The sequence below is a fragment of the Camellia sinensis genome, chromosome 10, assembly GCF_055761805.1.
Source record: "Camellia sinensis isolate YWXY chromosome 10, ASM5576180v1, whole genome shotgun sequence".
In the NCBI taxonomy this organism is placed as follows: Eukaryota; Viridiplantae; Streptophyta; class Magnoliopsida; order Ericales; family Theaceae; genus Camellia; species Camellia sinensis.
In genome coordinates, this window is record NC_138970.1 from 103,284,027 (window position 1) to 103,356,115 (window position 72,089).

A 72,089-nucleotide genomic window follows, 5' to 3' on the forward strand; every position below is an offset into this window, starting at 1 on the left:
CCGTCGATCATCCTCGACTACTCTGTTTGGAAGGATGACACAGGTAATTTAAAGTTCCCATTTGAATTTCCATGTTCTGTCATCAAACGAAGTTTTAGTCCTTTCGTTAGTTCAGGTGTTCGCTATTATTTTTATTTACAGAGTTTCTGAGGAACTCCGCAAGGAGTTAATCTTTCCTTTGTAAATGGTGGCCTGACTGGTGGAGCAGAAACTTTACACGAAGTTGAAGCCAAATACCCAGCTTTGCTTTTCAAGCAGTAACTTACAGCATTTGTAGAAAAGATTTATGGAATGATTTGAGATAACCTTAAGAAAGAGATTTCTCCATTGCTTGGGTTGTGCATCCAGGTAATTGAATCTGTTCGATTCTTAAATTACCAGGCACAATTTATGGTAAAAGGAGGAATGAAATTCTTTATTCTATGGGTTATTTTATTAATTTACTTGGTAAATTATTTCTGTATAAAATTTCTTTCGGAATATGAAAAAATAGGCACCAAGAACTTCGAGGGCAAGCTTGGTTAAGGGATCATCACGTTCAGTTGCAACTACAGCAGCACAGCAAGCGTTGATTGCTCACTGGCAAGGGATTGTGAAGAGCCTGGGAATTTTCTTGAACAGTCTGAAAACAAATCATGTCAGTAAAATTTGTCACTGCTTTCATTCCTTGTTATGCCATTTTTTCTTCCCCATTACCCGTTTTGATAAATTTGGTGCCTTTTGTCTGGCTTCTTGACATTGTTTTTATTTGTCTGCTTCCAATCCACTTCAGCTCTCCAAACATGGCACTTAAATGTGCCATTTACATAGTTGACTGGCTTGGATTTTGGGGGAATGCTTCTGTTTCTATTTACTGTGCATAGATTTTCTCCTGAAGTACCTTGTTGAAATAGAAACAAATGTTAGCTATATACTTATATATATATATATATAGAGGGAGCACCCAATTTGGTGTTCATGAAGTTTTGTGGACTTTTATTTTCCAAAAGTAAAGCCTGACTTTCCACTTACAAATAGTTACAACTACTTTATATATATATATATATATATATATATTATATTTTGTTAATTTGGCACACATCGTGTGCCTCACCTTCTAGTACGATGAAATGTAATACTGCTACAGGTTGTTGAGATTTTAAGTTGAACACAATTGATACTGGCATATTGAATGCAATTTGAGTAAACTAGTTTCAGAATTAAATTATTATTTTTTGCTTAAAATGCTTTGCAAGATAAACTCTTTGAGAGCAGAATTTTATTGTTGATTTACCATGATTGAACCTCCTAGTTTTACCATTAGTATAAGTTCATCCTCTCTCTCTCTCTCTCTCTCTCTCTCTCTGTGAGCAGGTTGGCTGTACAAAAGGTGATGATGCTGGTCTTTCAAATGCGCACATGATTATGGCAGAGATTCCAAATGCTTCAGAAGCGGTGGTATAGGTGCATGACTTGGGGTGAAAAAATAAATTTCTAGCAGTATGGTGGTTCTTGCTTTATGTAGGAAGGGTAATATTTGATGTGTATTATTAATACTCTGTTCAACTCTGGAAATTTGGAGACATTGATTAGAAAATCTGGACATGAATGCTTGATGCTTTGTGTCTAACCCAATGAATATGAAGGCATAATTATTTCTTGGCTAAACACAACTTTTAAGGTCGTAATCTGACCCAATGACAAATGTTATCTGTCCTAATTTATGGTATTGATTTGAGTAGTGGAAATCATTATAACTTCTTCCCAACCCTATTTGCCTTAGGCACTATTACTTTTTATTATTCAACTGTTAATTTCACTTTTATCTTTAAATTATTCTCATTTTATTTTTTGGGATTGAACTTATTGGATTTTTTTCTTGAAGGATGTTGTATGGGGTACTATTATAGATGTGAGGGAATATTAATCTCACATAAATATGTCTATACAAAGTTTTATTCATTATTGCTATTTTACAGGTATATATTTTTGAAGTTAAATCTCACAAAATTAGTAGTTCACAAAAAAAAAAAAAAAAAAAAAATCTGTTGCGGCGTTTTTCAAAACGCCACTATAGTTATGTTTTTAAAATAACAAAAAATCTATTACGACGTTTTTGAAGCGTCGCTAATGCTTATGTGACGTCATGTTACCGTTGACTGCCACATTTAGCGGCGTTTTTATAAACGCCGCCTATACTAATTTTACGACGCTTTTAAAGCGTCATAAACTTACAGCGACGGCCGCGTCCTCGACGTTTGGTAGTAAGCGTCACTAAAGGAATTAACGGCGTTTTTCAGACATATAGCGGCGTTTTTGAAACGCCGCTAAAAGTCATTTTCCCAGCAGTGTTTGGTTGGTGATGGAGAAATATAGAGAAATTAGCGGACAAAGGAAGAGATCATAATGAAACGATACTAAAAAAAAAATATGACAGTGAATTCTAAATCTAATGAAAAGTATTCATTTCGTCCTAAAATGTTTGTCTCTTTTCTAAATTCTAACTTTTAACTTATTAAAGGAACATAAAATCATTATTTTACATTTCAATTTTTAGTGTGTATTTTGCGACAATCCTCTTTTATTTCAAATTTCAAATTTCAAATATGCTTATAATCACAAATATTTTGAAACAACCCAAAATAAGAAGGTAGACAAACAAAATAAGGTGAAGGAATACATATTTTTTAGGCTTCGTTTGGAAAGCAAAAGTTAGGGTTTTTTTTGATTATTTTAGCCACAAAAAATAAAATAGGCTTTTTAGTCTAATAGGACAAAACATCACATCCAACCTATAATCATTATGTTTTTCTTTCACAAAAAAGAAAAAAAAGCTAAAATCCTTCCCAAATCAGGCTTTTTAGCCTCATGTTAAAATAATCAAAAAAATTAAAAAACCAAAAAGCTAATCCACTTCCCAAACAAACCCTTAGAAGTGTCCGAATTCTCTGGAGTGTTTCGGATGCTATTGGCTTTATACCAATTTTTTTCGATGGAAATTGTAGTCCAACACGTACAAAATCGATCAGCCAAACGTTGTCATATTTGAGTTCCAAAAAAAAAAAAAAAGTCGTCATATTTTAATACCGTTGCAAAAATTTTTTTTTAACAAATTTGTTTTTTCATTTTATCATCTATAAATTTGGAGTTGAGTAGTATTTTTGTAAACAATTTGTTAAAAAAATTAGTTGATTAAATAACACATTTTTTTCAAAAAAAAAAATGCTATTTAAATGGGATCAAATCACTTTTATAAAATCATTTTAATTAATAAAATAAATAAATTTAAAAGTTAAAAATGTAAAAAAATATTTTATTTTATTTTTAAAACATACTTTAGGTAGAGGGACCCACTAGAGAAGATGCTCTAACGGCTCAAACTTGTTTTTTAATGTATGGAGGTACTTAATGGAGTATTAGGTTTTGTTTGGGAATTTAGATTTTTATGCTTAAACAGAAAATATTTTTTAATAGAATATAGTTTTTTTTTTTATTTTATTTTATATGATTGATGGTGGTGGTGGTGGTAGTGTGGTGAGGCAATGAAGGTGGAGGTGGAGATGGTGGGACAATTTGTGGCGGTGATGGCGATAGCGACCGTGATGGTGGTGGTGTGGTGATATTGATAAAATTTTAATTTAGAAAATATTTTTTATTTTTTAAAAATAAATAATATTTTTTGTCCAAATAGATTTGTTTTTCATTAATCATAAAAAATATTTTTTATTAATTTTTATTTTTTATTATATCTATATTTTTTAAACAATATTTTTCGTCCAAACAAATAAAATTAAAAAATTAAAATATCACAATAAATTATCAAATTATTCTCTTTACTTGGGTAACCACATGGGGCCTTCTCACCAACAATTGAAGTAAATAGAAAGGATAAAAAAAGAAGGAAATACCTTCTCCTCAGAACGAATTGGGGAGAGAGAAAGAGAAGCGTCGTCCGAAGAGCGACCTACCTTCTTCTCAGAACTCGTCTTTGTCGTTGTTGACTGGTACTCCTCTCTTTCACTTATTTACGGTGAATTTAGGTGTTTTGTGTGAACTCGTTTTTCTTTTTCCATTCCGTTTACAGAACATTTAGACTATGTTTTTTTTTTTGAACACCAACATTTAGACTAGAGTTTGTTAAGATGAACATGAACTTAAACTAATAATCTGACAAAAATATATATCGATATTTGGTTAAGAAAATTACTGTATGGACTAATACTTCAACAATTGATGTCAAAAAACATTTTCTTTTCTCTCAGTCGAAACAGAGTGTAAAAATGAAGAGATTTTACTTCAACAATTGATGTCAGTAAACATTTTAGAGTTTTCTTTTATTAAAATGTTTTGTGGATGTTGCAGAAAAGCTCAAATTTTTTTCAAACTACAACGAATTAAGCAATATAGCTTCTTAAAAAGAAAGAAGTTAGAGAGATCGATGGAGAGAGAGGAGAAAATGGAATTGCCAAGGTTTGTGGCGCTTAAATCAATCCATAACAACAAATACTTGCGCTATATACATGAAGTAGGGCAGGTACATGGGTTTCTCCGATTCTCAGAAAAGGTGGTTTCCAGTCCCTACGCCAAGTTGGAAGTGGGGATGGCAAAGACAAGTAATAATGGGAAGCGGCTTGTGCATATAAAATGTTGTTTCAACAACAAATACTTGGTAAGGTGGACGCCAAAACACTGGTGGATTGTTGCTGAGGCTAACAAACCAGAGGAAGACCAATCCAAATGGTCCTGTACGCTGTTTGAGGTCCTCTTCTTGGATGGCGCTATTCACCCATCAATTAAAAATGTTAATAAAAAAATTCGGTTTCGCCATGTCTAGCTCGGCCGCTATGCATGCTTATGGAGGGTAGCAACCCCATATGATTCGTGTTTATTCGCAGGATCAGATAATTTTGACAAAGATTGGTGCGATATCTACACATTCATTGATTGTCAATCAGTGTTGTCGACACTGACATCCTCAATGTTAGCAAGAGAGGAAATGGCATTATTGTCAGGAACGGTGGTGATTAAATCAAACCACAATCACAAGTACTTGCGCTACATACATGAATATGGGCCATTGCATAGGTTTCTCCGATTCTCTGGAGCGGAGGTTTCTAGTCATTACGCAAAGTTTGAATTGAGGAGGGCAAGGACTAATAGTGGGAAGGGATGTGTGCATATAAGATGTTGTTACAACAACAAATACTTTGTAAGGAAGTCGGCCAACGACCCGTGGATTGTTGCAGGGGGGCTGACGAACCAGAGGAAGACCGATCCAAATGGTCCTGTACCTTATTGAGCCCCTTTACGCAGATAATGATGATGATGATAATGATAATGCTCAAACAGTTCGATTCCGTCACGTCCAGCTCAGCCGCTATGCATGCTTATGGAGGGAAGCAACTCCACCTGATTTATGCTTACGTGCAGGATCATCAGAGCCAGACAAAGATCACTGCGATGTTTACACAATCACTGATTAGGACTCACTGTTAATTTTGCCACCGAAAGACGAAGCATTTACAATAGAGAACATGACATTGCCAAGGTTTGCGGTGCTGAAATCAAATTGGAATGACAAGTGCATGCGCTACATACATGAAGATGGGGAGGTGCATGGGTTTGTCCAATTCTCTGGAGAGGAGGTTTCTAGTCAGTATTCAAAGTATGAATTGGAGATGGCAAAAACTAGTAGTAATGGGAATGTACTTGTTTATATAAAGTGCTGTTACAACAACAAATACTTTGTAAGATGGTCGCCCAACCACTGGTGGATTGTTGCCACTGCTGACGAACCAAAGGAAGACCAATCCAAATGGTCATGTACCTTATTTGAGCCTCGCCGCGTAAGTGATTATGACACTGCTTAAACAATAATTGGATCTATTGCTCAAACAATTCGATTACGTCACGTCCAGCTCGGCCACTATGCATGCTTATGGAGGGTAATAACCGTACACAGTTCATGCTTATTCGTAGCAACCACAGAGCCTAACAAAGAACAATGCGATGTCTTCACAATCATCGATTGGGAACCGCTGTCATTAGTGCAACCCAAATCCAACGCTTTTATAAGAGAGACAGTAGCATTGCCAAGGTTTGTGGTGATCAAATCAAACTAAGATGGCAAATACTTGCGCTACATACATGAAGATGGTGTGGAGCATGAGTTTGTCCAATTCTCTAGAGAGGAGTTTGTGAGCCCATACACAAAATACGAAGTGGTGATGGCAAATACTAATGGTGGGAGGGGACAATTTGTGCACCTAAGATGTTTTTACAATAACAAATACTTGGTAAAGTTGGCGTCGGCACATGGTTGGATTGTTGCTGGTGCTAACGAACCAGAGGAAGACCAAAAACAATGGTCATGCACTTTGTTCTAGCTCCTTTTAGACACCCCATTTTTGACCGTCCTCAAGACTTGGACGTCACCGTTTGAACACTCAGTGATCATCCTTGTTTGTGTTCGTCTTGAGTTCTCGGAGGTCTCGGCTACGCGCCTTGCCTCAGGATCTCTCAACTCGACTGTTTTGTGTTTGGTTTTGCACCAAACACTTGTGTTTTTGCTGTGAAGGGCAGGGAATGGCTTGTTGGCCATCCCCACACCTCACTGGCCATGGCTTGAAGCTACCGGCCATTGGTTTGTTGCCATCGGCCAAATGTTTAGCCGATCGACACTCTTTGTGATCAACCGGCCATCTTTTTTGGTCAAATAGCATTTTTGGCTGGCCGACCACTGTACATCTGCTTTTGTAGATATTTTTATGCCAGCTGTGCTAGCTGGCATACACTTTGCTCCCCTCTATACACGTGTATGGAGGGATTTCACTCTTGCTTAGCTTGTTTTGGAAGCTTTGCAAGAGTGAATCTCTATAAGAGAGAGCCTCTTCTCCCTCCATTAGGGTTACAATTTTTTTTCAGAGGGCTTTGATATTAGGGTTAGGGTTTGCATATCCCCCATCTCTATATCTCTCTCTTTTTTGTGTATAAGTGTGTGTTTGGTCTTATTATTGCACACAAACACCCACCATTACACCTTACCTTGGCTACTGAGGTGCCAGAGAGCTGTTCTTGGTGTTCTTGAGTGGATTCAAGCTTGAAGAACCAACTGGAACATTGTTTGTGAAGATGGTCATCAAGGGTAAGAACTTCACCCTTTATTCCCCATTTTTGCATAGCTTTTTAACCAATCTTGCAACTGTTTTTAGACTTTGTATATAAATAATAAAATTCTTGATTTTGAGTGCTTAAGATAGTTGTTTAAGGTTGCTTTGTCGTTTGGGGGTGTTTGACCCCTCTTAGGCCTTGTTTGGCCCTATTTTTGTGCTATTTTGGTGAGCTCCGGGACCACTTTGTTTGGGCCTCCTCACCACTGAAATCTTGAGGGATTTTAGTAGTGAGCATGGTGTCTTAAGGTCCTAAGAAGGAGAGGGACAACCCCTCTCCTTGTTGTCCTTGAAAAGGGCCATTTTTGCCTCATGTGTGAGCATCTTGTTTAAGTGTATGGTGGCCATGCCTTAGCTGTTTTTGTGCTTGTATTGCCATGTATTACCTCTGTTTTTACTTGGTTTAGACACATCATGCTTGCCTTGCATACATGTCTTGTAATGCCATATTTTTGCCTTAACATGCTTTAGGTTTTTAACCCTTGTTCTAGCATGATTTCGGCCTAGCTTTATGAAACTTTTATGCTTGTTTTAGTATGCTAAGGGGCTGCTTTTGGTCATTTGAGTCATCCATGCTTTGTTTTGTATAGCTACCATGCAAACTCTCTTGTATGCCTTGAGCAGTGACCTCTCTAGCATGCCATCCTTGCATCATTTCAGTAGTTTGGCACTACTTATAGCATCATTTCAGTCCTCATGGTATGCTTCTATGATTGCATTTGATGTCCCTTTAATGCTTTACATGGTTGTCATCTTATGCTCCGTGTGTGGCCTCTTTTGTATGCTTGCATGTTTAGACCACTTAGATGCCATCTAGGTGTGTCCTTAGCTTTGCTTAGGTCTGCCTTGGACCTGTTTTAAGTCCTTTTAGCCTTGTGAGGCTTGTTTGAATTAGCCATGGTTTAAGCCCTCTTAGGCTTTCCTTGAATCTTGGACCATTGTTGCATGTTTAGCTTGTCTCGTTTACTTGGTTTGGCACCTTTATAACATGATTTTCAGAGCTTTCTATGCATGCTATGTGTCCATGTTTATCTTCTTTTAAGTGTGCTTAAAAGTTGTCTCTTTGATGCTTAAGTGTTGGTCTATTTACATGCATGCTTGTACGTGCATTTGGTCCTATCCTCATAGCTTTTGGCCACTGTTTTGGGCCTAGTATAGGGCTGCCCAAATTGGTATAAGTCCATTGTTTGCATGTTGTCGCATGCTCACCTTGTGTGTTGTCATATACTTAGCCTATTGCATGTGTTGCATGCTTCAATCGCTTTGCATTTGGCACGCATTCTCTTGGCTAAGTTGCCTAACATGTTGTCCATGTTGCACCTTGCATGCTTGCATGGTTAAGCTTGCATAGTTATTCCATGTCTTGCATACTTATTTGCTTAGGTTGTGTGCCTATTGCATGCTTACTTGTTTGCATCTCATGTTGCACACTTAGCTCACAAGTCTAGGTTGCATATTATTGCATGCATCTTTCATCTCTTGATCAAGCCATGATAGAGGTTGAAAGCCCTTTGGTATGTTTCTATGCATTGCATTTCATTTGAAATCAAAATGCACGACTTGGTTCCTTGGGCCATCACGCATTGAAATGCGCGATTGGTGGTCCGAGAATCAAGAAACATACCCTTTTGAGTCACAAACATGATAAGGGATGTGTTGGTGCACACATTTGCTTGAAATACATTGCCATGCCTTGTTCTGCCCTTTGCTGCTGTCAAAGCATGTACTACAGGAAGACTTGGCTGGTCGACTACATGGAGTGCCGACCGACCAATTATTGCTGGCCGAGAGCTCAACAAATGGTCGATGACCATTCGGACATGGTCGATGGGTGTAGACACCCCATTTTTGACCGTTCTCAAGACTTGGACATCACCGCTTGAACACTCGGTGATCATCCATGTTTGTGTTCGTCTTGAGTTCCCAAAGGCCTCGGCTACGCGCCTTGCCTCAGGATCTCTCGACTCGACCGTTTTGTGTCTGGTTTTGCACCAAACACTTGTGTTTTTGCACCAAACACTTGTGTTTTTGCTTTGGAGGGCAGGGAATGGCTTTTGGGACATCCCTACACTCCACCGGCCATGGCTTAAGGCCACCGGCTGTGTTATGTTGCCATCGGCCAAATGTGATGGCCGGCAAGCCAATTTGACTGCCGGTCGGCCACTTTGATGGCCGGCCGGCCAAATGTGGTTTTCAACAGATATTTCTGTAGACAGCTGGCAGCTGTCATTCCAGGCCATACCCCAGCCCATGCCTGGACGTGGGACTTTTGAGGGGGGCTGCAGATTGATATATCTATATCAATCAAACTCTCTCAAAAGAAGAGAGATACAAGAGGAAGAAGAGGAGATATACAACCTAAGGAGCAAAAAATCTCCCTCTCTCTCTAAGGTTTAGGGCTTGTTTGTGCTCAAAAGTGCATTTTTTTTGCACTTTTGCATACAAACACCTAGTTCTCTACTCCCTTTATTGAGCTGAGGTCCTTGAAGGTGATTTTTGGGGTGATTTGAAGCCTTTCCTTGGTCCAAAAGTTGCTGATTTGCTGTTATGCTACAAGGGTAAGACTTTTGTCCCTTTTTTTACCCCTGCTTTGCAAAGCTTTTAGCCTATCTTGCATCTATTTTTGAGCTTATCATATAACATAGAAAAGTCTTGTTTTTTGAGTGCTCTAAATAGTTTGTTAAGGGTGTTTTAAGCTTTGGGGTTGTTTGACCCCTCTTCAGGCTTGTTTGGCCTTTGTTTTGTGCCATTTCGGTTGAGCTCCGGGACCATTGTGTTTGGGCCTCCTCACCACTAAAATCTTGAGGGATTTCAGTGATGAGGATGGTGCCTTGAGGTCCTAGGAAGGAGAGGGCCATCCCCTCTCCCTGTTGTCCTTGAAAAGGGCCATTTTTAGCCTCTTGAGGGAGCATATAGTTTGAGTGTGTTTTGACCATACCTTGACTGATTTTCATGCTTATTATGTCATAATATAGCATTGTTGCATGTTGGTTTTGGTACACCATGCTTGCTTAGCATACATGCCTTGTAATGCCTTGTTTTAGCCTTAACATGTCCTATGTTTTGAGCCCTTATTCAAGCATGTTTAGGCCTAGCTTTATGAAGCTTTTATGTTTGTCTTGCCATGCTTAAGGTCTGTCCTTGGCTGTTTTGGTCAACCAAGACATGCATTGCATAGTCGCTTTGCATCTTGGATCGTTAGCCCCAAGTGTGTGAGTGTGTAGTGTGCATTACTTGCATCATTTTCAGTGGTTTGGAACCACTTACCATGTTATTTCAGTTCTCATAACATGCTTGCATGCATGCCTTTGATGCCTCTTTGATGCCTTAAAAGCTTGTGTTGTATGCTCCATGTTTAGCCTCTTTTGTATGCTTCCATGTTTAAGCCACTTGGATGCCATCTAGGTGTTCCCTTTGCATGGTATAGGCCTATCTTGAACCTGTTTTAAGCCCTTTTGTCCTTGTGAGGCTTGGTTGGCTTAGCCATGGTTTAAGTCTCCTTGACTAGCCTCAAGTACTTGGACCAATTCTACGCTATGTTTGTCTTGGTTAAGTTGGTTTGGCACCATCATTAGCATGGTTTTTGGAGATTACATTGCATGCCCTTAGTCCATATTTAGTCTCTTCCAAGCGTGCTTGAGAGTTGCCTTTTGATGTTTAAATGTTGGCCCATTAACATTTGCATGTGTGTGTGTGTTGGTCCTCATGATTGAGCACTTCGGCCACTGATTTTGGCATGCTTGTGAGCCATCCTAAATTAGTTTAAGTCCGTCCCCTTTGCTTGATTGTGTGCTCACCCTATATGTTTGCTTGCATACTTGCATATTCGCATTCTATTGCCATGTTGTATGCTAGTTCACATGCTTAGGATTGCATTGCATGAGTATGCATGCTTGACCTCTTGAAGTGAGTATGATAGAGGTTGAGTTCAATTTGTTTGATTATGTGCATTGCATTCCATATCAAGATGCACACTTGATTCTTTGGGCCATCATGCATGGAAATGCGTGATTGGTGGTCCGAGAATCGAAGACCATGTCCCTTTGAGTCAGACACATGATAAGGGGTGTGATTGGTGCATACATTGCTTGAAATACATTGCCATGCCAAGTTCTGTCCTCTACTGCTGTCAAAACAGATTCAGCAGGAAGATTTGGCCTGCCGGCAGTGTTTAGTGCCGATCGGCAAATATTGTTTGGCCGAGAGTTCAATTGATGGTCGATGACCACATTAAAATGGTCGGTGATGATCCCACTCAGCCGGTGGTGTTCTACAACACTCAGAGAAGCAACTTTGGGAGTTGTGCAATTTTCAGAGAAGCAAAACAGTCAAAACAGAGGCAAACTTATGCATGGCGTTGGATTTTCGAGCAAACCCGAGCACGCGCGCATTGGATCCTCTTCCCGAGGCCTTTACTGCTTTCTTAGCTTAGTTATTTATTTGCTTAATTAATTAGGTGGTCTGTAATAATTAATTAGCTTGTATGTTAATTAATTTGTATTATTCTTTTGGTCCCTCTGAGCGAGGGTGAATATGTAATAAGTGTGGGTGCGTGTGTGTATGTCTTCCAACCCCACGTCTTTCTTCCCTTTTATTTACCCGCTTATGATGGTAGACTAGGGCATATTTAAATTAGCATACCTTATGCTATGCATGCGTGCATTCATACATTTGTCTTGCAGACACTAGGCTCGGCACATCATGCTAACTGCATTGTGTTTCAATTCCAAATTGAATACGTGTTAGTTGTAGCATTTCACATGCCATGTTTAGAATAGCCGAGCCCATTTCTAGTTGCATTTTGCATTTGTTGCATTAGCCATCTTAAACTAGGATCATGCATATGATTACTAACTAGCTTTTGTTTTGGCTCGGAGTACATTGTAAGTATTTTTATGCTTTAGCATACCGCATGCGTGTGAGTGTTGCCATAATAGCATGATTACCATGAGGCTAGCTGTTTATGTGATATAACTGCTTGAATGCCTGTGGATGAAGGTTGGATTGTTTGAGTTGGGATAACTCATTGAAATCCGTATTTTAGCCTACTTGCGAGTAGCAAATTCCAAAGCATTTTCCAAATAAACGGATATGCAATATTTTGTTCCAATTTAGGCGATTTGGTCTATACTTGTTTGTTGCGCGCATAACATAGTAATTCTAGGCTAATAAATGGAATAAGAACACATAACGTTTTCAAAAACGGATATCACGGTTAGTAGAGGCCGATCTTTGGATCGGGCGAGAGGGGGTGCTCATAGCTGACCTTCCTCAATCGTACCCAAGCTCCCGAGCCGAGGCAACTTTGGTGATAACGGACACGTGGCCTTTGGCACCGAGTCAGGGTTTCCTAAATTCCCCAAAATAAAATATTTAGGTGGCGACTCTGTATCTGGCAAAGCAGTCCATGTTTGGCATTTCTTTCTAAAAATCTATTTTTTCAAAACGATTTGCCAGATTTGGACTCTTTGGTTCAGATTTAGAAGCGTGACACAAATTGAGTCCGAACTGTAGTGGGGCCCATGGGCGCGTCTACAGTGGGGTTTCCACTTGGTCGGTGGTGATCCACAGTGTCTGTGGAGCATACCTTAGGAGTTGTGCAATTTTCAGAGGAGCAGAGCAGGGGAAACAGAGGCAAACTTGTGCATGGTGGTGGGTTTCCGAGCGGAACCGAGCGCGCATGCATTGGGCCCTCTTTCTGAGGCTGCTTTTACTGCTTAATTAGCTTAGTTAATTTGCTTAACTAGTTAATTGTCTGTAATATTTAATTAGCTTGATAGTTAGTTAAATTGTATTATTCTTTCGGTCCCTCCGAGCGAGGGCGAATCTGTAATAAGTGTGGGTGCGTGTGTGCATGTCTTCCAACCCCACGTCTTTCTTCCCTTTTATTTATTAGCTTTCGATGGTTAGCATTAGGGTATATTTGCTTTAGCATACCTTATGCTATGCATGCGTGCATCATTTATCAGTATTGCATGCACCGGGCTCGGCGCATCATGCCAATTGCATAACTATTTCAAATCTAACTTGAATACATGCCATCTGTCGCATTTCACATGCCATCCATAGATTAGACGAGCCTGTTCTAGTGACATTCTATATGCGATGCATTAGCCATTTTAACATGAACTAGGATCATGCATGATTACTAACTAGTTCACTGTTTTGGCACGGTGTACGATATAAGTATTTATGCTTTAGCATTTCGCATGAGTGTGAATGTTAACATGATAGCATGCTTACCATGTGGCTATATGTTTATGTGATATAACTGCATGAATGCCTGTGGGTGAAGGTTGGATTGTTTGAATTGGGATAATTTCTCGAAATCCATATTTTAGTCTACTCGCGAGTAGCAAAATTCAAACCATTTTCCAAACAAACGGAAATGCGATGCTTTGCTCCGACTTAGGCAATTTAGTCTATACTTGTTTTGCTGTACGTATCACATAGTAATTCTAGGCTAATAACCGGTATAAGAACGCATAATGTTTTCAAAGCAAGATAGCATGGTTAGTAGAGGCCGATCTTCGGATCGGGCGAGAGGGGGTGCTCATAGCTGACCTTCCCCAATCGTACCCAAGTTCCCGAGTCGAGGCAACTTTGGTGATGACGGACACATGGCCTTAGGCAAATGAGTCAGGGTTTCCTAAATCCCCCCCATAAAAATATTTAGGTGGCGACTCTATATCTGGCAAAGTAGTCCATGTTTGGCACTTCTTTTCTAAAAATCTGTTTTTCTCAAAATGATTTACCGGATTTGGACTCTTTGGTTCAGATTAAGAACCGTGACAATTTGAGAGTCCGAACTGTAGTGAGCCCAAGACGAACAGAACGGGACTCATCCTCTCGGGGCGTTCGGGGACGTCTATAGTTTCTGGCGACTTTGCTAGGGAGTTAGAGAACTTTACTCGAACTCATGATATCTTGTTTTGACTACACTTATGTGTTTCTTTGCATTGCATGTGCATTGGTGCGCCTAGGACACCGTGTTGGCCATCTGCTATTCTTGAGCGGTTTGCCGGAGGCTCGTTTTGATAAACGTGCCATAAAGCTGACCGGTTATGGGCTCTGCTAGTATGGGAACACAAACCCCGGTTTTACCAGGGCACCCTTTTTGACCATTCGACCTAGTGCATATCGAAATCCGTAGTGACCATTCCAAGCTGGGACAGGTTGCATACCCGATTATAGGTTGTGTGAAACCGCTGCGTGCGTAGTGAAACCCTAGCTGCTGACAAAATAGGACAGGGAAACCCTACCCCAACATAGGGGTGTTTTGGTTCTCATTTACTTGCTATGTGCTTTTAGAATGTATCTCTACAGGAACGCACATATCAGTTCGCAAGTTTAAATACCAGGCCTAAGGGCATCAGTATCAGTATTTTGGGGAATCAGTTATATCTGCGGGTATCAGACTCAGTTTTGAGACAGTGATTTTGGGGAACAGTGATCAGTAGTAGAGTACAGTTTTTTAGCTACGCCTGTGTCTGTTCCGTCTGGGCTGAAATACTGCTTTTTTTCCTTTTCAGTTTAGAGATTTGGTGTTCTCCTTCGCTGAGGCAAGGCAGACGTCTGATCCGTCAATCGTCGGTTGCATCATCACCGTTCAGTTTAACGGACTTATGATGACGCAGAGTTCAGAAGAAATCATGGTTATGGCAGTTGCACTGGACCAAGGAACCATCTTGCAGGATGAGCCCAATGTCGAAATACCACATCCGCCCAGGTCGCCTGCTGCGCGCTCGATCTAGGAACCTCAGATGTTTCAAGTTCGTGAACCTACCACGTTTGAGTTAATGGGAATGATCGGCGACCTCCAGAGATCCGTGGCCGATCTGGCCTATGGAATGTTAGCTTCTCCACCTGCTGCACCATATGCTGGGAATTTTATACCGCAAGAGCCTCCGCTACTGGGGCGAATTGTGATCGAACTCAGCCAACCTAAGGTTGTTTCAAGCTGTGACCGTGACATACCAACAACAACCGGGTTTCGATCTGATGTAGCAACCCAAACCCTCGATTAGGCTGAGGCTAGAGGTAAGAATAAAGTAGGAACAGATGCGGATCCCGTTGAGCAACTGCTGTGGGCAGTCGAGGCTTTGAAAGCCGGGGGGAAGAACAAGCAGCAAGTATTCGCAATCATGACTAAAGTTGTGGATGATGCTTTCCCCACTCCAATCGAAGGCGGTTCAAGCCAGGCAGAAGATCGGGATAGGCCCCGTCATGCCAGAACAGTTCCTTCCGCTCCCAACCCTGCACCAGGAAAAGATCAGAAAGCCAAGGCAGTACCTGCCGACCCTTTTGCACATCTTGCAAGAACCCTCAGACTTCGAAGTATCTGCCTCGAGGGCGCAGAGTCTTTCACGCCCTCTACATGCCTTTGCCCAGGGTATTTCAAATTCTGGTTAAAAAGGGGCATCTTAAACCCCTCGATCCTCGACCTCTACCGAAGAATCTTCCTTTCACACATAATGCTACCTTGTACTGTGCGTGCCACCAGCAAACCAGTCACAACACCGACGGTTGTTTCCGCCTTCGCCACGAAGTGCAAGATTTGATCGACAATGAGGTCATCCTCCCACCCACCTCAGCAAAGTCTGTCACCACTGAATTGTTGGATTTCGAGGATACTGCAAGCATGTGATCGGGGGTTGGACCACTTGCGGGCGGCGCTCGGTGTATTTCAGATGTGGCGTTTGGCACGCACTATGTTGAGCATTTACAAATGAAGTTTTTGTAATTTCTGGCTTGGGTGTCGAGTCAGTTCTTTGTTTTTGTTTTGAATCTGTCTCTTTGTCCCGAGTCAGCCTTTTTGCTTAAGGGTCTGTCTTGATTATGTCGAGTCAGTCCCATTGTATAGAATGTCAGGTGATTCCGGGGTTGTTGCCTTGAACACCGTTTTGTTTTGTAATTATCCTTTTGCTTTCTTTTGAGTCTATCTCTGCTGTGGAGCCAGTTGCAACCAGGAAATCTTGAATGAAACAGCTGCGGCTATCATGTTCTCATGCTTATTGCTACTTTGAGCTCGTTGTGCCAGAGCATTTGAATGAAATGGCGGAGCATCTCACTCACTCTTCTGCACCCCAAACTCATTGCATTGACCTAAGTTTTTCAAAACTTTTTGAACACTGCAGTGATGAAAATGAAGAGGAAGGAATTCCTCGGGTTTTGCAAAAATTTGATCAATTAAGAGAAAGAGAGGGCTGCTAAGCCCTTAATGAATGAAATCATGTTTGTTAACGTGAGTACTGAGAAGGACTCTGGCTTGATCCAGATTGGTTCCACACTATCTTCAGCGCGAGCGATTTGTCACTTTCTTAAAAACTTTCAAAAACAAAATGTTTTGCGCGGTCTTGCGAAGACCTGTGTGGAATCGCTATTGAGATTGTGCAGCTTAGGACCGCTCTCAGCCTCGAGACTTGAGCTCTTGCTTTCAAACCTTGGACCTTAGTTCAAGAGGTTCAACGGTCAACTATAACATGAAGCCTGCGTGGCCAAATTTGAAGCAACCCTCGAACAAGAGGCCAAGAAATTCAGATCAAGAAGATCGGGCCTCATCAGAAGAAGCTTGCGAAGCTAGAACAGAAGCACCCTTCGAACTAGGGGCAAAAATGTCTGATGTGCTCGAAGAGCCGATGATGGATCCTTCTGCAAGTCAATACAACAGCCGCCTTCCTGGATACGGATGGCTTCGAAACCCTAAAACCATTTGGTATGGACTTGTTACACTTTTACCCTTTGAGAGGCTCGTTGGGTCGAAAACCAGGAACGGCGTCCCAGGCAAAAGTTAGAGCAAGAAAAAGAAGAAAAAGAACAAAAAAAGAAAAAAAAATGCAAAGAAAAGAAAAAGAAAAGATGAAAAAAAATGAATAAAAAGAATGGAAAAGAAAATAAGAATAAAGCTCGCAAGGTTGAAAACCCGCAAAGGGCGGCCTTGGCAAAAGTTAGAGCCCAAAAAGTGAGGGTTAATACGCGAGTGTACCTAAGCCAGAACTACGTAAGGCTTGATTCCCATGTTTGGGATACGTAGGCAACTTCACCCTGAAGTCCAACCCCCAACGCTTTCATAGCGACTGAGTCCATGTAATGGTTTTAATCATCCTTGATTCCCATGTTTGGGATACGTAGGCAGCTTGATTCTGAAGTCCAGCGCACTTTCAAAGTGACTGTGTCCATATATTGGTTTTGACCATCTTCGTCTTCTCCATGCTCGAGAGTTCGGTCGTGATCATCACTAATGAGGACTATTTACAAAATGCTGCGGTGTTATCCAGACAAGGGACAACTTTCCGTTGCCATGAGTCGCCATTCAAACCAGGGGCAACTTTTCGTTGCCATGCAGTGTGCTTCAAGCAAGGGGCAATTTTCCATTTCCTTCGATCCGAGGTTGCGTATCTCAAGAGTAAGTTCTACGCCGGTCGAGTGGTGGCCGTTTGCCAATAAAAAAATAGTTTTTGAGAATTTTTACTAAGGTTGACCATTTTCTCGAAAATTATTTCGTTTTCCAAAACTGGACCATTTTCTTAGACCCAAAAAAGGAAAATTTTCAGTGCTCATAGCCTGACTTGCATGATTTTCAAATCATAAATCGCACAAGTATGTTAATCTAACTCTCATATTGGTCAAAATTGTTTTCGTAGAAACCAAAACAAAAATGGCCAAAATGATGAACTAGGGGCACGGTTGAGTCAGGCTTCCTGTCTTTCCCCCATTGCCAACATACTTGCCAAGAAGGACACAACTGAAGCTGTCATTAAAGGGCTGAAAGCTCTCTCAACCTCCGAGCAACGAGGTATCAAACCAAGTGCGAGGCACGGATTGAAATGGATCAAGATACTCTATTCCCTCATCTGGGACACCGACGAGAGATCACAGGAGGAAATAGCTGTGAGCTAATAGCATTGGGCATGAACCCGCAACCTCTTGTTTATCCATCAACCACCTTGGGGAGGGACGAAAAATGAGAGATTGAAGAATAGAGAGATGTGTGATGAGGGAAAGAGTAAGGAAAAGGCTTTTAGAGAAAAACAGAGCTTGAGGGCCGAGTGATATGAGAACCACAAATAAGAAAAGGTGGGAAACAATACCCAGAGAAACTGGCTCCTCATGATCTGAGAAGTCCCTCGTTTTTATAACGCGTCTGTGTGTCGTGTCTTTTGTTTCGTTTTCCTTAACTCTTGCTTTGAGTCGGTTCCGAGCATGTCTCGTTGTGTTTAGGTTGTTTACCTTTTGTTTTTCGTTATTGAGTCTTTTTCACTGTGTTCAGTCGTAGGCTCAATACCTGGTTGAAAACCCTTTTTCTCAAATCGTTTTGTGCTCAGAGTGTTGTGCCATTCTCCACATTTCTGTAAAACAGGTTTGGTTCTTTTGTAAAACTGTAGGGGTTCAACCCGGGTCACTTGGAAACAGTGAACATGTGGGTTCCGGATTGCATTCGAGTGTGTTTCAGCTTCTATCGATTCTACCTTTGTATTCCGTCTTTTCAGATTTGGACTGTTTTCGCCGCGTGCAGAATGAACTAAGAATATTGTGTTATGGGCTATGAAGTTCAGAATGAGCAGAGTTCAGAATGTGCAGTGTTCAGAATCAGTTGTGAGCTGTGTGGGCTGTATGCAGATTAAACCAAGCACTGTGTTACGAGCCGAGTGGTCTAAATGAGCAGTGGTTTGTTTGAGTTGTTTTGCTGTTGGCCGATCCATTATCTGGTTGATTTTTCAGACAGGAGATCAATCTCATTTACATTGAGGTGTAATATGATGCAATGCGATCCAGTGTATGAAATGTATCAATGTAACACTTTTCAAGTACAAAGTTTTGAGGAAAACAAAAACCTGCCTACGGCAGTACAAGGTACTCTAGCTACCAGCAAAAAGAAAAGCAAAATAAGAAGAAGAAAAATAGCAAAAATCTGGATCAATGTCAAATGGTCTCAGGCCTAGAGGTCTGTCCACGTCCTCTTCCTGGACGAAGGTCCAGGAGCATCATCATCAACGCCGTCATCTGAGCCCGAGTCAGTGCCATCTCTGGTCTCCTCCTCAGATGACTCCGCCTCCGCCTCTGCCTCTGCCTCTGCCTCTGCCTCGGACTCGTCGTCATCCGGAACTGGCGCCCGAGAGCTACTCCCAACATGAGTGCGCCCCGTCTTGGTGCGGGGGTATACTCTGCCACTAGTTGGAGCACCTCCTGTAGTGGGAATCAGGAATGGAGGCTGAAAAGTACAAATTGCAGACGCATCAGTATGCTACACAAAATAGAGTATCAGTACAGAATATAGTGTATGAGTACAGAGTATGAATGCTATGAGCAGTATGACGATACAGAATACAGTGACTGAGTGCAGTGTATGAATGTCGTGAGTAATGCTGTGAACAGTCTGTAGGCTATAGTGTATCAGATTCCGTGAGGGCAGTGTATTAAGTGTTATGTTAACAGGGCAATGCATCAGTTCATGTAAAATAGTTTATGTATGGTTTGAGACCGTGGTCAGAAGAGCATACCAGAATACTGTACATGGCCAAAAGATCGAGGCTCTGCTGGAACATCCCCATCACCGAAGCAGTCAACTCTAGGGACTGGCGAGTGTACTCAGAGGAAGCCTGCAAAAGTTTTAGAAGTATCAATATTCTGCGGAATATCAAACGAAATGAAATGAAATGACGGTGCAAAATGCAAAATGCAGTAGTACATACCGGAGGCAAGTCGTAGAAACCGACTAACTCATGATCAGCCAGAGGAAGAGCGATGGGGATCTGGTAAGTCGCCCCACCCCGCCCTCTGCATGTCATCGTCGTGGGTAGTGCTGGCCAACTAGCCTCCCGTTCTCTCCGAGCTCCACTCTTACCACGGACTCGAGCCATCCTCGATGTCCCTGTCCCTACCCCTGCTCCAGCCATTGGCGCTGTCGGTCTCTCTCTCTCAGCTCGACAGCCACTGCTCAAAGGCCGCATGATATACGTACAGACGTACTCTGTGTAGTCGTCTATGCCTCCATATAATGTGTCGAATCCCAGCCGATCGTATAATCAGCCATCTGCTCGGGATTGAACCTCTCGGTGTCCTTTATATGCTCAGGGAGGGGGCTGGAACTATCTGCTCTGACAAACCTAGGGTCTGGCGCAAGAAGTGCTCACCTAGGTACCAGGCCCGACAAACAGGGCCCTCTAATAGAAGCCTGATGCGGACAGTCTTCTCCGCACCGGCAAATCGCTCCCGAATCCCAGCTGGCAATGGAGCCCAAGGCTGCCAAGTGATCTATAAATGGCATGCATTTTGTTATCTATTGTTATTGAAAATACAGTGCAAAGCGAAACTGAAATAAACTCTAAAGTTGAACATACCTCTGCGGGAGTGATGGTGTCGAAATAACGGCGGAAGAATATGAATGTCTCCCGTGGTCTCCACACACACCTCACATCGAAACGTCGGGAGAATGGAACGACAAGAGGGGTCTCCTCGTCAGGCACTGGCACGAGCCTCGGAAAGTAGGCGTAGACCCACAACTACAGAGTAAGTATGAATATGCTTATCAGATAAAACAGAATGCAGAATAAAGCAGAAATCACAGAGCTGTATATTGTGCAGTGTATTGTGCAGAGTGTACAGTGTGTGCAGTATACAGTCAGTGAAAAGTAGGGTATATGTGTGCCATGTGTGCAGTATACAGTTAGTGTGAAGCAGACCGCAGTGTGTGCAGTGTACAAAGTACAGGTAATGGAAAGTAGAAATGAAAGAAAGAAGAAGCAAATGTACCTCCCAAACTCGCCAGTAGCCCTCGAGCAACTGTCCGCTGCCACGGGAAGCTGAGCTCATGTATCCGTACAGCGTGGCCAAACCAGCGCCACCCCAATCGTAGCGCAAGATCCGCGTGACGTCTACAAGTACGCTCAACAAACAGAGGGGCACGGTATTCGCCCGGTCGGCGAAAATGGTCGTCCCCAGTAGAAACATGAGGAAGCTGCGGGCGTACTGCTCCACCTCCTCCTGAGCCATCGGTGCCTCCTCGACCAAGGCCGGCTGAACCCTGAAGTGGCTCTCGAACCATGAATATCTAGTGAATCCTGGGCGCGCAAGAGGGGGCATCTCGCCCAGCAAGTAAATCTGAGCGGCCTCCCACTCATCCATGTCTGTGTCGAAGGGGATCGGATCACCCCCTACCCCGATGCCGGTAAGTATCGAGAAGTAATAGGGAGTCACCGTCATATCTCCAGTGGTGGAAAAGTGGAAGGAATCGGTGCTGTCCTACCACCTCTCCACTAGAGTGGCCAGCAGAGGCCTGCTCGCAGTAAGTCGGGAAAGTCCTCTGCAGAAGGCGCCGAAGTCGTCCTGGTCTACGATGTGGCGGACCGCATCTGGCAGCTCCATATACCAATCTCTGGCGGCAACGTTCCCATACCCCCGGAAGGCATGGGAATCTCCCTGTATTCGAAAGCAAACAGTTGCGAAGCCATATAAAATGTACAGTTTTGAAAAGCATTTAGAATTGGTGACAATACAGCGTGTGTGCACGTTCTCAAGTTCAAACAAACGTCGGGTGCCAGTGTGCTTGCAGTAAACTACAACATGTGACGTGTCAGCATGTTTGAGTGGTTCAGTATAGATACAGCATGTGTGCATGTTTTCAAACAGTTATCGGGTACTGGTATGCTCGCAGTATACTACAGTGTATGATGTGTCAGTGTGTTTGAGTGGTTCAGGGCAAATACAGTATGTGTGCGCGTGTTCCAATTCAAATAGATATCAAGTGCAAGTGTGTTCACAATCAACTACGACATATAGTGTATCGGTGTATTCGGGCTAAGCAGTTAAAGAACATAATCAACTATGGCAGTTAAGTGTTCTACATTGCGGAAAATGAAACGGGGAAGAATATACCTCGGAAGCGCCGTATGATAGATGTGACTCCGGCTCTGGCAGGAGAAGCTCTGGAGGCACCGTCCTGTCAAAACTCCAGAACTGGCAAAGTCCGTCAGGAGGCAGTATGTGAATCGCTGGCCGGTAGGTCGCCGGGTCGAACGGGCGGACGCTCAGAGGCAAGAGCTCGGCCTCGGGATCCATCTCATGCTCTGAGGGAGTCCCACCCTGTGGAAGATCATCTGCCATCTCAAAGAGAGTGTGAAAAATGGTCGGAAATGTGGAAACCACGCTAGAATGCAAAAAGTCAATAGAAAGTCAACCCCGAGAGGGCGAAAAATGGCCGGAAAAGCCAGAATATGGAAAAGGCATGAAGATCAAGAGGAACTCGGGGGAAACAAACCCCAAGTGGCAGAAATCAAGATAAAGACACCGAAACGAAGTTTCGTTCGGTTCAAAACGTCCGAAACGGCGAGGTATTCACGAATCGAACGATGAAAAAGTGTTGAAAACACAAGAAAATGGAGAAATGAAGGAAGTAAAATGATCTAGAAAGAGAGGGAGGGAGTTTTCGACCAAGAACAAGTGAAGAAAATAAGGCTAGAGGCCCTATTTTAAAAGACCCGAGGCCAAAAGACCAAACTGCCCCGATTCAGGCATGTTTGGCCGGTCGGCCACACTGTTGGCCGGTCGGCCAGCAGACTTTTCTGATGGCCGGTAGACAGTCGGTGACCTCCCCTGATGGCCGATGAACCTCCTACAACCTTTTTTGGGTCAGAGGTGTGGTTTGGGGCCTTCATTGCTCAAAGACAGTGCAAGAAAGTGCATTTCCGAAGCTCAGCCGGTCTCCGTTTCAACCTCCGTTTCAACCTCGGAATACGGGTGCGGTGTATCCTCTTTGTATCCTTTTGTCTCTTTCAAGATTCGAAAGTTGCCCCCACGTGCATTGTCTTGCACTCGCATACCTTACTTGCGTTGTTTTGCATTTTAAATCGCCTTGGTCTAGCGAGACCTTAAACACGTACGGTCTGGCGAGACCTTAAACCCGCTCGGTTTGGCGAGACCTTAAGCACGCTCGGTCTAGGAGACCTTAAATCCTCTAAAGATGCAAGACCTTGGGTTTTTGCATGCATACACACGTCGTAACATGCACAACTTGCATTGATGTGCGCTGTCCACATGCATTATCATGCATCTTAAGCAAAACACATTGTCGCGCATTCGAGTCCACATGCATTGCATGCGTTTCAAGCAACGCACGTCGTCGCATATTCAAGTTCACATGCATTTCAAAAGCCGCGCGTTGTTGCGCATTCCAAGATCATTTGCATTGTTATGCATCTCAAAAGCCGCGCGTTGTCGTGCGTTTCAAAATCATGCATCATCATGCATTTGCATTTCAAAAAGAAAAAAGAAAAGAAGAAAACGACAAGAACATCATGCATTTGCATTTAAAAAAAAAGAAGAAAAAATCAAAAACATGCATTATCATGCATTTTCCCTTCATCATGCATTGTCATGCATTAAAAAAAAAAAAAAAATTTGTCGTGCATATGTCATGCATTTCACTGTAAATAGTGCATATGTCGTGCATCATTGTAAAACATGCATATGTCATGCATTTCACTGTAAATAGTGCATATGTCGTGCATCATTGTAAATAGTGCATATGTCATGCATACCACTGTAAATAGTGCATATGTCATGCACCACTGTAAATATTGCATATGTCATGCATTTTACTATATATATTCCATTCCATCGTATATTTGTAAATATTGTATTGTAGCTTGTATGCATTCACTGCATCACCCCCATCTATGGCTTGCGCCTTTCCATGTTAAGCTTGGTCTAGTATGTACCCATACTTTTAACGTCGAAGCATAGTTCTGCATGTGTACGCACCTATTCCACTGCTGGTATTGTGGTTTGAGGGTTGCGGCACATTTTCTGTGTTAGACGTGGCTTGTTTGTGTCCATGCTTTTCCTAGGCAAGATACGGTTTGGGCCGCAGGCCTTATCCATTGTAAATATTCCATTCCATTGCATATTTATATATGTTGCATTGTAGCTTGCATGCATTCGCCGCATCACATCCAACTATGGCTTGTGCCTTTCCATATTGAGCTTGGTCTGGTATGTGCCCATACTTTTCACGTCGAAGCACGGATCTGAGACTTTTGTGTACGCGCCTATTCCACTGCTGGTATTGTGGTTTGAGGGTTGGGCACCGTTTCTGTGTTAGACGCGGTTTGCATGTGTACATGCGTTTTCTAGGCAAGATATGTTTCGGCCGCACGCCATACCCACTATATGTACTGCATTGTAATGTAGTTCGATTGGATCCAGCATTAGGATCATGATCTTTTCTGAGCAGAGCATGCCTCACTTATGTCATTCCACCCAATTACTTGTTCTTGTGTCCGTTTACATCACTCATAGTTCTGCATGTGTACGCACCTATTCCACTGCTGGTATTGTGGTTTGAGGGTTGCAGCACCTTTTCTATGGTAGGCGGACTTTGCATCTCCATCAATCTATTTGACATTTGTGTGGTTTTGAACCGCTCATGATTGGATCATGATTCAATTGCACTGCATATCGTTTGCATTGTTTATACATAGTTTTGTATGTTTTGCATATTATTTGCATTGTTTTTACATTTGTTTTGTAATTTTGCATATCATTTGCATTACATTAGATTCAATTGCATATCATCGCACTGTTTGTGCACCCCTTGGTCTAAGGAGACCTTAAATCCTACATTCGCGTTGTCGCGCAGCTTTCGATTGCATTGTTATGCATGTTGCTAACGATATTGCACTTGTTGAGTTTTCTTTCTCTTTCAGGCACGATATTGTATGTACGGTTCATTTGAAGCTGGTGCAACCAGACGAGCCACACGGGTATTGTATCCTCCGAGTGAGACGTATCGAGAATTGCATAATTCTCTTGCACCTTCTCTGTATTGTAGTGTAGTTTGGTTTGTGCTAGCTTAAAACTGTTACATTGTATGTGCTTCGTTACAGCTTTCTTTGTATGATCATAAGTTATGCTCGGCTTCTTGCATTTTCAGTTGCATTTCGCCCATGCCTTCGGGCGCATATCTTTATTGTCTTGCATGTTTGTCTAAGTTTTTGGCCTTGTCAAAAATGAGTCGTCTCTGGGCTTTGACACTCACTCCCGTCATTCTTATGACTTTCGAGTTCTGTCAAAGAGGGGCAACTGTAGACACCCCATTTTTGACCGTCCTCAAGACTTGGACATCACCGTTTGAACACTCGGTGATCATCCTTGTTTGTGTTCGTCTTGAATTCCCGGAGGTCTCGGTTACGTGCCTTGCCTCAGGATCTCTCAACTCGACTTTTTTGTGTCTAGTTTTGCACCAAACACTTGTGTTTTTGCTTTGAAAGGCAGGGAATGGCTTGTTGGCCATCCCCACACCTCATCGGCCGTGGCTTGAGGCTACCGGCCATTGGTTTGTTGCCATTGGCCAAATGTTTGGCCGACCGGCACTCTTTGTGGTCGACCGGCCATCTTTTTTGGTCAAATAGCATTTTTGGCTGGCCGACCACTATACATCTGCTTTTGTAGATATTTTTATGCCAGCTGTGCTAGCTGGCATACACTTTACTCCCCTCCATTTCACTCTTGCTTATACACTTTACTCCCCTCCATTTCACTCTTGCTTAGCTTATTTTGGAAGCTTTGCAAGAGTGAATCTCTATAAGAGGGAGCCTCTTCTACCTCCATTAGGGTTACAGCTTTTTTTCAGGGGGCTCTGATATTAGGGTTAGGGTTTGCATATCCCCCATCTCTATATCTCTCTCGTTTTTGTGTATAAGTGTGTGTTTGGTCTTATTATTGCACACAAACACCCACCATTACACCTTACCTTGGCTACTGAGGTGCCAGAGAGCTGTTCTTGGTGTTCTTGAGTGGATTCAAGCTTGAAGAACCAACTGGAACATTGTTTGTGAAGAGGGTCATCAAGGGTAAGAACTTCACCCTTTATTCCCTATTTTTGCATAACTTTTTAACCAATCTTGCAACTGTTTTTAGACTTTGTATATAACTAATAAAAGTCTTGATTTTGAGTGCTTAAGATAGTTGTTTAAGGTTGCTTTGTCGTTTGGGGGTGTTTGACCCCTCTTAGGCCTTGTTTGGCCCTATTTTTGTGCTATTTTGGTGAGCTCCAGGACCATTTGTTTGGGCCTCCTCACCACTGAAATCTTGAGGGATTTTAGTGGTAAGGATGGTGCCTTAAGGTCCTAAGAAGGAGAGGGCCACCCCCTCTCCTTGTTGTCCTTGAAAAGGGCCATTTTTGCTTCATGTGTGAGCATCTTGTTTAAGTGTATGGTGGCCATGCCTTAGCTGTTTTTGTGCTTATATTGCCATGTATTACCTCTGTTTTTCCTTGGTTTAGACACATCATGCTTGCCTTGCATACATGTCTTGTAATGCCATATTTTTGCCTTAACATGCTTTAGGTTTTTAACCCTTGTTCTAGCATGATTTCGGCCTAGCTTTGTGAAGCTTTTATGCTTGTTTTAGTATGCTAAGGGACTGTTTTTGGTCATTTCAGTCATCCATGCTTTGCTTTGTATAGCTACCATGCAAACTCTCTTGTATGCCTTGAGCAGTGAGCCCTCTAGCATGCCATCCTTGCATCATTTCAGTGGTTTGGCACTACTTATAGCATCATTTCAGTCCTCATGGTATGCTTGTATGCTTGCATTTGATGTCCCTTTAATGCTTTACAAGGTTGTCATCTTATGCTCCGTGTGTGGCCTCTTTTGTATGCTTGCATGTTTAGACCACTTAGATGCCATCTAGGTGTGTCCTTAGCTTTGCTTAGGTCTGCCTTGGACCTGTTTTAAGTCCTTTTAGCCTTGTGAGGCTTGTTTGAATTAGCCATGGTTTAAGCCCTCTTAGGCTTTCCTTGAATCTTGGACCATTGTTGCATGTTTAGCTTGTCTCGTTTACTTGGTTTGGCACCTTTATAACATGATTTTCAGAGTTTTCTATGCATGCTATGTGTCCATGTTTATCTTCTTTTAAGTGTGCTTAAAAGTTGTCTCTTTGATGCTTAAGTGTTGGTCCATTTGCATGCATGCTTGTATGTGCATTTGGCCCCATCCTCATAGCTTTTGGCCACTGTTTTGGGCCTAGTATAGGGCTGCCCAAATTGGTATAAGACCATTGTTTGCATGTTGTCGCATGCTCACCTTGTGTGTTGTCATATACTTAGCCTATTGCATGTGTTGCATGCTTCAATCGCTTTGCATTTGGCACGCATTCTCTTGGCTAAGATGCCTAACATGTTGTCCATGTTGCACCTTGCATGCTTGCATGGTTAAGCTTGCATAGTTATTCCATGTCTTGCACACTTATTTGCTTAGGTTGTGTGCCTATTGCATGCTTACTTGTTTGCATCTCATGTTGCACACTTAGCTCACAAGTCTAGGTTGCATATTATTGCATGCATCTTTCACCTCTTGATCAAGCCACGATAGAGGTTGAAAACCCCTTGGTATGTTTCTACGCATTGCATTTCATTTGAAATCAAAATGCACGACTTGGTTCCTTGGGCCATCACGCATTGAAATGCGCGATTGGTGGTCCGAGAATCAAGGAACATACCATTTTGAGTCACAAACATGATAAGGGATGTGTTGGTGCACACATTTGCTTGAAATACATTGCCATGCCTTGTTCTGCCCTCTACTGCTGTCAAAGCAGGTTCTGCAAGAAGACTTGGCCGGTCGACTACATGGAGTGCCGACCGACCAATTATTGATGGCCGAGAGCTCAACAAATGGTTGATGACCATTCGGACATGGTCGGTGGGGTTTCCACTTGGTCGGTGGTGATCCACAGTGTCCGTGGAGCATACCTTAGGAGTTGTGCAATTTTCAGAGGAGCAGAGCAGGGGAAACAGAGGCAAACTTGTGCATGGTGGTGGGTTTCCGAGCGGAACCGAGCGCGCATGCATTGGGCCCTCTTCCCGAGGCTGTTTTTACTGCTTAATTAGCTTAGTTAATTTTCTTAACTAGTTAATTGTCTGTAATAGTTAATTAGCTTGATAGTTAGTTAAATTGTATTATTCTTTCGGTCCCTCCGAGCGAGGGCGAATCTGTAATAAGTGTGGGTGCGTGTGTGCATGTCTTCCAACCCCACGTCTTTCTTCCCTTTTATTTATTACCTTTCTATGGTTAGTATTAGGGCATATTTACTTTAGCATACCTTATGCTATGCATGAGTGCATCGTTGTAACAAGCCCGCGGGGGACCTCGCTACAGCTCGGACTCGACTTTTCGTAGTCACGGTTCTAAATCTGAACCAAAGAGTCCAAATCCGGCAAATCGTTTTAGGAAAACTGATTTTTGAAAGAAGTGCCAAACATGGACTGCTTTGCCAGATACAGAGTCGCCACCTAAATATTTTATTTTGGGAAATTTAGGAAACCCTGACTCGGTGCCAAAAGGCCACGTGTCCGTCATCACCAAAGTTGCCTCGGCTCGGGAACTTGGGTACGATTGGGGAAGGTCACTTCGTGAGCACCCCCGCTCGCCCGGTCATAGACCGGCCTCTACTAACCATGATATCAATTTTTGAAAACATTGTGAGTTCTTATTCCGGTTATTAGCCTAGGTTACTATGTGATGCTCACAGCATATAAGTATAGACCGGGTCGCCCGAATTGGAACAAAACATTTCATGTTTGTTTTTGAAAATGGTTTGCTACCCGTAGGTAGGCTTGAAACATTTTGATGATTCATTCCAATTTAGATAACCCAACCTTCACCCACAGGCATTCAGGCAGATATATCAGATAAGCACATAGCCTCATGGTAAGCATGCTATCATGGCATTCATTCACACGCATGCAAGGATGCTAAAGCATAAAGATTACCGAGTACTCCAAGCCAAAAACAGAAACTACATTAGAAATCATGCATGATCCTAAGTATACAAAAATGCTTAATGCAACACATGCAAAATGCAACTATAGTAGGCTCGACTATTCTAAGATGGCATATGAAATGCTACAACTAACATGTATTCAACTTGGAATTGAAAGTACAATGCAGTTAGTATGATGCGTCGAGCCCGATGCATGCAATACAGATGAATGATGCAAACATGCTGTCATACTGTATGCTAATTAAAATATGCCCTAATCTAACCATCAAAAGCGGATAAATAAAAGGGAGAAAGACGTGGGGTTGGAAGACATACATCACACTCACCCACACTTATTACAGTTGTGCCCTCACTCGGAGGGTCCAAATAAATAATACAGTCCAAATATTACAGTCCCCAAATAAAAGAATATTACAGTCCAAAATATTACAGAATTCTAATTAATTAATGAATTAACTAGAAAGCAAATAAACTGGCGTGCAAGCCAGGGACTGCCTTGCTTCTGGTGGATGATGCATGTCCGGACTGTCTTGCGCGGAAATCCACCAGAATGCCCCAATTAGCCTCTGTTTACACCTGTTATTCTTGAAAAGCGTGCCAAGTCCCGGAAAGTTGCTGATTCCTGGTTTTGCTGCAACAGAGAGCAGGAAAGGGGCATAGCAATGTATTTGCACAAATATATGCATGTCTCGATCCTCGTGCCACCAATCACGCATACCAAGGCATGATGGCCGAGGAGTCGAAATGCACAACTCAATATAGGATGAATGCACATGAAACTATAGCTAAAACCTAACTCCATCATGGATAATCCGGAGTGTCGGTGACTGGGGAATTGAGACACATTCCGTCACTCGGAGTACGAAATGTACCTCGTTTCCCGTGCCCGGGCTAACTCCTATTCCGGACACGATGCAATATGCATGATATGCATGAAATGCAATTAAGATACAACCTAGTATATATTATGCTATGAAATGAGATGTCTCGAAATGCGTGCACGCAGTCACGCAAACCGAGACGATGATATGTGTCTCGAAATGCGTGCACACGGGCACGCAAACCGAGGCGATGATATGTGTCTCGAAATGCGTGCACACGGGCACGCAAACCGAGGCGTTGATATGTGCAATGAAAATGAGATGCCTCGAAATGCGCGCACACGGGCACGCAAACCGAGGCGATGGTAAATGCAATGAAAATGACTAAAATGGCATGGAAAACATAATATAGACTTATACTAACATGATAGAGCCTCAGCCACACTCACATAAGATGCCGATGGCAGAAAATGAAGTGCCTCGAAATGCGTGCACACGGGCACGCAAATCGAGGCGATGCTAAAATGCAATGAAATGACATGGAAATGACAAATGGGCTTATACCAACATGAGAGAGCCTCAGCCACACTCACATAAGATGCCGATAGCAGAAAATGAAGTGCCTCGAAATGCGTGCACATGGGCACGCAAACCGAGGCGATGACAGAATGATATGAAAATGACATGGAAATGACAAATGGGCTTATACCAACATGAGAGAGCCTCAGCCACACTCACATCGGATGCCGATGGCAGAAAATGAAGTGCCTCGAAATGCGTGCGCACGGGCACGCAAACCGAGGCGATGCTAAAATGATGTGAATGACATGGAAATGACAAATGGGCTTATACCAACATGAGAGAGCCTCAGCCACACTCACATCAGATGCCGATAGCAGAAAATGAAGTGCCTCGAAATGCGTGCACACGGGCACGCAAACCGAGGCGATGATAGAATGATATGAAAATGACATGGAAATGACAAATGGGTTTATACCAACATGAGAGAGCCTCAGCCACACTCACATCAGATGCCGATAGCAGAAAATGAAGTGCCTCGAAATGCGTGCACACGGGCATGCAAACCGAGGCGATGATAGAATGATATGAAAATGACATGGAAATGACAAATGGGCTTATACCAACATGAGAGAGCCTCAGCCACACTCACATCGGATGCCGATGGCAGAAAATGAAGTGCCTCAAAATGCATGCACACGGGCACGCAAACCGAGGCGACGCTAGAATGATATGAAAATGACATGGAAATGACAAATGGGCTTATACCAACATGAGAGAGCCTCAGCCACACTCACATTGGATGCCGATGGCAGAAAATGAAGTGCCTCAAAATGCGTGCACACGGGCACGCAAACCGAGGCGACGCTAAAATGTGATGAAATGAGGCAAAAATGATATGCAAGCATACTAATGGAATTTCAGCACTAAAATATGGGGGAAAACAGTCCCGAAATGAAACGAAATGACATGAAATGCAAGGAAACGTCCCGAAATGCAACATTAGGCACCCGAAATGGCCTATAGCTATGCCAAACATGCACAATATGGACATGCAATGCAAAGACAGAAGCTAGACAGTCCCAAAAGATGCACTTTCACAGTTATGAACATGGCCAAACAGCAAATATAGGTAGGGGAAAAATAGTATGCAAGAATACGGTATTTTCAAGAGGTAATGAAGCAAGTGATATAAACAAAACCCAAACTGGAAAATTTCCTTCTACAACACTGAAGATGGACCAAAAATATGAACATTTACAGTATATGGCAGCCTCAAAATCAGTATACAAATATGCTAAAAATATGATGCAAAACAAGGCTCAAAAGGTGCTATAACATGAAGTATGCAAAATAATCACCAAATAGCCAAAGACCCTTGATAAACTATGTAGAATGGACCAAAATAAGAACTTTTCCAGAACTGTAAAATGGCCGAAAACCTAAGCATGGTAGGCTAACAAAACATGCAAGAAAACGAACCGAAAGTGAGATATAACATGAAGTGGCTTATGGAGGTCCCAAAACATGAAAGACCCTAAACAAAACATGAATAATGGACCAAAAAAAGGACCTTTTCAGAACTGTAAAATGACCAAAACCCTAAGCATGGTAGGCTGCCATTGCATGTAAGAAAGGGGAAGAAAAGAGGGGTATAACTACAAGTGACACATGGAGTCACCAAACAATGTTGAGCCCTTCTCCAATATTGAAGAGGGGCTCAAAATAAGCCTTATATCAGTTTATAACATGCTCAAAAGGTGGGGGAGAAGGAGGGAAAAACTCCCCCACAAAATATCCCCCGGATACAGAAAATATTTGGGGGATATTGCCCCACAGCTGTAAAGGGCACAGTGCAAGGAAGCAGGCCGGCCTCACACTTTTGCTGGAGGTGGCCGGCCGGCCACACCCCCTAGCCGGACGGCTAGGGGTCAAAAGGGTCAAGGTGATTTTCTGGCCGGCCAGCTACTGGGGAGGTACCTCTATGTGTGTACAACACAACCATGTAGTTGAAATTCCAAGAAAGTGGGCCGAAGGGGTTCAACAATGGCTCGGAAAGAGGGGGTCAAAAGGGTCAAGTTGACTTACTGGCCGGCCATGAACTTTTAGGGGCCTCTCAGATGTGTAGATCACAGATATGTGGTTCAAAGTTCAAGAAAAAAGGTCCAAGGGGTTCAACATTAGCCCGGAAGGAAGGGGTCAAAAGGGTCAGGTGACCTCAATGGCCAGCCATGAACTTTTAGGGGCCTCTCAGATGTGTAGATCACAGATATGTGGTTGAAAGTTGGCAACACTAGCTCCAAGGTATTCAACATTAGCCCGGAAGTGCGAAAAACGGGCGCCGGGAGGCTCCGAAAGAGAGATAACTGGTTGCTGCAACAATTGCTGGCCTCCCACCCTTCAGTGACCTTCCCTGTGATAAAACAGAGGTACCTACCAAAAATGAACGAAAACCGTTGTAAAACGAACGTTCCGGGGCCAAAACACGCAGTTCGGGGTCCCGAAAATGGGCTGTTAAGCACCGAAAATGGTATTCGACCTCGAAGTGGGTTTCTCAGCCCCCAGTGTCCCTCAAAAGGGATGAAATAAGATGTATGCCAAAAATCAGAGCAATAGGAGATGGTTAAGCGGTCCCGAACCGAGGCACACGGCCTGACGGCTCCGAAAACCGGGAACCGGACTCCGAAATGGGCAAAATGGCCTACGGCCACCAAATGTAGCCTTTGGACATTGAGAGATGGTCTACGGGACCTCTCCCTTCCCTCGGGAAAAGAAACAGAGAAAACCGAGTCTGGCTCGCAAACCGAGACAAGGCACAAAAAAGGGTTCGGAAGTCTGGAGGCGGGGCTCGCAGCCGCGACTCTGAAACTTCTGAACGAGCATATTATGCAACATCACCTAGCGCTCAATCGGTGACGTCTGAGTCTTAAGGTCGGTCAAAAATGGGGTGTCTACAGTTGCCCCTCTTTGACAGAACTCGGAAGTCACAAGTGACGGGAGTGAATGTCAAAGCCCAGAGACGACCCATTTTTGACAAGGCCGAAGACTTAGACAAACATACTGGATAAACAGAGATGCGCCCGCAGGCATGCCCGCAGGCAGGGGGGCAAAATGCAAATGATATGCAAGAAGCCGAAGGTAACCCAATGATCGTGCAAATGCAGCAAGCTGTAATGAAGCAAGTATTCGCAAATAGATGCAACAGTTTTAAGCAAGAATGCAAAGCAACAACTACATTTCATGCAGTTAAGAATGCGGAGGATTATTCAATCCCCGCCACATCTCACACGGAGAAGATACAATACCTGCGTGATTCGTCTGGTCGCACTAGCTTCAATTGAACCGTACATACAATATCGTGCCTGTAAAAGAGAGAAATTGCAACAAGCACAATATGCTAACAACATGGATTTAATGTGATTCCGAAAGTTCGACACACGCAGTGCTGGTGAGTGAATGCATCGCAATGCAAGAATGGAACATGCGTGACGACGCATTTTTAAACACGGAAGTATGATTAACATCAAGAAACGTGCATGTTAATGCAGGTATGTTCATGAAAATGCAAGATAATGTAACATGAGCAGGAATCAGGGCGCTCGTTTGTCAGGAATCAGCGAGTACGGAAAAGCGTGTTTTGGCGAAGGCAACTCAATCGCGGCCTCCGATCTGCTTCTTTGAAATGTTACCACTCATTCAAAAAGGATACACTTTGATTTCGATGAATGAAGATAAGACACATGTCAGAACTTGAAACCGAAGTCCCGACGGAGTAATTTCGCGACCGGAAGTGTACTTTTCTTGAACTTTTTCAGGTCCCGGGAACTCCGATCTTCCTCAAAATTTGCAGAGAGCTAGGTGAGCATGTGAGGATGATGGCCGGCCGTTTATCTTCCCAAGGGGAGGTGGCCAACCGGTTTCCACAAAAGTAGATGGCTGGCCGGCCATTTCTGCAAAAAGCAGATGGCTGGCCAGCTAGAAATAGGGGCCGGCCAGCCATGCCCTTTTTCCGGGGGCATTTTGGTCTTTTTCCCTCCTTTTTGATGCTCTTGCAATCCAAGGCTTGAGGCCTATAAATGGCAGCCGAACCTCACTTCATTTCTTGCCTCTTTCAACACTTTTCTCTCCAGTTTTGAGTTTTACGCGCGTTTTCCAACGCCCCGCGCAAATTGTTTTCGCAAAAACACCCAGTTTTAAACACTTTGGAGCGATTAAATTCCGGCTTCGGAGCTTCCTTTTGCATTTTCACCACTTGAGGTAAGTTTATCTTAATATTTGGAATATTTTCTCGGGAGTTGACTTTTGTTGACTTTTTATTTCCCGAGAGTTGACTTTTGTTGACTTTTTCCAATTTTGGCCCAATTTGCTCATTTTTGCTCCCCTTTTGCAGATTCGTGAAAATGGCGGGTACTTCTTCCCATGGCGGAGGTTTTCCAGGTGCCGGAGATGATTTCGATCCCATGACTCTACCTCCGACGATCCGACCCTTTATTCCTGAGAGGTACCGTCCGGCAGCACACGTCCTCCCTCGTGCCGTCTTCCGTCATTTTACCAGTTTTGACGAGAGAGCACTCGTGGATCTGCTTCTCAGAGAGCCGGAGCAGCATCTCTCTCACGAGGCCCGAGAGGTATTTACCTTACCTTCTGTATTTTACATTTCGCACCCTTGCCATGCTTGAACATGCAGTTTAGCTTATGACATAGTACTTTGCTTATATTTTGAACATGTAGTTTCAACACTTGAATTTCTGAACACTTGGCTCACCAATTAATTGCGAACACACAGCCCATATTAGAACACACGACTCCAACACTGATTTGTCGAACACACAGCCCGAATTCGAAAGTGAACACACAGCCCACACTTTAAATGGAAGTTGAACACGTAGCCTAGACTTCAAATTTTCTGAACACGCAGCCCAGGTAGATAGTGAACACGCAGCCCACAAATTAACTGAAAGTTGAACACGCAGCCCAAATTTCAAATTTTCTGAACACGCAGCCCAGGTAGATAGTGAACACGCAGCCCACAAATTAACTGAAAGTTGAACACGCAGCCCAAATCTCAAATTTTCTGAACACGCAGCCCAGGTAGATAGTGAACACGCAGCCCACAAATTAACTGAAAGTTGAACACGCAGCCCAAATCTCAAATTTTCTGAACACGCAGCCCAGGTAGATAGTGAACACGCAGCCCACAAATTAACTGAAAGTTGAACACGCAGCTCAAATTTCAAATTCTCTGAACACGCAGCCCAGGTAGATAGTGAACACGCAGCCCACAAATTAACTGAAAGTTGAACACGCAGCTCAAATTTCAAATTCTCTGAACACGCAGCCCAGGTAGATAGTGAACACGCAGCCCACAAATTAACTGAAAGTTGAACACGCAGCCCAAAATTCAAATTTTCTGAACACGCAGCCCAGATAGATGGTGGACACACAGCCCACAATTTAACTGAAAGTTGAACACGCAGCCCAAAATTCAAATTTTCTGAACACGCAGCCCAGATAGATGGTGGACACACAGCCCACAATTTAACTGAAAGTTGAACACGCAGCTCAAATTTCAAATTCTCTGAACACGCAGCCCAGGTAGATAGTGAACACGCAGCCCACAAATTAACTGAAAGTTGAACACGCAGCCCAAATCTCAAATTTTCTGAACACGCAGCCCAGGTAGATAGTGAACACGCAGCCCACAAATTAACTGAAAGTTGAACTCGCAGCTCAAATTTCAAATTCTCTGAACACGCAGCCCAGGTAGATAGTGAACACGCAGCCCACAAATTAACTGAAAGTTGAACACGCAGCTCAAATTTCAAATTCTCTGAACACGCAGCCCAAGTAGATAGCGAACACGCAGCCCACAAATTAACTGAAAGTTGAACACGCAGCCCAAATCTCAAATTTTCTGAACACGCAGCCCAGGTAGATAGTGAACACGCAGCCCACAAATTAACTGAAAGTTGAACACGCAGCCCAAATCTCAAATTTTCTGAACACGCAGCCCAGGTAGATTTTGCAAGTAGCTTATTTCACTTCATCGGCACACAGCCCAAACTTCATTCCATTGTCACGCAGCCCTTTTTCATTTCATTGGCACACAGCCCATTTCATTTCATTATTGACACATGTATTCATTCTGAATGCAGGGTAGTTCCCGCAGTGTGCGGGGGTATGGTTCCACTGCAGCGAGGGATTGGTACGCTGAGCTCCCGGAGGGCGTCAGAGACTTGGTAGATTTGGCGGGGTTCGGCCCCTTCTGTGTCGGGTTGTCACGTTGTCCTGCCAGGAGGACGCTGATGGCAGCCTTGGTAGAGAGATGGTGGGACACCACCAATTCCTTCCATTTCTCTGCTACCGGGGACATGACCATGACCCCTTTTGATTTCGCTGTATTGACCGGCCTTGACGTCGGAGGTTGGTCCATCCCCTACGACGAGGACATGGGCGAGTGGGAGGCCGCCTGGATGTATTTATTGGGGGCTCACCCACCTGTTGACAGGGTCTCTGGGAGAGTCCGATACACTTGGTTCTCTTCCCATTTTCGGCGGGCGGAGATGGTGCCCGAGACTCCTGAGGAGACAGAGCAGTATGCTCGTGGCTTCCTGATGTTCCTCTTCGGGACTACCCTGTTCGCCGACAGGGGGAACACCATTGGGCTATACCTGCTGAGCGCTCTGGTTGACCTATCACAGGTCAGTAGATATGATTGGGGTGGCGCTGGCCTGGCTACCCTTTACTTTTACATGAGCGCGACCTCCCGCGGGCGGGGCGACTTACTTGGCGGCTACTGGAGAGCCTGGGAGGTACTTTTCTGTCCCCCTAATTTACATTTCTGCTTCTCATTACTTGTACATTGCACCCACAGCTCACTTTTACAGTCTGTATTCTGCTCTCAGCATTTCGTACTTACATTCTGCACTGCTTTTCTCAGCTATGGGTTTATGTATACTTCCCATCATTAGCCCCAGAGCTGGAGGTGGTAGGGATTCCCGTGACCCCATATTCATTGATATTTGAGGGCCCGCACCGGGTGAGGCCTCGAGAGACCCTCCTTCGCCTGCGACAGTATTTCGACACGGTGCGACATTCAGAGGTACCTCAGAACTTTCAGTTCTTTTCATTTTCATCTTTGATTTGCTCTGTATATTCTCGATTTCTGATTGGTTTATGCATTTGTCATCCGCAGATTACATGGCAGCCTTGGGCGCCCCTGGGTGATGATCTCCGACTTCAGTATACCGGAGCATCAGGCATCTCCCAGTATAGAGTCCTACTTGAAGGGCCGGTTGGCAGGGCATGGTTCCTAGGGGAGCGCTTTCTGCGCCAGGTATGGGGGTATCTTTCTCAGGATATTCCCGCAGCACCCCCAGCTAGTATGCGGACCGCTGACAGGCTCTCTTACTCAGAGGTAGTCGGCGCCATGCTGGGTACTGAAGCCTTACTATATATTGAGGAGGGGGACTACGCCACCTACCGTCACATATACTTGATGCCCCCATTGACGGAAGCTCGTATCCCGATGATGAGGCCTGCCGGTACGTCATCCTCGGGTCAAGCTCGGGCTCGAGCTACAGACATCCCTTCTTCTAGCAGGGCTGGCGCATCTAGAGGTGGGAGTAGACCGTTTCCTCCGACTCCGTCGATTCATCCTCATGTCGGATGGCCAGATATGCCGACTGAGTTGATGGCATGGCAGTATGGGGCTAGCTCTCCGACTCTGATTCCATTAGAGCCTCCGATGCCCAGTGATCGATACGCCATTGATCTGGACTCACCGCCGGTATGCTCCACTTTTCATTCCTCATTCAGATGTTTAGACACTCTTCTGTTCACTGATGATTATGAACTCGTTTTTGCAGCCATCGCGAGGATACATGGAGGAGGTGGTTGGACTGGTGGCCACACTCGAAGGCATGGTCCTGCGTAGGGAGGCACAGTTGTCTGTCGCGGGCATCCAGGTACCCTTCAGTTTTCTGGCATTTATCATACTTCTGATGACATGTTGATTTCTACTGCATCGACAGACTACTTGTGTAGAGCACATCTGACACACACCCCTCTTGTACACTGTATTTACATGCATTCACTTCATGTAGCCTTTGCTTGTATCTGCATCTGATGTATATATTTGAACTGATGCATTTGAATTGAACTTTTTGTTTTCAGATGCCCTCATGGTCCGGCCAGCCGCAGACTAGGCCATCCGGGCCTCATTGGGGAGCTGGGCCATCTCGGCCTTCCAGAGGATCTGGGCCATCTAGGCCTTTCCGAGGAGCTCGAGGAGGGCCTGTCCGCAGACGCAGGGCTCATGTTGTGGAGGTGGAGTCTGATGAGGAGGAGGAGGAGGCTACCGACCGTCAGTTCGAGACATCTGTTGAGGAGGGAGGCTCCGGTTTTGGCTCGGGGAACAGAGGCGAGGCTGAGGAGGACCCTGAGGATGACGACTCCGACTCAGATGATGGTGTGGAGGTCGTCCCGCAAAAGAGGACGAGGCGTGCTTCTCGTTCCCGCTCCCGAGGACTTTGATGTTGTTATTTCCTGCTTCATTTTTCTTTTTTTGCTAGTAGTTTGTAGCGCTTTGCACATTGTTAGGCAGTTTTATTTTTTGTAAAACTTGTACCTTTGTATGTTGTAAAGCATGATGAAATGAAATAGCTTTTGAAAAGATGTTTGTATTTTTAGCATCGTATCGCATCAATTTATTTTGCACAAAAATAAAATTGAATGGAAATGCGCATTGTGTAATCACCCAGTCAGGTAGTGAACCGACGCAACAAACTAAACAACTCAACTTACTAAGATATAACAGGACCTTAGAAAGTTTACAACTCGATAAGCAAAATACAACAACACAAATAAACCAGACTTGAACAAAAATTGCTTAAACAGAGAGCAATGACTCAAAAACACAAAACACGTCCGCTCGACGAACAACTCGATAAGCAAAAACAACAACTCGATAATCAAAACACCTTAACAAAAACAAAGTGTACTTCTGACGATCGGAACGCATCCGAAACGGAGGGAGATGAAGGCCTTTGATTCTCCCGTTGCCTGGAAATGCTTGGAACTCTCCCTCGAAGGGTAAAACAGGGTCAAGGAGATACACCGCAGCATTGCTAGCCATCCTTGGGAGCTGGCCGGCCATTTTTGGTGGAGAGAGACAGCTAGCCGGCCATTTCTGAAAAAGTAAATGGCTGGCCAGCCAGAAAAAGTAGCTGGCCGGCCATTCAGTCTTGCAGCCATCAGATTTTTGACACGTGTCCCCGTGAATAGTGTTTTTCTTTCTATATAAGCCTCAATTTCGGGAACATTCATTTTATCTTAGTTTTAGGCAAAGATGGAGGCATTTCTTGCGGAAAATATCATATCTTGGATCTCTTCTCTAGATGGTTCGGAAAAGCTGAATTTCCGGAGTTTCGGCTTGAATGCACTATTCACGCTGAGCCGTACTCCGTTACATCTCCCTTTTCTACACGCCGCGGCAAGGTTCTGGAATCCAGTGACGCATGTTTTTAGCTTTGGTGGTCAAGAGATGTGCCCCACTTTCGAAGATTTTCAAGTTTTGATGGAGTCCGAGTGTTCTGAAGTGATCTTGCCCCAGTTCCGTTTTGGTCACGCCCAGGCTTTAGGGCGGATGTGTGGGCTCACAGCGCATGACGCTCGATCTCTGATCTGCAGTGGAGAGCTGGACATCCTCGGCTTGATCCACCGTTTTTCCGACGCTGGTGACCGCAGCAACCATTATTGGCAGGGTTTCCGGCAACACGCCCTCTGCTTATGTTTGTTGTCTCACTTTCTGCTTTCCTCGGGCTTTGGCGGGGCTAGCATTCGCCTGATTGAAGTCGCCCAAGGTTTGAGAGAAAGAAAGAGCTGTATTGCCATGACCTTGGCCGAGACATTGATGGGTTTAGATTCTGTCTATCGCCGGGAGGCGACTAGGTTCGCCGGGAGTCCACTGCTGCTGCAGGTAATGTTCCCCATCCGACCTCACATACATATATTTGCTCACATCACTCGGCCCTCAGGCTCGGTTTTTCTCACAAAACCCTTGTCTTACTTTTCTCTCATCGTACATCTCTCTATTCTTTATTCTCTCATTTTCCATCCCTCCCCTAGGTATGGTTAATGGATAAATTGCAGGTTGTGGACTCTTGCCCAGCTTACTCAGCTCGAGGCTACTTCTTTCGGCAGCGCCTAGTCAATGCTCTTGACGAAAGGTGGTGGTTCGATTGGATGTGCAACTTGTCCGCAGACGGCATTGCTTGGCGTTGTCCTTGGCTCAACCTCCCGGCAATGAGCTATAGTATGTCTCGGCTGATTGGGATCCAATTGGTTGGTCTAACCCACTGTGTATTCTATTTTCCGTTCTGGTTTCTGCGTCAGTTTGGCCATGATCAGACCTGTCCACCGGAGGGGATTGAGTACCCAGCCGCTTTCCCAGTTCGGGGTGCACAGCTTGCCCGATATGCTACGGCATGGAGGACTAGAGAGCTCCTGGCCCCCGCTTCTTCTTTCAGTTGCACTTTGTCCGATGAGTGCGTGGATTGGCTCAATGAGGAGGCACAGGTTGGGCCCAGCTTGGCATCAGATGTTCTGTCCAGCTCTGGGAGGGGACGCAGAGATACTTGATTCAACTATGCCCCAAATTTATTGCTTTATTAGTATTTTCAAGTTTTCTTTATGAATGTACTCAAAAAAAAGAAACTTCAATTGTAATGCAAGAGCAGGAGAACTCTATTTTGAAATCAATGAAATTGAAAGTTATGGTACTGAAAATTTTCCACTTTTGGTCTAAAAATGGTCTTAGTCGTAAAAAGATTGATTTGAACAAAGTCAACTTTCATTAAAACTTTTCAAAACTATTTTCGATGTGGATCAGAATTGGACACACCGGAAATCTGTCACTGAGATGCACAACCCCAGATCCCTGCAACTGGAAAGTTGCCCCTAGTCTGAAGAACAATGCGGCACTTCATAGCAACGGAAAGTTGCCCCTAGTCTGAGTAACTTTGCATCGTCGCGGCAATGGAAAGTTGCCCCTAGTCTGAACAGCACTGTACCGGAGATCACGATAAATGCTGATGGATAAAGATGACTGAGATGATCAAAATGGACAGAGTTGATCGGGAAAAAAAGTTTATGGCTGAACTTCAAGGTGAAGCTGCCTACGTATCCCAAAGATGGGAATCAAGCCTTACGTAGTTCAGGCCCAGGTTCACTCGAGTATTTTCACTCTCCTTTTGCGCTCTAACTTTTGCCAAGGCCGCCCTTTGCGGGTTTTCAACCTTGCGAGCTCAGTTTTTATATTTTCTAATTTTTTGTGCTCTGAATTTTGCCTAGGTCGCCCTTTCGGGTTTTCGGCCTAGCGAGCCTCTCAAGGATAGTATTTCTTCAACTTGTCCATATTGATCGGTTGTGAGAACTCCAAGCCATCTAGATCCATCAGAACCACAGCCCCACCTGACCAGATAGCTTTGATGATGTAAGGACCAGTCCAATTGGGTTTGAACTTGCCCCTTGGGTCGTGGATGGGAGCTCGATTGTCTTTGAGCACCAAATCTCCTTCTTTCAGATTCCTGAACTTAACTTTCTTGTTGAAAGCCCGGGCAATTCTGCGTTGATAGCCTTGGATGTGGTACAGTGCTTTCAGTCTTCTTTCATCAAAGAGCATGAGTTCTTCGAATCTGCTCTGCTGCCAATCTGCTTCGGCTATTTGGCATTCAGCCAATACTCGTAACGACGGAACCTCAATCTCAATGGGTAGAACAACCTCCATTCCATAGACCAATGAATATGGAGTTGCTCCAGTGGAAGTTCTGATTGAAGTCCTGTAGCCCCACAGAGCAAATGGCAGCTTATCTGGCCAATCTCGATAGGTTTCCACCATCTTCTGTAGTATATGCTTGATATTCTTGTTGGCGGCCTCAACCGATCCGTTGGTCTGCGGCCTGTATGTAGATGACTTGTGAAAAGCCACATTGTATTTCTCTAACAAGTCTATCACTTCTTTCTTGAAGTGGGAACCATTATCTGAAATTATCTCGTTTGGCACCCCGTAGCGACAGATGATGTTGTTCCTGATGAACTTTGCGACATGCGACGCCTTCAACACCGCGTAAGATTGGGCCTCGACCCACTTTGTGAAATAATCTATCGCTACTAGGATAAACTCATGCCCGTTTGACCCCTTCGGGGTAACAGCTCCGATCACATCAATTCCCCAAACTGAAAAAGGCCATGGTGAAGTCATGTTGTACAGTTTTGACGGCGGGATGTTCATGCGGTTTGCATGAATTTGACACTTGTGGCATCGCCGAACAAAGCTAATACAATCCTCCTCCATGGTTGACCAGTAGTAGCCCTGTCTGAGGATCTTCCTGGCCAGCATTACTCCATTCATGTGTGCACCGCACTCTCCCCCATGGATGGCTTCCATCAGGCGTTTTGACTCTTCAGCTTCTACACAGAGCTTATGCATTCCCAGATGACCCCTTTTGTACAAATTTCCCCCGCAGATAACGAATTGAGCAGCCATTCTTCTGACAGCCCTCTTATCTTTGGCATTTGCCCCTAGTGGATATGTCTCCTTTTCCAAGAAGTTCCAGATGTCGTAGTACCAGGGGTTGCCGTCTTGAACCTCATCTATGGCGGAAATCGACTCGTATGCCGGCACGAACTTCTGATCAATAATGACTGGACGCATCCGGACTCCGGATGGGATGTCTATCATAGAAGATAGAGTTGCTAGTGAATCTGCAAACCTGTTGTTCTCTCTTACGAGGTGGGTGAATTTTAGCTTTTCAAACCGAGGAATTAACAAATCCAAGGTTTGGTGGTAGATTATCATCCTTTCCTCCTTGACTTTCCAATCTCCTTTTGCTTGAGACACAACAAGGTTCGAGTCCCCAATGACGTCCACTCGTCTTGCCCCCAGTTCCAGGGCTGCTTCCAGGCCAGCAATACATGCCTCGTACTCTGCTTCATTGTTGGAAACTTTGAACCGGAGCTTGAATGCTAAAGGGATACGGGAATCATCAGGCGCTATCAGCAACACCCCTATCCCATACCCATACTGGTTTGACGCTCCGTCAAAGTACATTGTCCAAGTTTCATCTTCGACGTGCAGAATGGCTTCATCTGGGAATAGATACTCAACCGCTTCATCCCCCTCAACCGGGTGGTCGGCAAGGAACTCCGCTACCGCTCTGCCTTTTACTGATTTGCGCGTTACATACTTCAAATCAAATTCGGAGAGCAACAGCAGCCATCGAGCTAGCCTACCCGTAAGTGCCGGTTTCTCGAAGAGATATTTGATGGGATCCAAACGTGAAACCAACATTACTGAATGGGCTAACAGGTAGTGCCGCAGCTTCCTGGTTGCCCATACCAAGGCCAAACAAGCCTTCTCCAGCGGCGTATAGCGGGTCTCGTAATCCAGCATCTTTTTGCTCAGATAGTAGATGGCTCTTTCCACTTTGTCTTCTGACTCCTGCGCGAGCATGCAGCCCATGGTTGTCTCAGTTACCGAAAGGTACAATATCAACGGTCTCCCCGGCTCTGGCGGCGACAACACGGGCGGGTTCTGTAGATACTCTTTGATCTGCTCAAAAGCTGCTTGACATCGGCCGTCCCATTGGAATTTCTTTCCTTTCTTCAGGAGACCAAAAAGTGGTTCACAAGTCAAGGTTAATTTAGAAATAAACCGTCTTATGAATTGCACTTTACCCAGAAAGCCTCGCACCTCCTTTTCAGTCCTTGGTGGTGGCATTTCTAAGATGGCCTTGATTTTGGAAGGGTCGACCTCGATGCCCCTTTGTGTGATCAGAAACCCTAGCATCTTCCCTGCTGTAACACCAAACGTGCATTTCTGGGGATTCAGTCGCAGTCGAAACTCTTTGATCCTTTGAAAGAATTTTTGTAAGGCGGTGTAGTGGCCTTCTCTATCTTTGGACTTGACAATCATGTCGTCCACATACACCTCGACCTCCTTATGGATCATATCATGCAATATTGTAGTCGCTGCCCGTTGATACGTAGCTCCAGCATTTTTCAACCCGAATGGCATCACTCTATAACAATATGTACCCCACGGGGTAGTGAACGCAGTCTTCTCCCGGTCTTCGGGTGCCATCACTATCTGGTTATAGCCTGAGAAACCATCCATAAACGAAAGCAAGGCATGTCCTGCCGTGAAGTCTACCAATTCATCGATGTGCGGCAAAGGGAAGTCGTCTTTCGGACTGGCCCTGTTCAAATCTCTGAAGTCTACACAGACCCGAATTCTGCCGTCCTTCTTCGGCACCGGAACTATGTTGGCCAACCAAGTTGGATATTCAGATACCAGCAGGAAGCCTGCGTCAATTTGCTTGGTGACCTCTTCCTTAATTTTGAGGGCCCAGTCTGGGCGAATCCTTCTGAGCTTCTGTTTGACAGGGCGGGCCTCTGGATCAAGAGGGATCCGGTGCTGTACAATCTCAGGATCGATTCCAGGCATGTCTTCATAGGACCACGCGAAAACATCTTTGAAATCTTTTAATAAAGCGACTAAGCGCTCGCGCTCCTCTGAAGACAACGTGGACCCGATCTGGACCAGCCGCGGGTCCTTCTCAGTACCAACATTCACAGTAGTGATTTCATCCATTAAAGGTTTAACAAATCTTTCCTGCTCTTGATCAATTAATCGTTGCAAAACTGGGGGAATTTCTTCCTCGCTGTTTTCATCAAAATTTTGAAAATCCTGATTTAAGCAATAAATCAAAGGCACAGAAAAATACTCGGAAACCACATCCACATCATTCTCATTAAATACTTCCAAGCCGTCAGATTCCTCTGTTACAACAGACTCAAAAGAAAATGAAAAAGACGACCTAGACAGGACTGTGGTATCCGGGTTATCACCCCCAGGAATACCAGACTCAGACTCAGTCGAGCTGGAATCTGATTCCGACGCAGAAGATTCGGCAGAATCAGATTCCGGCTCACTACCTGACCCGGAACTGCTAGATAAAAAGCCTTCTTCATATTGCCAGATGAGAGAAGGTGCGATAGATGCATCCAAGATCGGCACTGGAAAGCCCGCAGCTATTTCATCTCCAATCACAGAAACCAAAGAGTTATCCCCCAAGCACTCTTGGCCGATCGGAGGATCTGATAGTAGACTCGCCAGTGCTACCCCCATTTCAAGCTCTGTACTCTCAGAATCCACTGCTTCACACTGCTCAGTCTCAGTTGGTGGGTTTGTCTGCGCTTCGGCAACGTCATCCCCAGATAATTGTATGTCAAAGAAGATTTCAAAACCAGGCACGCGCGCCCCTTCCGCGTTTAGCCATGGCTCCGGGAAGCCACAGAATGGAAAATCTTCCCCCTCCCGGACGAAACGTCCGTTTAGGGTACCCCAGATGGGCCTGTTCATTAAATCAAATGGCTTCCCGGCCTTCTTTGCCCTGGCCCTTCCGGCCATTTCCTTTCCTTCCTCACCCAATCCTCCTTGGTGGGCAGATAACCTAGTCCAAAGGCGTGGGGGTTGTGCGGCACTTCGGCCAATACTGAGACGCCTTTCCGGCCGCTTCTCCCTAATCCCATCCCAGGGGTATGCTTTAGCTTGTTCATGAGGTATATGGATTGTGCACTAACATACATGCCATCATTCGCAGCCATGACATTCTGCACCACTTGAGCCTCGGCCAAAGTGAACCCCGATAAAAATACATCCTCCGTGCCGTGCTCAATCTCCAAGACAGGTGTTGACACTTCCGGCGGCGGATGGATTGATGAATTCCCAAAAACGATTGCTACCCCTTTCCCGTGGGGGTACTTTAGCATTTGGTGTAGAGTGGAAGAGACTGCTTTGACCTGGTGCAACCACGGTCGCCCCAAAAGTAAGTTAAAGGTTGCGGGAACGTCCAAGATATGAAATTCGATGCTGTGTTGTCCTGGACCAACCTTGGTTTGAATTTTAACAGTCCCCATCACTTCTCTGCTGGTATTATCGTATGCTCTGATCACTTGGGTAGTTGGGACGAAGTCCACGGGTTTTAACCCGATTGCATATGCCGTTCTGGTTGGGCAGACATTAATCGCAGACCCGGTATCAACAAGTACCACCGGTATCCACTTATCTCTACATTCCACAGAAATATAGAGAGGTTTGTTATGGTTTGTGCCCTCGGGCGGTAGCTCCTTGTCCGAAAAGGTTAACGCCGGGGAACCTCCTCCCGGAAAAACCAGCCCAACTAGCTGTTCAGGCGTGGTATCTATGGAGAGTTTGGACTTGTCCATAGCAGATAGGACAGCTTCTCTGTGTACTCGTGATGCCATTAGCAGTCCCCAGATGGAGATGTCTGCTTGTATTTTCTTTAACTGTTTCAACACAGCCTCATCTTCGATCTGCTTCTCCTTCTGTCTTTCCACTTCTCTATCCTTCCCGGATGCCTCGGGTTGGTCCAGGTGTGGGGGCTTGAAGTACCGCCCACTTCTTGTCATATGGTCCACTTCATCGAGGTACCAAGTATCATCCGGCTGGTTATTCCCCCAGTCTTCATCCGTGTGGGCAAGACACAAGTCGTCATCTTCCCACCACATTCCACTGGCAGCCAACAGACACCTGTCTGGCTCCAGTCCACTCGCACTCTCAGTGCTCTCTGTCCATATGCTCGCAGCATTGTTTGTCTTTGTGCACACAGCACTTTCAGTCCCCTCAGGGCCCTTTGCCTTTCTGGCTCTCTCAGCTTCCTCAAACTTTCCTTGTTCCAACTGCGTCAGTACAGCTGGTTGTTTAACAATTCCTGTATCTACAATGCCCATGTCTTGAGCGGAATTCTTAACACCGGCGCTCTCCGGCGGTACAACTTGATTTTCGGCCGTTCCGGCCACAACTGATATTTCTACCCCTGCCGGGCTCTGTTCTGATTGGGCTTCCCCCACTGCGTCCGGTTGATCTTCGAGCCATCCCGTGGCCTCCTCTGATTCCTCATAATCATACCAATTAATTGACGCCTCCCCCAGTTCCTGATCATCAAGAAGTTGCAGGTTGGCAAAGTCCTCCCCTGCGGCTGTCAGCTCATCTGCCCATAGCCCAAATCTATCCCCCCGGATCATGCATAGCTCTCCTGTCTCTGGCAATTCTACACTTAGCCCAATTCGGCTCGTTGATAGGATGTGCTTGCTTGGATCATAGGCTCCCCCGACAAAATTCTGTCCAGTTTCAGATTCAACAATCTCATTTCCTCCCAAAATCTGCCCTGCCCTGTCTTCGACGGTCACCACCACCGGTTCTGTTTGGGTTTTGGAGATGTCCACCATGCACAAGAAATCAGTGCAATCGGGAAGGAGCACCTCTGGCTTGGGTAGGTGGGTGGGCGTAATGTAGATCCTAGGATCGTAAGATGCGACCCCAGTCTGGATAAAGTTAATTCTTTTGGGAGGAGGAGCTTGGTTATGTGATGGGAGAGGGTTGGTTGTAACATTGGGTTGATCGGGAGGCGCGATCACCTGTTTGTCAATAAGATCTTGGATCTCATGACGCAGTCTGTAACAACGGTCGGTGTCATGACCGTGTTGTTGGTGGTATGCACAGTATTTTGACGGGTCGTAAGAGGGTGGGAGTGGATTCGGTAATGGCTTTGGTTCTAGGGGTTTTAAATGATTCTTTCTGATCAGTATTCCTAGAACTTTGGTCAGAGGCATATATAGTTGGGTAAAGGTTCTTTGGCCTCGTGGTTGGAATCGGCTGTTGGCTTGTGTGTTGCTTCCGGACGCGCCGGAAAATGGTGTGGCAGTCATAGGTCTTGGAGGGGGAGGGGGAGTGGTGGTGACCATACCAACTTCCGAGGCTCTCGTATTTGCAGCGCCACTCGGGCCTGCATTGTTATTGCGATTGAAGGTCCTCCTCGGTTGTTCTCTGTCCTGGTCAAACAGACCTTGCCTCATAGCATCTTCTATTTGCACCCCCATATCATGTAAATCTGCGAAAGTAGGGAAGGGGACTACAATCATTCTTTGCATCAGCTTCGGGTGGAGATTGCGCACAATCATCCGAATTTGATCTTTGTTAGTAGGCCTTTAAGTCATCGTTGACGCCTTTGCCCTCCATCGGATCACAAAGTCCGAGAAAGATTCCTTAGGCTCTTGCCTTGTCGTCTCAAGATCACGGGTTGTGATCTCGATCTGAGTGTTGTATGAATATTGTGTGACAAAGGCCTCAGCCATCTCATCCCAATTCTTCTTCACTTCATCTGGTAATCTTGCGTACCAATGGGAGGCCACACCCGACAGGGTTCGGCCGAATAGTGAGAGTTTCTGTGGTCGTGTTAGGCCCATTGGCCGCAAGACGTCCGCAAACAGTCGGATATGGACCATGGGGTCGCCAGTCCCGTCAAAACGGTCTATTTGTGGCATTTTGAACCTATCGGGGAGTGTCACGGCCTCCTCGGTATATCCATCTCCGATATCTGGCATAGCCTTGGCCCCTTGGGATTTCTTAAAGAGTTTCTCCAATTTGCTCAATTTCAGAGCCGTATGATCAACCTCGACCTCGGATGGAGAGTCCGGGTGATTGGATGTATGGACCTTGGACAGTTGTGGTGGAAGTGGGGGCGGAGCTGGCCCCGTTGGAAGACTCGTGTCCTCTTGTAAAATTTGGACAGTTGGTACAGTATTCTGGGTATTCGGAGGAATATTCTGAACAACAGGTGCCTGCTCAGGCATTGGGGCTCCTGCCGGAGGAGGGATTGTTTGTGAAGGAGACGCCGTATTCTGTTGTTGCAGTCTGGCAATCAACTCAGCCTGCTGGGCCATGACTGTGGCCTGCTGTTTGGAGAATTCTGCTTGACGGGCGGCATCATCGTGCATTTGCTTCATACTCTCCTGCATCTGGCGCATCAAAGCCTCCATCCCTGATGTATTCGGTTGATCCATCTGTCTAACCGGTATGTCTATTTCTACGGCAGTAATTGAGACCTCAGTCCTGTAGTCCTCTGGTAAAGTAACCCACTGTTCTGACAATCTCTGTTCTGACGTACTGCGCCTTTTTGGCTTCCTTCTGGTAACAGGGGGTAGAGAACGGAACACTGGCTGTCCGTCGATTAGATCCTCAGATCGGTGGAGTCGACGACCTCGTGTCCAAGGTGCTTGGGGAATGCCTGTTGGGTTGGAAGCAATCGTGCTAAACTGACCTAGCAAAAGATAAATAAAGCGAAAAGGAAATAAATAAACAGATAAGCGGACAGCATAACAGCTTAAAATAAAATGCAAGACACACAGTCGGGCATAATCAACACGCAGTCAATAAGCTGAAATACACACTGGCCTCGAACATTGATTATTATCCCTGTATCATTGTTCCCTGAAACAGAATCTGATATCCGCAGATAATTAATCCTCAAATACTGGCTGATGCCCGCAGGCTTGATACCCGTAATACAAAACTGATGCCCGCAGGCCTGATGTCGACAATACTGAACTGATGCCCGCAGGCCTGATACTGTCAATACTGAACCGTAGCCCGTAGGCTTGATACTCAAACTCATATACTGATTTGATGCCCGCAGGCCTGATACTGACAATTCTGAACTGAAGCCCGCAGGCTTGATGCCCAAACTCATATACTGATACATGCATTCCTGTAGAGACGCACTCTAAAGCACATAACAGATAAGTGAGAGCCAAAACACCCCTATGTTGGGGTAGGGTTTCCCTGTCCTATTGTGTCAGGAACTAGGGTTTCACTACGCACGCAGCGGTTCCAAACAACTTATAAACGGGTAAGCAACCTGTCCTAATTTGGAATGGTCACTATGGATCCGAATATGCACTAGGTCGAATGGTCAAAGAGGGTGCCCCGGTAAAACCGGGGTTTGTGTTCCCATACTGGCAGAGCCCACAACCGGTCAGCCTTATGGCCATGCCTTGACAAGACAAGCCTTCGGCAAACCGTTCAGGAATAGCAGATGGCAAACACGGTGTCCTAGGCGCACCAATGCAAATGCAATGCAAAGAATCACACCAGTGTAGTCAAAAACAGATATCATGAGTTCGAGTCAAGTTCTCTAAATCCCCAGCAGAGTCGCCAGAAACTGTAACAAGCCCGCGGGGGACCTCGCTACAGCTCGGACTCGACTTTTCGTAGTCACGGTTCTAAATCTGAACCAAAGAGTCCAAATCCGGCAAATCGTTTTAGGAAAACTGATTTTTGAAAGAAGTGCCAAACATGGACTGCTTTGCCAGATACAGAGTCGCCACCTAAATATTTTATTTTGGGAAATTTAGGAAACCCTGACTCGGTGCCAAAAGGCCACGTGTCCGTCATCACCAAAGTTGCCTCGGCTCGGGAACTTGGGTACGATTGGGGAAGGTCACTTCGTGAGCACCCCCGCTCGCCCGGTCATAGACCGGCCTCTACTAACCATGATATCAATTTTTGAAAACATTGTGAGTTCTTATTCCGGTTATTAGCCTAGGTTACTATGTGATGCTCACAGCATATAAGTATAGACCGGGTCGCCCGAATTGGAACAAAACATTTCATGTTTGTTTTTGAAAATGGTTTGCTACCCGTAGGTAGGCTTGAAACATTTTGATGATTCATTCCAATTTAGATAACCCAACCTTCACCCACAGGCATTCAGGCAGATATATCAGATAAGCACATAGCCTCATGGTAAGCATGCTATCATGGCATTCATTCACACGCATGCAAGGATGCTAAAGCATAAAGCTTACCGAGTACTCCAAGCCAAAAACAGAAACTACATTAGAAATCATGCATGATCCTAAGTATACAAAAATGCTTAATGCAACACATGCAAAATGCAACTATAGTAGGCTCGGCTATTCTAAGATGGCATATGAAATGCTACAACTAACATGTATTCAACTTGGAATTGAAAGTACAATGCAGTTAGTATGATGCGTCGAGCCCGATGCATGCAATACAGATGAATGATGCAAACATGCTGTCATACTGTATGCTAATTAAAATATGCCCTAATCAAACCATCAAAAGCGGATAAATAAAAGGGAGAAAGACGTGGGGTTGGAAGACATACATCACACTCACCCACACTTATTACAGTTGTGCCCTCACTCGGAGGGTCCAAATAAATAATACAGTCCAAATATTACAGTCCCCAAATAAAAGAATATTACAGTCCAAAATATTACAGAATTCTAATTAATTAATGAATTAACTAGAAAGCAAATAAACTGGCGTGCAAGCCAGGGACTGCCTTGCTTCTGGTGGATGATGCATGTCCGGACTGTCTTGCGCGGAAATCCACCGGAATGCCCCAATTAGCCTCTGTTTACACCTGTTATTCTTGAAAAGCGTGCCAAGTCCCGGAAAGTTGCTGATTCCTGGTTTTGCTGCAACAGAGAGCAGGAAAGGGGCATAGCAATGTATTTGCACAAATATATGCATGTCTCGATCCTCGTGCCACCAATCACGCATACCGAGGCATGATGGCCGAGGAGTCGAAATGCACAACTCAATATAGGATGAATGCACATGAAACTATAGCTAAAACCTAACTCCATCATGGATAATCCGGAGTGTCGGTGACTGGGGAATTGAGACACATTCCGTCACTCGGAGTACGAAATGTACCTCGTTTCCCGTGCCCGGGCAAACTCCTATTCCGGACACGATGCAATATGCATGATATGCATGAAATGCAATTAAGATACAACCTAGTATATATTATGCTATGAAATGAGATGCCTCGAAATGCGTGCACGCAGTCACGCAAACCGAGACGATGATATGTGTCTCGAAATGCGTGCACACGGGCACGCAAACCGAGGCGATGATATGTGTCTCGAAATGCGTGCACACGGGCACGCAAACTGAGGCGATGATATGTATCTCGAAATGCGTGCACACGGGCACGCAAACCGAGGCGATGATATGTGCAATGAAAATGAGATGTCTCGAAATGCGCGCACACGGGCACGCAAACCGAGGCGATGGTAAATGCAATGAAAATGACTAAAATGGCATGGAAAACATAATATGGACTTATACTAACATGAGAGAGCCTCAGCCACACTCACATAAGATGCCGATGGCAGAAAATGAAGTGCCTCGAAATGCGTGCACACGGGCACGCAAACCGAGGCGATGCTAAAATGCAATGAAATGACATGGAAATGACAAATGGACTTATACCAACATGAGAGAGCCTCAGCCACACTCACATAAGATGCCGATAGCAGAAAATGAAGTGCCTCGAAATGCGTGCACACGGGCACGCAAACCGAGGCGATGATAGAATGATATGAAAATGACATGGAAATGACAAATGGGCTTATACCAACATGAGAGAGCCTCAGCCACACTCACATCGGATGCCGATGGCAGAAAATGAAGTGCCTCGAAATGCGTGCGCACGGGCACGCAAACCGAGGCGATGCTAAAATGATGTGAATGACATGGAAATGACAAATGGGCTTATACCAACATGAGAGAGCCTCAGCCACACTCACATCAGATGCCGATAGCAGAAAATGAAGTGCCTCGAAATGCGTGCACACGGGCACGCAAACCGAGGCGATGATAGAATGATATGAAAATGACATGGAAATGACAAATGGGTTTATACCAACATGAGAGAGCCTCAGCCACACTCACATCAGATGCCGATAGCAGAAAATGAAGTGCCTCGAAATGCGTGCACACGGGCATGCAAACCGAGGCGATGATAGAATGATATGAAAATGACATGGAAATGACAAATGGGCTTATACCAACATGAGAGAGCCTCAGCCACACTCACATCGGATGCCGATGGCAGAAAATGAAGTGCCTCAAAATGCGTGCACACGGGCACGCAAACCGAGGCGACGCTAGAATGATATGAAAATGACATGGAAATGACAAATGGGCTTATACCAACATGAGAGAGCCTCAGCCACACTCACATTGGATGCCGATGGCAGAAAATGAAGTGCCTCAAAATGCGTGCACACGGGCACGCAAACCGAGGCGACGCTAAAATGTGATGAAATGAGGCAAAAATGATATGCAAGCATACTAATGGAATTTCAGCACTAAAATATGGGGGAAAACAGTCCCGAAATGAAACGAAATGACATGAAATGCAAGGAAACGTCCCGAAATGCAACATTAGGCACCCGAAATGGCCTATAGCTATGCCAAACATGCACAATATGGACATGCAATGCAAAGACAGAAGCTAGACAGTCCCAAAAGATGCACTTTCACAGTTATGAACATGGCCAAACAGCAAATATAGGTAGGGGAAAAATAGTATGCAAGAATACGGTATTTTCAAGAGGTAATGAAGCAAGTGATATAAACAAAACCCAAAATGGAAAATTTCCTTCTACAACACTGAAGATGGACCAAAAATATGAACATTTACAGTATATGGAAGCCTCAAAATCAGTATACAAATATGCTAAAAATATGATGCAAAACAAGGCTCAAAAGGTGCTATAACATGAAGTATGCAAAATAATCACCAAATAGCCAAAGACCCTTGATAAACTATGTAGAATGGACCAAAATAAGAACTTTTCCAGAACTGTAAAATGGCCAAAAACCTAGGCATGGTAGGCTAACAAAACATGCAAGAAAACGAACCGAAAGTGAGATATAACATGAAGTGGCTTATGGAGGTCCCAGAACATGAAAGACCCTAAACAAAACATGAAGAATGGACCAAAACAAGGACCTTTTCAGAACTGTAAAATGACCAAAAACCTAAGCATGGTAGGCTGCCATTGCATGTAAGAAAGGGGAAGAAAAGAGGGGTATAACTACAAGTGACACATGGAGTCACCAAACAATGTTGAGCCCTTCTCCAATATTGAAGAGGGGCTCAAAATAAGCCTTATATCAGTTTATAACATGCTCAAAAACAGATTGCTCATGGGCCAAAATAGCATGCAAAAACATGACATACAAGATGATCAATGAAGCAAGTATATTATGGAGGGCTCAAACAAGGTTGAGCCCTTAATGAGAAGTGAAGATGAGCTCAAAATATGGCCCTTTTCAGTTAGGGCCGGAGCTTGAAACCAAAAAGAAGTGGGGCTTAGAAATAGATCAAGGAAAAGGGTCAAAAGGTTAAAAGTGTAACTTACCCTTGAAGATTCAAGCTTTTGTTGCTTCTTGGATGGATTTGCAGCTTCTTTTGCCTTCTAGAAACCTTCCTTGCTGCTGGAAGTGATGTGGTGGTGGTAGAGCTTGGTGGTGTAGAAGGAATGAAGGTTAGGGATTTAGGGTTTTTTGAAGAATTGAGAGGGAAGAAGATGGAGTTGGCTATGGAGCTTTGAAGAATAATTTTTCTAACCCTTACAAAGAAGGCCACCAGCTGGTTATAAGGATCAAAAATGGGGTGTAAAGGTGGGGGAGAAGGAGGGCAAAACTCCCCCACAAAATATCCCCCGGATACAGAAAATATCTGGGGGATATTGCCCCACAGCTGTAAAGGGCACAGTGCAAGGAAGCAGGCCGGCCTCACACTTTTGCTGGAGGTGGCCGGCCGGCCACACCCCCTAGCCGGCCGGCTAGGGGTCAAAAGGGTCAAGGTGATTTTCTGGCCGGCCAGCTACTGGGGAGGTACCTCTATGTGTGTACAACACAACCATGTAGTTGAAATTCCAAGAAAGTGGGCCGAAGGGGTTCAACAATGGCTCGGAAAGAGGGGGTCAAAAGGGTCAAGTTGACTTACTGGCCGGCCATGAACTTTTAGGGGCCTCTCAGATGTGTAGATCACAGATATGTGGTTCAAAGTTCAAGAAAAAAGGTCCAAGGGGTTCAACATTAGCCCGGAAGGAAGGGGTCAAAAGGGTCAGGTGACCTTAATGGCCGGCCATGAACTTTTAGGGGCCTCTCAGATGTGTAGATCACAGATATGTGGTTGAAAGTTGGCAACACTAGCTCCAAGGTATTCAACATTAGCCCGGAAGTGCGAAAAACGGGCGCCGGGAGGCTCCGGAAGAGAGATAACTGGTTGCTGCAACAATTGCTGGCCTCCCACCCTTCAGTGACCTTCCCTATGATAAAACAGAGGTACCTGTCAAAAATAAACGAAAACCGTTGTAAAACGAACGTTCCGGGGCCAAAACACGCAGTTCGGGGTCCCGAAAATGGGCTGTTAAGCACTGAAAATGGTATTCGACCTCGAAGTGGGTTTCTCAGCCCCCAGTGTCCCTCAAAAGGGATGAAATAAGATGTATGCCAAAAATCAGAGCAATAGGAGATGGTTAAGCGGTCCCGAACCGAGGCACACGGCCTGACGGCTCCGAAAACCGGGAACCGGACTCCGAAATGGGCAAAATGGCCTACGGCCACCAAATGTAGCCTTTGGACATTGAGAGATGGTCTACGGGACCTCTCCCTTCCCTCGGGAAAAGAAACAGAGAAAACCGAGTCTGGCTCGCAAACCGAGACAATGCACAAAAAAGGGTTCGGAAGTTTGGAGGCGGGGCTCGCAGCCGCGACTCTGAAACTTCTGAACGAGCATATTATGCAACATCACCTAGCGCTCAATCGGTGACGTCTGAGTCTTAAGGTCGGTCAAAAATGGGGTGTTTACAATCGTTCATCAGTATTGCATGCACCGGGCTCGGCGCATCATGCCAATTGCATAAGTATTTCAAATCTAACTTGAATACATGCCATCTGTCGCATTTCACATGCCATCCATAGATTAGCCGAGCCTATTCTAGTGACATTCTGTATGCGATGCATTAGCCATTTTAACATGAACTAGGATCATGCATGATTACTAACTAGTTCACTGTTTTGGCACGGTGTACGATGTACGTATTTATGCTTTAGCATCTCGCATGAGTGTGAATGTTAACATGATAGCATGCTTACCATGTGGCTAGATTTTTATGTGATATAACTGCATGAATGCCTGTGGGTGAAGGTTGGATTGTTTGAATTGGGATAATTCATCGAAATCCGTATTTTAGTTTACTCGCGAGTAGCAAAATTCAAACCATTTTCCAAACAAACGGAAATGCGATGCTTTGCTCCGACTTAGGCAATTTAGTCTATACTTGTTTTTCTGTACGTATCACATAGTAATTCTAGGCTAATAACCGGTATAAGAACGCATAATGTTTTCAAAGTAAGATAGCATGGTTAGTAGAGGCCGATCTTCGGATCGGGCGAGAGGGGGTGCTCATAGCTGACCTTCCCCAATCGTACCCAAGTTCCCGAGCCGAGGCAACTTTGGTGATGACGGACACATGGCCTTTGGCAAACGAGTCAGGGTTTCCTAAATCCCCCCCCCCATAAAAATATTTAGGTGGCGACTCTATATCTGGCAAAGCAGTCCATGTTTGGCACTACTTTTCTAAAAATCTGTTTTTCTCAAAACGATTTGCTGGATTTGGACTCTTTGGTTCAGATTAAGAACCGTGACAATTTGAGAGTCTGAACTGTAGTGAGCCCAAGACGAACAGAACGGGACTCATCCTCCCGAGGCGTTCGAGGACGTCTACATCCCTCTACGAAAATGTTGTAGCCCAAACAATCCGATTTCACCATGTTAAAGTTGGCTCCTATGTATGCTTATGGAGGATAGCCTCTCCTCGTGATTTCTGCTTATTCACAGGAAATTCAATGCTTGACTCGGATCGACGTGATCTCTACACCATCATTGATTGGGAATCACTGTTCATACTACCCAAGTGCGTGGCGTTCAAAGGCAATAATGGCAAATACCTTAGCCCCTGCTCGATCAAGGGACACCAATATCTACATTTCTCCTCATCCAGTGACATTACAGATCCCATGGTCTGCAACGAGGTCATCATAACTCCTAATGGAAGCGTTCGCATAAAGTCTCGTCACTTGGGCAAATTCTGGGGGCGCAACAACCAGAATTGGATCTTGGCTGATTCAGATTACTCCACCAGCAGCAGCAGCAACAACAACAACAACAACTCCTCCTCCTCCTGCTCCATTTTAACTAGAATTTTTCTTGGTCGATCAGAAAAAAGAAGAATCCAAAAGCAAAAACATGAAAATAACTCCCCTGAATCTGACATGTTGTTTTGGCCGACCAAAGTTAGCAACAACATTGTTGCTCTCCGTAACTTGGGTAACGGGAAGCTCTATAAGATACTCTCCTTTGCCAATGGGAAGATTAACTGTCCCAGTGCTTACATGTCCACCATTTCCACAGAGGTGCACCTAGAGGTGGATGAAACAGTTACCTCAAGGAAGATATATAATGCCAATTTTTGCCTCGGAGATGCCAGGATTTACAGCTGGAGCATCCTCACGTTGGCCACAGAAGATGCTATTAACAGAACCCAAGAACCCAAAATTGTAGACGTCAAGCTCTCGTATTCAAAGAGTCTGACCCGTGCTTGGAATTCTAGCGTTTCATTGAAGTTGTTGGGTGTCAAAACCACCATCCAAACCACTGTTCCACTCATTATTGCAGAGAGGAAAATTGAGCTTTTGGGTGAATTTAGTGGAGATTACCAGTGGGGACAAACTGAGTCATTAACAACTGATGAGGAGAAGGTGTACAAGGTTAGTGTGCCACCAATGACAATGGTGAGGGTGAATCTGATAGCGACAAAGGCTTCGTGCGACATTCCCTTATCTTACGAGCAGCTCGACATCAGCACTCTTACTGATGGACAACAAATTACTGAAACCATGGATGATGGCATTTACACTAGCAGCAATTGCTTTAACTTCAAGTATGAAACTGAACAAGAAAAGTTGTAATAATATGTTAAAAATAAAAATAAATAAATAAAAGAAACAGCCTGGCTGAGCTTCTCTGTTGCTTTATTGCTGGAAGTTTGTGATGTTGAGGGCTCTACTCAACTCAACCCAGGTTTCATATCTGTTTTATCTATGCATTTCATATGTGTATATGTAAATAAATGTGTATTGAGAAATTCCATGATAGGTATTCGTTATAACTTTTATTTATAACCTCTTGTGATATTGGTTATGATTTGTTATACTATGGTACATGTACCATACATCTAGTTATAAGTTTATAATTTTGTATTATAATTAACGTCATATAGATCATAACCATTATCATAGTAGCGCATAACTTAATTATATTTAGTTATTCATACATACCATATTATCTCATAAACACCTTATAACTAAATTATTTTAATAATTTAATTTTCAAAAAGACGACAAAGGAAATCAGTTGAGGGGTCCCAAGTCAATTGGCCTCCCTCTCTTGCTCTTGCTCTTTCTCTCCCGTATAGCTGAAGTTTCAACCATTGCCGAAGCCCACCAGTCCCATCGGCGATCGGGGCAATTGTTCTCTTAGTGTCGACATCTTTTTCACATTCTAGTCGAATCTTTTCAAGAGATCTTTTATGTGGCTCAGGTTTGTTTCTATACTCTATACTTCATTTTCATTAGAGATTTTGATTTCAAAACCCTGACCCTTATTGAATATCTGATATTTAGTTTGGTTCTCAGTCAAAATTAACATCTGTAGCCAATAGTTGTGCCACTAGGACTGTCACGACCAAAACCTGCCCCTATAGGTTTAGCATCGTAACTGGCCAGTAAACCTTGGGGTTACCAAAGGCCTTTGAACAGAATAATATATAAACAGGGGCTGCGAAAGCAAATATGCTAAACATACATAGTTCATAGAGCTGTGTAGACATACATGGGATGGAAAATTTTCAAAACAAACTTATATATATATATATACAGATATGGCGTTGAAAATACATTAGTCTTACATCACCCAAGCCATTTATACAAAACTTTGAAACATGTTCTGACTAGAGATAAGCATTTAGAAGGTACAAAAGTCCTAAGGACACAAAAATTTGAGCAGATCTCAAAAGGGAACCTCTACGGGAGGCATGATGGCTGGCTGACACCAAAACTTGCCAGGCACCAACTTAGGCCTGGTCATGCGCCTGCTCACCTACATACATACAAATAAATAGTGAGTTATAGCGATCTCGATTTTTTCCTGTCATTTATTGTATTCCGGACTTGGGTCTATTGGTTGTATGTTGTTGTCTGTGTCTCGTTTCCATCCTTTGATTCCTTGTGTTTGAGTGTTAGGATGTGTTGGGTGAGTTTGGAGCAGGTTGGTTGTGAGTTAGAACAAATGGTTGTTGCCCAGGATTTGGTTTCTTCACTCGAGCGAGGCTTTTTGTACTCAAGTGAGGCCTGGGTATTTGCTTCTTTGCTCGAGCGAGAGTTCTTGCGCTCGAGCGAGGATTGAGCATTTTTAGATTTCTTTTCAGATGTAACTTCTACTTGAGCGATATTTCTTGCGCTCGAGCAAGCCTGGTCTGGTGTATCTCTTCGCTCGAGCAAACACTCTTGCACTCGAGTGTGCGTCTGCGTCTCTTTTAGACTTGAAGGTTGGTATTCTTTGCTCGAGCGAGCCCTATGTTTTGTGTTCCTTCGCTCGAGCGAGAACTCTTACGCTCGAGCGTGCGTTTGGGTTGCAGACCTGAAGCTTTGCATTGTTCACTCGAGCGACGCTTCTTGCGCTCGAGCGAGGTTCTTTTGCCTCTGGTCACTCGAGCGACCACTTCTTCGCTCGAGCGAGCCTTGATTATATCAGTTGGTAGCAGCATGATATTTATCACTTTTGCATCTTCTCTTTCATCCAAAAGCCCTAATCCAGCTGCCCCCCTCTCTCTACACACTCTCTCTCTACAAATAATCCATGTTCTAGAGGTTTTCTACCCTAGTCTCTTTGTAAGAAAGTTACAGCTTGGTTTGTGCTATCTTTTGATCCGAAAAATCTTGGATTTGGAGCATCTTGGGTTTTCTCCTTCCTTCTCCCTTGAGCTTCTTCATTTGAGATAGGGATACTCTACTCTTAATTATGAGTTTTGACATAAACATTAGTCATTTTATATAAATGGAGGGATTTGGTAATTTTGGGAAGTTAGGGTTTGAGATTTGAAATGTTTGAAAGAGGGGTTATCTACCTTTGGGCTCCATTGTATATGTGAGGTCTTAAAAAGGGGTTATGTGTATATAATTGGTGGAATTGGACCTTGGGTGCAATAACTAAGAAAGGGGGTTTGATGCCCTAATTGAATCTAAATAAGTAATTGGTATAACTAATTTGATAAATTGTGAGAATATGAAATTAGGTTGAGAATCTTGAAATTGGAGGAAATTGTGATTGAATGGCGTAGTTGGATTGACAAATCACTCACCGATGGAAAATGTAACAAATTATCTATTTGATAGATTTATTTATCTGTTTAGAAATAACTATTTTGGGGCTATCGGTGGAGGATAGTCTTGATTGTTGTAGACACTGCATGATGATTAGGGAAATTGAAACCAATGAATCGGATTATGTCGTTGAATGTGACTGTAGAATTAACACATTGAATATGTGAATTGTTGGGTCAATGTATATGACTATGTGTTTAAATACATTGTATATGTATATTTTGTGGGAGGAGATAGGGGATGGACTCCATTGATAACTAAGTTGGCTGGAGTGTCCAGGGTGCAAGTCCCAAAACCTTATTAATTTATGGGTGCCGGTTCCTTTGGACGTAGTTCCATAAAATGGCATGTGAATAGAAGTGTTGAATGATGTTGGTTATCGAAGTGTTGTTTTATGAGTTGTAGTCTCATTCTAAACTATCTGGATAACATTGGACTATGTCAATGAATTAATTTGGATAAATAATGGGAAGTGGATTGAATATGAGGAAAATGTTGATTGGTTATGGAAATTGTATAAGTTGGTTTTCAAGCGTTAAACATTTATCAAATACTTATGTTTTAGTTAATTCTCATATTCTGTTTAGCATATCTCTACTGGGCTTTGACTCACTCTATTTGGGACACCATTTTTAGGTACATGTCACATGCCGCCTCCAAGGTCATAGCTTGGGAGGTCTCAGGGCTGAAGTCTCTATTTTGGTTGTTTTGTTTTATGTTATATGTTTTCATTCCAATGCTAAGGGCTTTAACTTGTAAAGGGCTTTTAACCCTCTTTTGTTGTAACCAAGTTATACTTGGAAAGATGTAAGCCCGTAGGGCATTTACTTTGTTGATTAACATGTAACATCTTTTGTATAGAACACTCTAATGAATGGAATACAACGTTGTTATCATGTGTATGTATCTTTCTAATGAATGTTTAATGTCTTATTTTGAGGGTGTTACAAGTGAGCGGAAGCCCAGTGAATAATAACAAGATAAAGGGTTTTAATGAATGATGTCTATTACAGAGTTAAAAATCAGAGCTTATATTGAAAACAGATTCTTATGCATATTCAGATTTCAAATCAGAATTAGGTTCATATTCACGTTCGGATTTCGCATAAGATCATACATGGTACATCCATTAGCTATCATATTAATTTGATCTTGAAACACATATATATATACATAGTCGGTACCGACAACCATAAAGGTCCATATCTTGCACGCAAGTAGCCATGGTATTGTTACCCTCAAGCAAGGGCCATGTGAATATAGGCTTCGGTATTATTACCCCCAGGCAAGGGCCATGTGAATATAAACCACGGTATTATTACCTTCAGGTGAGGGCCATGTGCATATTGGCCACGGTATTGTTACCTCCGGGCGAGGGCCACATGAACTAAGGATGCCACAAATACATTTCAAAAAAATGGACATTCATTCATAATTCATACAATAGGATTTCAGAAAATAGATCACATCATATCAGTCAAAAAATACTTGTAATTAAACATAGCTTTACAGAATTATTACTCACAGTTGGCTTCGGGTGCAGACAGATATAGCAGGCTAATCAAACGGTCTACGGCACGTGACCTACAGAATATGACAGATACATATATTGAAACACGTTCGAATTGTACATAACTTATTTCACTTGTTCTTAGTGTGTTTCTACCCTTATTCTTATTACGGTGTCTTAACCATGGCCTAGAAATGCCTAGGATGGAATAAGGATGCAAAAATTGCATTAGAAACCATTTTTCAAAACTTGCTGAAAACAGGGTCCTCGCTCGAGCGGACATGCAAAATGTGAAGGTCCATTCGAGCGTAACTTCCTTCGCTCGAGTGGTCTGTAAACTTTGGCAAAAGTGCTGGTTGCTTGTTTTTCACGCACGACGGACGCTCGATCTCCGCTCGAGTGTGAGACTCAGGCCCTCGCTCGAGCGTGACTTCTGTCGCTCGAGCGTGCTACAAAACATATGAACTTCTGGATACATGCATTTCATGCTCGAGCGGGTATCATGTCGCTCGAGCGCGAACTCCTACGCTCAAGCGTAGATTCAAATTCTGGAATTTCCAGATTTGATCTCCAAGCTTCAAACTCAAACTAAACACTTCAAAACTCATCCTCTTGGGCCAAAATTCGAGAAAACATTTAGAAACTCACAAAACATCATGCTTTGAAGATCATTTCGTGAAATCAAGGCCCAAAAGCATGCCAATTGTTCAAAAATTCAACTTAAACTTTATGAATGTTTCATGAACATAACATGCATGAATTTTCTTGATCTTGAGCTTCTCAAAACATGATCAAATGCCATAAAACAACATAAAACTTGATGATTTCACAAATTTAAGGTGAATTCAAGACATGCATGAGGGAATTCTTGGAAATTCAACTCAAAACGTGGGAAAATATGCATGCATGCATGGTATGGTTTAACACTTTTCATTTCTCACCCGAATCCCTCATGAATTCATTTAATTCACTAGAAGTCTTGAAAGATCTAACCCAATTACACAACTAAGAGTTTGATTCCATACCTAGAGACTTGAATTCACAGAGGTTGAAGTTGAAACTCTTAAATCCTCTTCAAATGTCAACAATTCTTAGCAAATCCTTTGCTTGAGCTCAATTTCTCCCTACTCTCCCTCTCTCACGTTTTCTTACTTGAATAGGCTCAAAATGTATTGAAATGAAAGAAAAGAGATGAGTGGGGGCTCAATTGGTGCCTAATATAGGCTTCGTTAAAGTGTAATTAATTGAGGTTAAAATAAGTAGGCACTAATTTAATCTAATTTAATCGTTGCAAATCGAATTTTAATTAAACCTTCCATAAAGTTCGAAAAATTACAAATAGCACATATATCAAGCCAATTTCGTGATCGGATGCCGATAAGGCTTTCGATTTACAGAGCAAAACAAAAATTCAAACAGATGTGTCTACGATGAACAGATAGGATCTCAATTTATGCAACACATATGTAATTAATTTAAAATCTAGTCTTAAGAACTTATTAGGCATATTAAATCATAGATTAACGTTAATGATAGGCTGGGGTTGTTACAAGGACTTTGATTTCAAAACCCTAACTATGAAGAATGAATGTCTGATATTAAGTTTTATTTTCTCAGCTTTTTCCTTTAAAAAAATTCAAAATTTTTAATCCATATCTCTCTTTGATTCCATCTATAATCAACAATGCCATTGATCACATCCCAGATCTTCCTTTGTTTCTTTTGTTTATGTATCTTTCTCTGTTTTCTAGGAATTTATTAACTCTCTGTTTGTTTGTTTGTTGTGTTTTTTTTTTTATAAAGAAAAACCAATAAAATTTAATTTGTTTTTAAGCTACAAAATTTCTTTGTTAAGTTTTTAGTAATTTTTTTAAAAAAATTTGGCATATATAAATTTGTATTAGATATATAAATATATACATATATATAAAATAAAAAAAATCTATACAAATAAAACCAACACTAATTTTAACTGAATAATGTGTAAAATAAAATTAATATTTGGTTTGAAATTTTCAAAAACAGTTTTTTGAGTTTTTAATTTGTATATTGAGGCCTTTAAATTGTTTCTTATTCCTTGTTTATTTGCCTGTATTATTTTTGAAGAAACTTAGTTGTCTTTAACTTTCTCTTCCAAACTAACCAGCCCAAGAACTACACTCTGAATACACCAATTTATTGGTTAAGAGTGGTGGGCCAGAATTTGCTTGGATGAATTTATATGTTGATGCCACCGTGAACACACCTGTGCTTGCAGCTGCCCAGAACAGATTATCAACCTGATTTGGCCTAATTATAGGAGTTGATGCTAACAAAGTTTTGATCCTTAAAACCTCCACCTTTTCCCAATCATAAAGCTGCCTTCTAAACTGAAACTCCCAATCACCTGCACTTTATTTAATCACTGATATTGAGTTCAAGGACACCCCTTTATCCACAACCAATCTATATAGAATAGGAAACTCTTATTTCACAATATTAATTTTGCAGAATTATATGAAAGAATAGGGGCATTGCTCAAGTGTGAGCATGAAGGTTTGAGTCATTTTCCAATCTTTACAGATCCCAACATCCTCAATTACTGGGACCAAAACTGGGTAATGTTCTTTTAGACTCTTATGAAACAATTAATCTGAGTACCTCCACTACCAGAAATTAGGGATTTAATGGTGTTTAATTAACGACATTTTATTAAACGTCACTTTTTCTAACAATTAACGGCGTTTTTTAAACGTCGCATTTGATATGGATCAAAACGACCCCGTTTTATGAATAGAAGACGCTTTGAAATGCCTCCAAATCCTATCTCCCTACCAACCCTATTTTGTCTTTCCAAAACTTTATTTTCAAAACCCACCACTGTCTAGTACGAATCTATCACTCACTCAAATCTCTCACTCTTTTGCTCTCTCTCAATTCTTCTTCTGAGTGATTGTGATTTCGAAATTTCTCAGAGCCAACCTATTTGCATCCGTATGGCTTCAATCTAGTAGATTCTCAGAGCGATTGCGATTTCGAAGTTTGATTTTGAGCACTGCCGTCTACAATCTCAGAAAAACCAATCGAATCCTTCAAAATCTGCTTCAGCTCCCTGATTTATCTCAGAATGATATCTCGGCGATTTCGATTTTGATTTCGAAGCTCTCTCTGTCTCTCGATTTCGAAGGTCTCTCTCTCTCTCTCTCTCTCTCTCTCTCTCTCTCTCTCTCTCTATTTTGAAGGTCACTCTGTTGATTTGGTTGTTGATTTTTGTTTGTGCAGATCAAGGCATTGCATATGCGAAGATCAAGGCATTGAGAGAAGGAAGAAAGGTTCGGATCTACCCCTTTCTCTCTCTCTCTTTCTCTATATATATATATGTCTATCGTAAATCTGATTCAGTGATTCTGTTTTGTTTGTGTTGGTTTAGTGATTCTATATATATATATATATATATGTATATACTATAACCCTCTTCTGCTCTGTTGATTTGGTTGTTGCTAAGTTTTGATTCTATAATGCGATAGTATTGCTCTGTTTCAGTGATTGATGTTTTGTTTGTGTGAAATGTTTTGATGTTCTTGATGCTGCTAGTTGACTTGGTTTATCATGAATTTGCTTATGTTCAATGATCCACTAATCTAGTTATAGTTGGTAGTCATAGTGTTGAATCAGTTTTGTAATTTGAGTTATTCAAACTTGAAATCTTGATTTCCAGCTTAATCCTGAGTTGCCTGTGAACATATTGGTGATTTTGAAATAAATTTGAATTAACAGCCTATATCCCTTTCCCATTTTGATATCTTTAGCTTCCATTGTTGCTGGTGAGTTGGACTCTTGAAGAAGCTCATACAAGGAAGGGAGTAAGAAAGAGAAGAAAATTCTTCTCTGTTTTCTTGGGAAAATAATGTGAAGCAAAATTTTTTCAAGGCTACTCTCTCCCTATTGTTCACACACACACACACACACACACATATATATATATATTGGGGGCTTGAAGATGAAGAATAAGATTCTGTCAAAAGGATTCACACACAGAGTGTGAACATAGCTTGGTTAGAGGAAAATGTTAATGTGAATTGGTGTGAAAGTGTTATGAACTCTTATGTATAGCTGTTTTTCTTTCATTTAATTTGTTTAAAAAAAAAAGACTTTTATTTATGACATAATAGACACCAATATTTTAGTATCAAAAACTAAAATTGAATTTCATAGGAGTCAGCTAAGTCATGCAGCCTCTAGTTTAGTCAAAAGCTTGATTCAATCAAATGCCAACTAGCAACTCACTGAATTAACTCACTTATCTGTTTTGGATTGAATTAACACAAATTTACCAATCAACGAGAAACTTATGCTTCTTTTGGCTCCTGCTTATAAGTGTTTTTTTTTTTTTATTTTGGACTTATTTTTGTAATAGATCCCAATATTCTATACATGTAAGAATTTTGGGCATTGTATTGAATAAATTTTCTATTAGCTAACTTTTGACTGGGTATAAATTTTGCTATCTGGGATTGAAGGGTGTATTTGTCATATAATCTTTCATTGCTTACTTGTCAAAAAAAAAAACAAAATTTTGTCACTTCTGTCATCATCATCAATCATTGTCAGTTCATCATATTAGTTACTGAATTTCAAGTTAAATTGCTTCTTAATGGGTTATGTTTTCTCTCTATTGGTTATTAGTATGACCTGGATCTCTTCAATATTGTTGCTGTTCCAGAGTTTAACATGTAAGTCTTAACATATTCAATGCTTCTCATGTATGTCGTTTTCCTCAATATTTGATGTGCTTTGTGATTTTCCCCTTTTAAATTACTAATTATTTCATGTATTGGTTTTAGGGGAGCCATGGAAAACAAGAGCTTGAATGTATGCTTTGTGAAATTTTTTTTGACTCTTTATTTCCATTTACCATGCATTTCATTTGATTGAAGTTGGTCTGACTTGGTTGTTGACAGATATTCAATTCCAAGCTTGTTTTGGCATCTCCAGAAACTGCTATAGATGCAAATTATGTTGCAATTTTAGGAGTTATTGGCCATGAGGTGTATCATTTATCTCATAAGAAGCAAGAAACTTAGATATTTGTTTTTTTTTTAATTTTTAAAATTTGTATTAATTTGGGTCTTATTTCTTGTGTATATTGTAGTATTTTCACAATTGGACTAGTAACAGGTTAGCTTACATTGCTACTCTATCTCAATTATTAAAATCATGTTACTTTTTTGTATAACTTTTTTTTTCTTTCTTTCTTCCGATCTTTCTCTTTTGGTTGACACTTTTTTTTTTTTTTTTTTTTGCAGAGGACATGTCGAGATCAGGTCTGGGCACATTATTAATTACCAAGTGACCATTGAAACGCTGAAAATATCCGTTGGTTGATTGAGCTTGCAAGTCTCTAATGCATTCCTTTGGCAGGAATTTTCATCTGACCTGGGGAGTCGTACAGTAAAGCGGATTGCTGATGTTTTAAGGCTTCGAAATTATTAGTTTCCACAGGTATTTCCACTCCCCTTCTACAACTTCTAATGATGCTTTTAGTCTTTGTTATGTAACATTAGTAGCTGATATTGTATACATAGCACATAAAAATATTTTTAATTGTTTATGGATGTAATATTCATTTACATTGCAGATATAAATATAGAAAAAAATCTAATTTTTTCCCTTATCTCCACCGTATCCGTATCTTTATTGTATAAATATAGAAAAAATCTAATATGTGATGTACAAATTTTAAATACTATATCTAGTACCTTATTGTATGTATTCTCTTATTAGGATATTTGTTACCTACATTCAATGTTATAAACTCAGATTTAGATTAAACTTCTCCTTATGAAGTGAATTTGATATGTGGAAGCTTTGGACTCAAAAGTTCTATTTAGAGGAAAGAATATGATCAATCGATCTTGCATGTTTTATTACCTAGTTGTTCTTCGACAATGGTTTTGTGTGATACATTTAATTTTCTCTCTTTTTTTTTTTTTGGGGTGAATAAGTCATAGATTAAAGACAAAGAATTTACAATATTACAAGGGGCATGCCCTAGGCCCTAACCCATCAAAATCTATATACACAGCTACCAACCAACAACAAGAACAACTAGCCGGATAAATTAAATTACACAGCTAGAACCTGCTCAAAAAAATTGTGTAACTAAGTTACATACACAGCCACAACATACAGCTAGAACCTGCCCAAAAAACTGTGTAGCTAAGCTATATAATTAAGCTATGCAAGTCCCTATACCAAAACTAGGATATTCAAACAAGTCATGGAATAAAATGTGTTCATATGCCCTATATGATGCATATTGGGGATATGAACACATCCAAAAAATCCACAACAGTTACAATATAATCTCCCTTGCACAGCCTGCAGGGGTAAGATATGGACCAAAATATATAGCAGATAATCATCCCAACAAAATAAAACACAAATATATAAAAGACAAAGCTTCCAACACATCTTTGGCGTTTGCAGCAGCCCCTTCCACCAGAGTGTACCCAGCAGCCTTTGATACCACCAGCAACCTCTTGCAGCACAATGTTCCCAGTCCCTTTCAGTTTCCTTTCCAGTCTTCTGTCTCCGAGTAAGGTTGATAAAACCTGTCCAATATAGGGTATTACATAAGAACAACCTAAATAGACAAAGTTGTATAACCATGGATAGTGTTTCCATATCACATTCACAAACACAGATAATATATAAGCTCACTTCACTCAACCAAGGCATGATGAAGATTGCTTTGTTTATGGTTGGTCATGTAGTATTTGAATTCTCTCTGCCCACTCTCTGTCTTCCTTTTTTTTTTTTACACTAATATTTTGTTAGGAAAGTTAGAAGGAATGAACCCATTACTATGAATGACATACTGGTATTAAAATGGCTGATGTTTGAGCTATATGACTTGGCTATTTCTAGGACAAAAGTTAGGAATAATTGTAGATTGTGAATTTGATGTGATTGTGATTTTGAGTTCATTTAGTACAGAGGCAGTATGTGGTAGGGTGATTGTGATTGTGATTGTGATTGTGGCAATCCATTACATAGGCAGTATGTGGTAGTCTATTACATAGGCATAGGCAGTATGTGATTGTGATTTTTGATATTTTTTTCTTGCCTAATGGTGACTGATTTTGTTTGAAAATCAATGTATTACATGAGATGTGTATTGGGGAATCTGAAGGCAAACTTCACTATGTTTTGATCTCTGAAGATGGACTTCAAGTATGGGTACTTGATGATTACTTTGACGTGCATGGTTGTATGCTTTTTTGCTAGGCTTGTGAAGGTTTATGATGCTTCTTTTTTTTTTTTCTTTTTTTTGGCTAGGCTTGTGCAGAGGTTTTTATGCTAGTATGTAAAGATGTGAGCTTTTAATATGTAGGTGCTTGGATAGCTAGAAAAATGAAACTTTTTTGCTTAATGGATTTTCCTTTATTGGATACATATGTTGAATAGAGAATGTTGGTTGTTTCTGTTTGTAGTTTGTTGCCTGCTATGTCGTTGGTTATTATTGGCTTCGCCGGTATTCCTGATTTCACTATACTAATGTTGCTGAGTTTGTTAATCAGTCCCTCCAGTTTTTCTTTTATTTGAATTGCAATATTTTTCCCGTCCTTTAAATGTTTGTTTAGAACTTTTTGAGCCATGCATGAGATATGCAACATTAAGTTGCAAGGTGATATAAATTCTTTGTTAACCAGGTGGTTGTCATGGAAAACAGGTTAAACAAGGCGTCCATTGTGCATAAGTATTGGGTACAAATTCTTAAATTTATGTTTATTTTGGTAAATCCGATTACACTTTTTGTTTTGATGCAAGCATGTAGACTAGTGAAGACTAATGAACTCTCTCACCAATTTGAATTTAACTCATCCAAGCTTGAAATTTATGTTATAAGAAAGAATATATTTTTGAGTTGGGGATAATTTTCTTGGCAGCAATTTGCCATCTCTTGTATAGTTGAATCCATCATTATAGCTCAACACTTCTTTCTTTGCTAATGTCTTTGCTAAAACATGATTTTTGGATATGTTATTTTGTGATTAATGGTGATTGGATATTATATTGAATGGCAAAGTGAATTAATGTTGCATTTTGAATGGGAGTTATTATTTCATATTAGTGTTATTTTTCAGTTTTATTACAGGTATTTTTTGGTTCAATCACATAAAATTAGCACAATTTTGTTTTTAAAAAAAAGAAAAAAAGAGAGGCTATCATGGTGTTTCTAAAAACGTCGCTAAATATCATATCAATGGTTGGATTTTATTTGAAAAAAGAGATATGGCGGCGTTTTAAAAATGTCGCTAAATAGCATGGTGACGTCATGTTACAGTTAGTAGAACTTTTAGCGACGTTTCTAAAGTGCCACAAAGTTATAGCGACAGCCACATCTTCGGCGTTTGGTACTATACGTCAAAAAAGGATTTGACAGCGTTTTTGAGACCTATAGCGGTGTTTTTTAAACGCCGCTAAAACCCTCATGTCCAGCAATGCTCCCAATTCATAAATTCAATAATTCCTTAAACAAAATTGAAAATTCAGCTTGTTTGGTTTTGCTTTTCAAGATTCACTTTTGAGAAAATTGAAATTTTTTGTTTTCCATATTTTTTTGTTTTCACTAATTTTTAAAATATTTTAAGCAATGTTTTTAATTTTTAGATACACCAAACATAAATACACTTTAAAAACATAATATTTGTGATTTTTTTTTTAAAAAAATCACTAAATACCAAAAATACAAAAAAAAAATAAATAAAAATTTAGTACATTTTCGCATTCTTGTGTATTTATTATTTTTTTTTTAAATATTTTACTTTTTAGATACACCTTAGATGTATCTAAAAAGTAAAAAAATTGCTTAAAATTTTAAAAATATTCAATAAAAACATGAAAAACAAAAAAAAAACTCAATTTTCAGAAAATTGAAACCAAACACATGATATTCTGAAAGATAAATCCAAAACTGTTCACTACCCAATCCAATTATGATACATTATGAACAGATATTTATGAAACTGATGAGAGGACCATGTGATAAGGGTTTGTTAAAAAAGAAAAAAGAAAAAAAGAAAACAGAGCTACAATGCATCTATATATAAATAATTTAATAAGTAATCAGAAACTAAGAGGGGAATAGGCATCTTTGCTAGGACACTAAAGTAGAGTTGAGGCTACAGAACTCCAATATATATTGATTTATTAGTGAAAAAATTTGGCCTAATTTTCAAAGGATTTACACTAACCTGTATCCTAATTAATATGCTGTATACTTATTAGAGTTCTATAACCCCTCTTGTGTAATTGTAATTATTTCACATTTTTCCATTAGTTTGTAACATGGTGCCCTTTCTTATATACTATTTTCCCCACCACGTCATTAACTCTTTTGCAAATAAAAACTTGATTTTGGAATTTCTAAAGTTTGGGTATTTTCTTTTATGTCTTTTCATTTTTTTCCCCTCTCCCTTAGTTTTGTGTTTTGGTTGAAATGCTTGATTCCTTATTTTTGGCAGGTAAAAGGAGTACCCAATACCTCTTACATCTGAGCTTATATTTCGAGCGACGGAATACATTACAGCTATTAACATCTGGTTTGCTAGTTGTGTTGTTGCTGAACTACTTATTGGACATGTACATATTTCGTCCGACAAGGTCCTCTAAGCTTCAGTATATCTAAATTAGATGGTATGCTTGATGAGCAAATCGAAAAGCAAAATCTTTATCTCACACCCTCATACATCACAGTTTTTTGTGTTTAAAAAAAAAAAAAAAAACCGAGATTAAAAGTTTAAGGTCATAGTTAAAAATTGTGACCTTTAACCAATTTTGTAGTGGCGCTCATATATTAGTATTATGTATTATGAATCTAAAGTAATAGTAATAGAATAAATGTAAATAATAAAATCAAATAATAAGCATAGCATTAATATAAGAGAAGCTCTATTCACAGCCGAAGAAATCAAGCCCCAACCACAATCTATTTTTTCCATCAAGTGTAAAGGGCTAGTAGTTGACAAAGTTGAAACATGTAGTTGTCCAATTAGGGTAATATTGGTTGAGCTAATGAGGCAAAGATGGACAATCCAGAGTAATTGGAAATAGTTGGAAAT

General features: G+C 42.6%; 1 protein-coding gene and 2 long non-coding RNA genes across 5 annotated transcripts in view; all 3 read left to right on the forward strand.

Moving 5' to 3' along the window:
• The window catches only part of LOC145801247 (uncharacterized), a 3,650-nt gene extending 1,912 nt beyond the window's left edge, over window positions 1–1,738 (forward strand). The window contains exons 2-5 of the long non-coding RNA XR_014342434.1: window positions 1–43; window positions 142–348; window positions 494–637; window positions 1,354–1,738. The exon at window positions 1–43 is cut by the window's left edge and continues 48 nt beyond it. This is a non-coding gene — a long non-coding RNA (uncharacterized LOC145801247). The remainder of the gene's footprint in view (window positions 44–141; window positions 349–493; window positions 638–1,353) is intronic.
• Window positions 1,739–5,513: 3,775 nt separating this feature from the next.
• LOC114298726 (uncharacterized) lies at window positions 5,514–58,001 on the forward strand. Its single transcript, XM_082890315.1, has 5 exons — window positions 5,514–5,829; window positions 40,838–40,846; window positions 48,287–48,301; window positions 56,782–57,162; window positions 57,280–58,001. Exons 1-5 carry the CDS (start codon window positions 5,514–5,516, stop codon window positions 57,999–58,001), a joined length of 1,443 nt encoding a protein of 480 aa, XP_082746441.1.
• A 7,059-nt stretch (window positions 58,002–65,060) lies between these two features.
• LOC145801248 (uncharacterized) lies at window positions 65,061–71,702 on the forward strand. Of its 3 annotated transcripts, XR_014342437.1 has the most exons (8): window positions 65,061–65,149; window positions 65,245–65,294; window positions 66,924–67,010; window positions 67,115–67,140; window positions 67,269–67,286; window positions 67,384–67,464; window positions 69,678–69,731; window positions 71,493–71,702. It is a non-coding gene; the product is annotated as an uncharacterized LOC145801248 (long non-coding RNA). The 3 variants fall into 3 exon arrangements; XR_014342435.1 differs by lacking the exon at window positions 71,493–71,702 and having other exon boundaries at window positions 69,678–70,053; XR_014342436.1 differs by lacking the exon at window positions 71,493–71,702 and having other exon boundaries at window positions 69,698–69,974.
• The last annotated feature ends 387 nt before the right edge of the window (window positions 71,703–72,089 follow it).

Excerpts from the sequence above, each read along its gene's own strand:
- LOC114298726 (XM_082890315.1), top strand. The coding sequence starts at position 5,514 with ATGACATTGCCAAGGTTTGCGGTGCTGAAATCAAATTGGAATGACAAG. Across the intron at positions 57,163-57,279 it reads TTGGATCTTGGCTGATTCAG|ATGAAAATAACTCCCCTGAA; the intron begins ATTACTCCACCA and ends AAAAGCAAAAAC.